The sequence below is a fragment of the Peromyscus eremicus genome, chromosome X (assembly GCF_949786415.1).
Source record: "Peromyscus eremicus chromosome X, PerEre_H2_v1, whole genome shotgun sequence".
Lineage (NCBI taxonomy): Eukaryota > Metazoa > Chordata > Mammalia > Rodentia > Cricetidae > Peromyscus > Peromyscus eremicus.
The window spans coordinates 81793456-81865544 of record NC_081439.1 but is presented as its reverse complement, the minus strand read 5'-3'; the positions used below and the strand labels follow the sequence as shown (position 1 = coordinate 81865544).

The 72089-nt window shown below is 39.5% G+C and overlaps 1 protein-coding gene across 1 annotated transcript; it reads right to left on the bottom strand.

Moving 5' to 3' along the window:
• Positions 1–11533: 11533 nt before the first annotated feature.
• Cenpi (centromere protein I) lies at positions 11534–70718 on the bottom strand. Its single transcript, XM_059250400.1, has 21 exons — positions 70607–70718; positions 69095–69326; positions 67261–67398; positions 64795–64913; positions 64397–64504; positions 56350–56398; positions 56014–56060; positions 53170–53259; positions 52596–52724; positions 52084–52245; positions 51732–51852; positions 50617–50708; positions 49054–49171; positions 48597–48661; positions 45181–45275; positions 37571–37706; positions 35026–35150; positions 32671–32719; positions 32323–32541; positions 13300–13341; positions 11534–12657 (listed from the first exon to the last, which is right to left on the bottom strand). The coding sequence occupies exons 2-21, from the start codon at positions 69321–69323 to the stop codon at positions 12508–12510; spliced, it is 2283 nt and encodes a 760-aa protein (XP_059106383.1). The 5' UTR covers positions 69324–69326; positions 70607–70718; the 3' UTR covers positions 11534–12507.
• Between the last annotated feature and the right edge of the window lie 1371 nt (positions 70719–72089).

The following is a 72089-nucleotide window of genomic DNA, read 5'->3' as shown; positions in this document are numbered from 1 at the left end:
ACACAATATTTAAGAAAAAAATTCTGTTTAACAAAAAATAGCTGCGGTTAGAATTTTTTTGAGACTAGAGGGAGTGAAGATTGTATAGAACTTTGTAATGTTCTTTTAAAGCCGTAGAAGAAAAATATTGATGCAGCTTTTAAAAATCTAAACAATGCATGAATATGTTCATTGGCTAGAAAATGCATGTAAGATGTTAATTTTATCCAAACTGATCTATAGATTCATCTCAATCAAAAATGGCAGGTTTGTTGTGGAGATCAACAAGATGATTTGATTACTTTAATCATTCTACATTTCATACACATTATCAAATGTCACATATATATCCTAGAAACACAAAATCCTGATTTTTCCGATGAAAAAACATTACTTTTAAATACACACAGAAATGCAATTTTAAAATGACACAGAGCAGGAGGGTTTGCAGTATCAGAGACTTTCCCTAATGCTACAGCATTTGAAGTAGTATAGTGTTTGTTCCAACATCATCCAAAGGACCAGTGAAGCAGGATAGAGAGCACAGAAACAGAATGACCTCTATCTGCTCATCAGGTGGCAAAGACGGTGCCATAAGACTCAGCGCAAAAGGTCAGCCTTGCAATAAATAATGGAGCGCCCACTGGACAGTTATATAGAAAAAAACCAAATTATCTCAACACACACAAAATTAATTTGAAATAGATCGCAGATCCTTAAATAATGTAGTACAGCTGTCTGCAAGAATTTTGTGTCAAGGGCCAGATAGTAAATATGTTGGGCTTTGTGAGCAATACTGTCTCTGTGATACTACACTGCTATAGTGTGAAAGCAGCCCTAGATAATATGGAAATGAAGGTCATAGCTGCATTCCAACAAAACATCATGTGGGCCAGATGTGTCTTTTGGATTGTAATGTATGACTCTACTATAGTTGTTTTACAGACCCACATAGGAGCACAACTTCTTGTTCATAGGAATAGGCAAATATTTCTTCATGTAGGAAACCAAGAGCATTAACCTCATAAAATGGATGAATTAGACATCATTAAAATTAAGAATTTCTTAGCCAGGCGGCAGTGGTGCATGCCTTTAATCCCAGCACTCGGGAGGCAGAGCCAGGCGGATCTCTGTGAGTTCAAGGCCAGCCTGGTCTACAGAGCGAGATCCAGGACAGGTACCAAAACTACACAAGAGAAGCCCTGTCTTAACCCCCGCCCCCCCAAAAAAAAAGAATTGCTTGCCAGGTTTAGTAGTTCACGCTTCTAGTCCTACTACTCAGGAGACTGAAACAGGAAGACTGCCATACGTGTGAGGCCAGCCTGGGCTATAGAGTAACATAAAAAAAAATAATAATTTAAAACTTCTAAAGCTCCTATTAAAAAATGAAAACAACATGGTCACTCATGTCTTTAATCCGAGCACTTGGGGTGGAGGTGGGGGGTGGGGAGGCAGAGGCGGGTGGTTCTCAGTGAGTTCCAGGTCAGTTAAAAAGACCCTGTCTCAAAAAAGAAAAGCAAGGTGGAGACTGAAGAAGATACAAGACATGGACGTTTTCTTCCACTTGCATGCATACATACATGTGCATGCACCCCTTACACACACATGCATGTGCACACATAGACACTTATAAAAGTCTATCCTGTTTGATTGGTCTTTTGAATGATGCTGGCACAAAGACCATACTAGCTTAATTGCTGTCGTGTTAAGAAAAGCCTCTGGTAGTGCAAGCCCTCCTGTTTTGGTATCATTTTAAGATCTATTTGGCTCTTCCAGGAACTTTGCTGAAGAACACAGTTACTAAGGTGGTATACTTTAAGGCATATAAATTTCTATAGTTCAGGAGCTTTTACTAATGCTAAACACACATCTATTCTACAATAGGAAACCCCACCCTTTGTGTTGACTTAATATGTCCCCTGAAAGATACAAGGTTGCTCATAGCATTTTTTTTTTTGTTCATGGCTCAGAAAACAGAAAGCCAAAACAAAACAAAACAACCAGAACTAACTAGAAACGTGTACAAGACATAGTTAGATCACATAAGCATAATGTTGAGCAAATCTTAAATACACAAGTTTACAGTTTGATTTCACTAAAGACAGGCACATTAAAATATCCATGTTGGGGGCTGGTGATGACTCATTATGTAAGAGCACTGGCATCTGTGAACTTTAATGTGTAAAAGAAAATATTTTAGAAAGAGAAAAGATGTTATCAATTTAAAGAGGATATATTATCATACTAGGATTTAATAATTATTGCTTCTCCCCTAATTGACAGTTGCAAAAAGAGCAAATATCTATTATTTTTTCTAAGCAGATCATTCTATTTTTCTTTAGCTTATTATTAAAAGTTTCGGCTTTGAATGTGGTGTCTAAGTACAATACAGTGAGAATTTTGTTCCTATTTCTGAATTTTATTATTAGGTCATACACTCATGACCTTTTTATTCAGAGTACTTTCTGGGGCAGAATTCAGTATTCTGCAGTTTTGGCAAATTATCAGTGTGAAAATGTTTCACTCTCTCCATTGTCTGGTTTTACACTCAACTAGGGGTACTCAGACCCAGTGGGCCTTTGAGTAGCCAATATAATCACAATAAAAGTGATTAGGCAAGAAAAGTCCTGAGGTGCTCAAAGGAACCAATGTCCCTTTTTCTTAGTGATGAGCAAAGATATCTTCATAGGTAATTGTAACTCTGACTTGGCATGGTGGCACACACCGTTAGTCCTAGTGCAGCCAGATCTCTGTGAGTTCCAGGCCAGGCTGGTCTATACAGTGAGTTCTGGGCCAGCCAAGGCTACATAGCAAATCTGTCTCAAAACCCCCAAAAGAAATTAGAATCCTAACATCCTCCCTTTATTCATTAGTAGTATTTGGCCGTGATGTTTTTCCTGGAGCACGTAACTCACAGGTGAGGGAAGAAGCATCAGTAACAAAAGTAGTCATTATTTTCTGCTCCAATAAGAGTGTTTTATATCCTTTATCACTAACAGAATCAGGCTGTGTTTGTGCGTGCATACTCAGGCGTGCACATACATGTGTGTGACTGTGGAGGGCAGGGAGCAACCTCAGGTGTTACCCTCAGGAACACCATCCATCTCTTTTGAGATAGAGTCTCTCATAGGCGTAGAGCTCACTCATTGGCTGGCCAGCAAGCCAGGGATCTTCTTGTCCCCACCTCCCCAGGCCTGAGATTACAACTGTCAGTCTTCACACCTGGCACTTTTCCATAGGTCCTTGTGCTTAAAGAAAAGTGTTTTATCTACTAAGTCATGCCCCTCAGCCTAGGAATCAGTTTTCTGTTGCAGGAGGTCCCTGCAGGCTTTACAGCTGCCCTCTACACTCTTTGCCCAGTTTTCAAATGTATTTTTCTTTGAAGGAAGTTTTGGTGTGTTTTGATTGTTTTCCACCAGGGCTTAACACAGGGCTACAATTCAAAATGTTTGAATTATGTATAGTGCTCAGTTTTAATTTTCCATGTGAGCAAGTGGTAACTGGAGATGACATTAACTTAGTAATATTCAAAGTGTTAAATAGAGAAGAAATTCAATTTTCTTTACACTTCTATGATTTATTATGGCATGGCTCATACTTACAATATGTATTTCTCCTATTACAGGATTAGTTTTTATGATACTACTAGTCTTTGAAAGGAGGTATTTTTCAGAAGAAAATGCACAGAGTAGTTTGCAGTGCCATATGGTTTTGTTCTGAACAAGGTATAATAAAAAGTAGAGAATCTGTGTCAGCAGATGCAAAAAGGCTAGACTTGACTCCATTATGAATGACTGTGAGAATTACTTAATCTTTCAAAGCTTACTATTTCTTCACCTATGAAATGAGACTATTAGCATAATGGCTGCCATGCTGAAGAAATGAAATCAGCCATATAATATCTTAAACTATGAATGGATATGGCACTATTCTTTAAATTACAGTAAAATTAGAGATTACAAAGATTTAGATTCTGGTTCAAAGAATACTGCAGTCAAAAGCTCATTATAAAAATTTCCATAATGATGGTAATAGAAATGTGTATTTTAATGGGAAAAAGGTACTTTCAAGTTCCGTGGAATAAAATATTTCATTACTGGGAAGATGGGTATGGATCAGTTTTGGAAGAAAGGAATTCATAGAAATAAGGGATTATCATTATACCTTTATGCTGAAGGCATTTATAAAAGCCTAAGACAGGAACCAAAAGCTATTCTTACATTATAAAGAATATGAGAAGTAAACAACATCATAGCTGAAAAACTCTTACCAAAAGATTCAATTGCCTTTAATTAAGACTGAAAGGGGGCAGCAGAACATGTTAAATAATACCATAGAAACTGAATCAGAAAATCTAGACTGTGGGAAACTCAAGAGGACAAACAACCGGTTTCTTCAACAAATGAACTGCAGACCAGGAAAAGGAGCAAATGGGGGCTGTGGATGTAACTCAGTCGGTAGGGGCTTGCCTAAAATGCACGGAGCCCTGAGTCCCATCTGCAATACCACACAAACTGGTATGCTGTTGCGTGACTGTAAGCCCAGCATCTGGGAGATAGAGGTGGGATGACCAAAAGTTCAAGGTCATCTCTAGCTCCATAATTACAATACAGTGTGTATATGCATGAAGATGTCAAAACAAGAATAATGAAATTTTAATGTCATTTTAGTGTATTCTACTTCTGTTTTCCTCTCTTCGGCTATGGGCAAGTCTTAAAAAATTTACAGGCCATATTTGTGAAGGAAAGCATCAGTGTGGTAGACACATGAAGAAGAATGGGACTGGCACTCTTTCAAGCCTCAAACCCAGACAACTGTCACTGTTGCTTATGTCTATCTAGATGTTTCCTTCCCTGGATGACACTACTTAAAAGGCTGAGATAGATGTACCTGACCTGATACAGGCCTAATGCAGTGCAAAATGCATCCTCTAGGGGGAGCCTTTGTCAAAACCAAATACAGGCAACTGTTCAGCTTTTTAGCTGAGGCAAAGAAAGTTAAGACACACAACAAACTTAAAAGGTGTGGGGTGGGGCAGGGTTGAAGAGATCCGCAAGCTTTTTAAAAAAGGTTTTGAAGCTCAGAATGGTGGTGCACACCTTTAATTTCAACACTTGGGAGAAGAGGCAGGCAGATCTCTAGGTGTTCAAAGCCTGCATGGTCTAGGGTGACACCATCTTAAAAACGACAAAAACAAAAGAGCCCCACATATTCCAGGGAATCCAGAAGGGCAAATGCATGAAGATGACTTTGGGTCTACCCAAGAACTACCCCAGAAGGCCCCTCTCCTTGCATCTGTCTGATACTGAGCTTCTACACAAGAAGTGTAGGCTAGGGCAGCGTTGTCAGTGGTAGGGCTAGGTACTGAAAATGTACTTCAACACTTCTCCAACACAGTAGATTTACTGATCTCAGGCATTTAAGAAACATTGTCCAGTCATGAGATGACACCCAGAACTAACCAACTAGACCACCCAGTGGCCACACATGACAAAAAATACAAACGTTAAAATAGAATTCAGAAACATCACTAAACAAACTACAGTCAGAATCAGCAGAAACAACATACTGGGTAAGGATATGATTTCTAGAGCTGCCAAATCAGATTATTCAAAATGTCTACCCTCTGCTGTAGCTCAGCGATGGAGTCCTTGCCTAACATGTGCAATGCCCTGGGTTCCATCCCCAGCACCAAAAAACAAAACACAACAAAATGCTGGGTGTAATATGCCTACAATCACAGCCTTAGGAGGGTTATGAGTTTCCAAGGCAGCCCGAGTTACTGGGCAAGTTGCAAAACCATCCTGAACTACAAAGTAAGACCTTATCTCAAAAACAAAAACAAAGTCCACTTTTTAACCAAAACAATGATGAGTGAGGCAAATAAACAAGAAAGTATCATCTACACATGGGACAAAAAGAATAAAAACTGTCTTCAAAACTAACTCAAAAGCCTCTTCCTCGAGGAATAGCTCTTGAGGTGCCAGAAGGCAACTATGTAGGCTTCCAAAAGAGGGAAGCAAACCAACAGTCCTACCCAGCTATGATGCCTATGAACCACATCAACTAGCAGCATGGTACAATAACCATAACACATACCTTAGTGGTAACCAGCAGCTCTCTAACTGGACTTGAGAACCTCAACCAATATTTAACTGCATTTAAGGCCCACTCCATGAGATGGAACCCATCCCTGACACTGGCCAAGAACCTGAGACTAGACAGACCATGGACCTAGGGTAAAACCAAATACTATTGGTATTCTAAGGGAACATAGCAATAAAATGACTGCTAATGACATTCTGCTACACTCACAGACCAGTGTCTTGCTCAGCCATCACCAGAGGAGCTTCCTCCTGCAGAAGATGGGAACAAATACAGAGTCCCACAGTCAGACAGAGAGAGAGAGAGAGTCGGAAGAGGGGAAATCATTATCAGAATATCTTTATGAAAAAAATCTATTTTCAATAAAAAGGCAAGTGAAATTCATATAAGATCCTACTTGCAATAAAGCTATTATTTTCATATTAGAACATAAAATCAATTTTAAAAGCAATTGAAAAATAAATTAAATATAGACTTCCAGTCTTTATTAAGACAAGATTAACTTTCAAAGAATGAAAGTGATTCAGTAAACATCAATCCATTTTAATCCTGAAAAAATTACTCTGTAAAATAATGGCATATAGTAATAAATAAATGCCCACTTAAGATTGGCATTTTTATTCAATGCAAATGAAATATCTGAAATTAAAATCAAGCAGTACTAAAAGTTTTTCAATTTATCACCATGTATTTATAAAATATAATTATTCCAATTTATTTGCACAAATACTTTATTTCTAAATTTCAGGAATCATACATAAGCTTAAAGGCAAAAAATAGTGACTTTCCTTACCCCTAAGTAAAACTTACCTCCCTGGGCTATTTCTTTTCTTCAAATACCCTAACCTAGGCAGACTCTCACACTCTCATTTCTTTTTCCCTATTTGCATCACAAATAGCCAGAAAGACATGAGGAAATGCTCACATCATCTGTCATTAAGTAAACAAGAAGGAAGACCACAATGAAATAACATTTCATGCCCACTGACTCTTAAATTTATACCTACTATGTATAAATTAAGGAGGTAGAGAGGACTCTAATGCCCCCTTAAGGACTAAATTGATTCCCCTCAGTGTGCTCAGAACTACTTCTCAAGGCCAAATCGACAACCCCTGGAGAGTTTGTGGGAGACTTGGCAGAAGTGCTTAAGAACCGTCAGAGGCTGACTATGAAAATCAGCCACCCATCGTTAAAATGCTGAAGTACAAGGAGAGTCCTCCTCACTGTCAGTCTAAGCAAGAGTGTGGAGACAAAAAGGATTCCACTAATGTTACCTCAGAAAGTTAGAAGAGGGAGAGGAGGAGAAGGCAGACAGAGGAGTTTAAAGACTTCAAAGTCATGGAAGGCAAGGAAAGTGCTTCCATTTCTAGGCCAGGGGCTGGGCGTGGAGCTCACTTGATCAACAGCTTACCTAGCTAGAATGCAAGGCCAGGCTTTCCATCCCCAGCACCTCAGACACTGTGTGTGCATGGTGGTGCATACCTGTAATCCTAGCACTGTAGGTGGGGCAGGAGGATCAGAATTTTAAGGTCATCCCCGGCTACATAGTGAGTTCGAGGCCACCCTGGGATACAGGTGATCCTGTCTAAAAGAATGAGATACCATAGTTATTATCCAATAAGGCTTTTCTTATATAAAGTGGCTTACAGAATCACGGTGTTCCGCAAGAGTAGTAGGTCTTAGGCTCAGCTACTGCCTGGGGTAGCTTTGTCATCACTGTGACAAAACACCTTAGGAAAGCTCCTAAATGGAGAGCTTGAGTACAATTCTAATTTCTCACTCTTCCTGAATCCAGACTAATTTCCTTGGGTTTGGAAATGAATTGAGATGACAGGGCTTAAGGATGCGTGGCCTGTAGCTTAGGTTAAGAGTCAGGCAGTGCGAGAAACTGAGTATGACACTTCTGGCCCCCTCCAGCTCATGTGTTGAGTAGCTGGTGCTCAGTGGATACTCTCCCTTGAGCTAGTGGACACTTCAGGAGGTGGGGGAGGACGCAGATCACCGAGCTCACAGCACTCCTTCTCTGCTTCCCACACAAGAGGTGCATAGCCGTTGTTTTGTGTTCCTCCCTGCAAGTTCTGCCTCACTGTGTGGCCAAAATCAAAGGAGCCCAGGACTATGGGCTGGAACCCTGAGACAAGACCAACTTCTACAAACTCTTACTATATACTTACACCCCTCTTGGAAATGGCTTTTCAGAACCTTGCTCCACTCTGCATTTTTTTAAACCACAGAGCTGTGATAGTTCTTACATATATCTTGAATAAAAGATTACCAAGTAATTTCCAAGTGTTTCCCATTTTGTGTTTTCACTTCAGTTTTTTTTTAAAATGGGGTCTTGCTATTAATTCTAGGCCTAGCTTAATTTCACTTCCATAATGGTGTCATTAGAAGCATGAAAATTCTTTTTTTTTTTTTTTTTTTTTTTTTTTGGTTTTTCAAGACAGGGTTGCTCTGTGTAGCTTTGCGCCTTTCCTGGAACTGGCTTTGTAGACCAGGCTAGCCTCGAACTCACAGAGATCCGCCTGGCTCTGCCTCCCAAGTGCTGGGATTAAAGGCGTGCGCCACCACTGCCCAGCTTTTTTTTTTTTTTTTTTTGAGACAGTTTCTCTGTGTAGCCCTAGCGGGCCTGGAATCCATTCTGTAGACCAGGCTGGCCTCAAACTAACTCAGAGATCTGCCTGTCAATACCTCTCAAGTGCTGGTATTAAAGGTGTGTGCCACTACATCCATCCCAAAGCATGGAAATTTTGATATTCATTTTTCATTTATTGTGTGCCTGGTTCCATAGCTAAAAAGAAAAAAATCACTGCCTAATGTAAGACCGTAAAGATTTACCCCTGTGTTTTGTCTAGAAATCCAACAGTTTAAGACCTTCCTCCCATTCAGGTTTATTTATTTTGTGCTAATTTTTGCATATAGAGTGTTACAGAAATCAAACCAGAATCTTTTGCATTGGGATATCAGTTATTGCAGCACCACTTGTTGAAAAGACTATGATTCAACCCTATGAATTTTCTTGGCCACCATGCCTCAAGTCAAATGACCCCAAATGTATGTATTTCTGAATTCTCAGTTCTACTTCATTGATCTACGTCTATTCTTTGTGTGTGTGCACGTGTGTGTGTGTGTGTGTGTGTGTGTGTGTGTGTGCGCGCGCACATGTACATTTGAATGCCTTCAGAGGTCAGAAGAGGGTGTCAGATACTATGGAACTGGAGGTACAGGCAGCTGTGAGGTTGATGGTGTTGGGAACCAAGCCAGTTCCTCTGTAAGAGCATCAAGTGCTCTTAACTGCTGAGCCACCTCTCCATCCCTAATCTATAATCTATTCTCACAACACTCACACCACACTGTGATTTTAACAGGCGCCCAGACTGTAGTAGGCCCCCAGATCTTAGAACAAATGGCTCCATAATGGAAGTACCATTCAGGCCATAAAACTCCATTCAGCACATGAAAACAAAGACTTAATCCATCAAAGTGCATAATTCTGGTAAAGTCTCTAAATATACTAACCTTGCTTTTTGGCTGCTGCAGTTCTGCTTCTGACTAACTGTTCTATGTCAACCCAGGATATTGTTTTTGTGCTTAAAATCTCACCCTGAGGAAGGCCCAGGGCTACACTGAAATCCCAAAACACCCAGTGTAGTTGCCAGTGGACTAATATTAGCTTAAACCAGTGTCCCAGTTGTCTTCTCCAGTGGACATCCCACATGATTAGTGTACCTTTGCAGTAAACTTTGAAGTCAAGAAGTGTGTGAGTCCTCTCATGGTTTCTAGTTGTTTTGTATGTCAACACTATTCTAGTAATTCAGAGTCCCTTGGATGTCTATCTGAAGAAAGCTTTATTATCTTACAAATAAGTAGATTTCATTATGGCATTTTTTCAAATATTTATTTCTCTCCTTGTCTTCTTCCCATGGTCCCCTTATGTCCTCCTACCACCTGCTCTGACTTCTTTACACACTCACTTTACATGTGACCACTTGTCCCCCTCCCTCAACCCTTCATATTTGAATTTTAAAATCAACTTGTTGGTTTCTGTAAATGCCAGCTGGGATTTTAACAAGGATTGTATTAAACTGTAGAAGAGCATGGTGAATACTGCCTTAACTGTATTCAGTCTTTTAGATGAATATGGAATATCTCTGCACTTACTATATTGTCTTTACTTTTTAAAAGAACATTTTGACATGACATATTAACTGATTTTGCAATGTTAAATGAACCTGGCATCCCTGGGGTGAATCCCAGTTTGTCATGGAATATAATTAATCCTTTTTAATACAGTATATTACTAGATTTGATTTGCTAATATTTTTGAGCTTCTTGGATGTAGATATGTATCAAGCTTAGGGCACCACTAGCCATAATTTAAAATATTTTCTTCTTTTCTGTCCTCTTTAAAAAACATACTTATTTATATGTGGATGAGTGTTTTGCCTGCATGTATGTATGTATCTATGTACACACCATGCATGCCTGGTGACCAAGGTGGACAGAAGAGGACATTGGATCCCCTATAACTGAAGTTACAGATAATTGTGATCCTCTGTGTAAGTGCTGAGAACAGAACTTGATGCATGTGGTGGCTATTCTTGGTTGTCAACTTGACTATTTCTGCAATTAACTAAAAACCCAAGCCATTGGGTACACCTATGAGGGATTTTTAGTTAATTGGGTCATTTAAGGTAGGAAGACTCACCATAAATGTGGGCCACACCTTCTTGTGGAAGCCTATATAAAGGACAAGGGAGAAATGAAGTTTTGCAAGTTTACTTCACCAGTATTAGAGGCTACTTCTTCAGGATCCTGGTATATACTGAAGATCAGCTGAGATATCCAGCATTGTGGACTGAACAACTGCTAGGTTCTTAGCCGTTCTGTTGAGAGACAGCCTTTGTTGGACTAGTCAGACCATAATCTGTAAGCCACTCTAATAAATCCCCTATTTGTCTGTCTACCTCTGTATCTAGGGGACTTTCATATTATATATATATATATATATATATATATACACACACACACACACACACACACACACACACACACACACACACACACACGTTCTGTTTCTCTACAGAACCCTACCTAATACAGTGCATAAATGTTTAAAATTGTAATATCTTCTTGGTGGATTTTTCCTTTAATGAGTAGCTAGTGTCCTTATCTCTTCTGATTAGTTTTGTTTAAAGTATGTTTGCTTCTTGGATCCATTTGCTTGAAATACTTTTTTTCCATTCTTTTACCCTAAGGTGATGTCTGTCATAGGTGGTGAGGTGCATTTTTTGGTTTTTTAATCCAGTCTGTTGGTCTATGTCATTTTATTGGGGAACTGAGACCATTAATATTGAGTTATTAATGAGAAGTGCTGATTAATTCCCTTTATTTTTGTCGTGGTGGTGTGGGAATCCCCCCCCATTGTGACTAACTGTTCTAGGATTCCTTGTGTCTCTTGGGTGTACTCTTCTCTTCAGACGAAGTTTTGCTTCTAGTGCCTTCTATAAAGCTAGATTGGTAAACAGAAATTATTTAAATTTGTTTTTATTGTGGAATGTTTTTCTTTCTCTGGAGATTGGAATTGATAGTTTTGCTGGGTATAGTAGTCTGTGCTGGCATCTGTGGTCTCTTGGAGCTTGTAAACATCTGTCCAGTCCCTTCTGGCTTTCAGAGTCTCCATTAAAAAGTCAGATGTTATTCTCAATGTGAATGTACTAAATGGAAGTTGTTCAGTAGTAGTGAAACAAAATTTACAATGAATTCTCAGCAAAAATAATCTCTGTTATGGATTTTTTAAATCTTCAGAATTACTCCTGAAGGTAAAGCTTAAGTTAGTTTATTTAGGCCTGGAAATTTAAATCTGAATATATACATAAATACATACATACACATATACACTCAAATAATATGATGGTTTCAGGAAATAAAACCAATAAAATCAGAAATTTCTTCATCCTCTATCCTTCCTTCCTACATACATTACTGCCAGTGCAGGCCCAGACAGTTATCAGCTTCTCAGGAATGTGTTACACCCATGTAGCAGCCTATTATAAGTAACTTGGTGCTGCTGGTGTTCACATAAGAAAAACAGAAATGTCCCCAGGATTCCAGACACTGCAGAGTATTCTGCATAACAATGTCTGCAGAGTAACTTTATATTACTCGTTATCTTCTACTAACATAGCAGATAAAAATTCCCACTAGAAAGCAGATGAAGAGATTTTTTTTTTCATTAGTAAATTAAAAATCTGAATACTAAAAAATAAGTTAGTCACACCAAGGTTCTCCTGAGCTATGGACAGAAAGCCAGTCTAAGTACTCCTTGAAGACAGCAGTTGGCTTGTGAAATGGGTATGGAAACTCACATTGAGCTACATGGCCTCTCTAGCAATGAGATTAGTTTAGCATGCCCAGTTTGTTTATGTCAACATTCTTCTAATGTTTACCATTGAGGTTTTGATCTCTGACTGGGATAGAGAAGAACGGTGAATACTACTTTTTATGAAAAGTTTCAAGCCTTGAAAACCTTCTGAAAATAAATAGTCCAAATACCAGTTCCATTTCTTCCCCTGCAGGTACAAAAAAGAAAAAATTACTTAATTGAACATGAATACTTGTTCCCTGCCTCCTTTTCTTTCCCCAGAAAAGTTTACAACATCCTGAATGCATATTGTAAACATCAGCTTAGAAGGGCTAGGTTCATTATTAGAGCTAAGTCACTAAATTAATCCAAGGGATCTAAATATTGCTTTAATTATATTGGCAAAACATTCATCAGAGCAAGTACTGTGAAATGGGTAAGTGCCACCATTCTCATACTCTAGAAACTTAGTATCTAAAATAGATGACACAAAAGATATTATGGCACAGTCTATGCTGTGTACACAGGAGGATTTTCTAGGATAATGAGAACACTGTACACAGTGTTCTTACATCAGGTTCACTTTAGATACACACAACTGTACTATTACATGAGACAGTGGATGATCAGAACAGCAACAGTCAAACTATGAAGAGTTATATCCTAAGACAATGAAAGTCTATGCCAATAAATCTGGATGAAAGTTATTTGACAGCATTATGAAGGCAAACATTTCATTTTCACTTTTTGCAGTCAGTAGAACTAAGACTAAGAAAGAAGTAAAGGCATACAAAATCTCTTGATTAAGCTACATGAAATCCATATCCGTGATGAAAGTAAACGTATTTACCTGAATAGAGCTCAGTTCTACTGTCCTTTCTTCAGGGCTTTCCTTTAAAATGAACACATTAGGTTAGCAAAATCATCACAGAGTAACTATGGTTCTTCACACTCTGATTCATCTTGCTAAGTTCTATTCCTACTCTGGGACTCCTTTTGAATAAGTATTCACAATAACCGCCTGTATTTCTTTCTCCCTAAAAGCACAAATAGGGGAACAATAAAAGCATAGTACACAAGTGAGCACCTAAGTTTAGCTAACCTATGACCTTCTCTTTTTATTTTGTACTTAACTGTTAAAAGTTGTAACGGAGGGTGTTAAAGACTTTTTCCTAAGAAATGTGCTGTTTGAATTGTACCTTAAAGGACAAAGATACACATTTTCTACATTGATCGGCCCCCTTGACCCTTCCTGGATTTCACAGTGGCTCATCTCTGATTTTATTAATTTCAGCCTTTTTTTTTTTTCAGTTAGTTTGGCTAGGGCTTTGTCAATCTTGTTTATCAGTTTAGAGAACCAGTTTTTTTTTGTTTCATTGATTCTATATGTTGTTCTTTTAGTTTCTATTTCATTTATTTCTACCTGAATCTTTATTATTTCTTGCCATTTACTGTGTTTCTAGAAACTTGTGGTGCATCATTAGTTTATTTGAGACCACTGTTTTTAAAAAGTTGTGTTTTCGTTTTGTTGGTTTTTATGTATATGGGTGTTTTGCCTGCATGTATACAAATATACCACATGCATGTCTCTGCTCACAGAGGCTAGAAGAGGGCACTGAGTCCCTGGGAACTGGAGTTACAGATGGCTGTGAGACACCATGTGGCTGCTGGGAACAGAAGCTGGGTTCTCTGCAAAATCAGCAGGTACTCTTAAGCACTAAGTCATCTCTCTAGACTCTACTAGGAATTTTTGAAGTAAGCACTTACAGCTATAAGCTTGCCCTCCAGAAATGCTTAGCTGTATTCCAGAGGTTCTTTTAGATTGTGCTATTTCATTTGATTCTAAGAATTGAAAAAAATTCCTTCCTGATTTCCTCAATACATTCAAAAATGTATTTTTCAGTCTCCAGGTATCTGTATAGTTTCTCTCCATGTTGGTTTCTAGTCTTATTTTAATATACTGTAAGGGATTACTTGAATTTTTGGTATTCAATAACGGCTGCTTTGAAAACTGCATTTACACATGCAGAAGAATAAAATCAGATCTATATCTCTCACCCACCTCAAAAATAAATCCAAAATGAACCACAGACCTCAATGTTAGAAATGAAATTCTGCAATTGCTAGAAAGAAAACACTTCAAGATATAAGCATAGGCAAAATCTTTCTGAAAAGGCTTCCAATAGTACAGGCAATAATCCCAAGAACTGACCAATGGGATTACATGAATTTCAAAAGCACTTGCACAGAAATAGAAACTACCTGCAGACAATCTACAGAATCAGAGAAAATCTCTGCCAGCTAAATTTCAGGTAGGGAGTTAATATCTAAAGGACTGCAAAAATTAAACATCACAAAAACAAATTATCCAATCAACCAATAAGGTAACAAGCTGAACAGAAAGTTCTCAAAAGAAATACAAATGGCTAATAACCATTTTACAAAGTGTTTGACATCCTTAGCCATCAGAAAATGAAAATTAAAACTGCTTTGATATTTCATCTCACCCAAGTCAGAATGGCTATCATTACAAAAACATGGGGCTAGAGATGGCTCAGCACTTAAGAGCACATGCTGCTCTTGCACAGGATTCAGCACACACCTGGTGGCTTACAACCCTTTGTAATTCCAGTTGCAGGGAATCTGACCTCCTTTTATGACCTCGGGGGTACCTCTCATGTGGTGCATATACATAAATGCAGGCAAAACATCCATACACATAAAATAAAAATAAATCATAAATAAAGAAAAAAAGCGATGACAGCAAATGCTGGAGAGGATGTAGGAGACGTGGACCCCTCATTAACTGCTTATTGGAGAGTAAACTGCTGTAGCCACTATGGAAATAAGTATGAGAACACTTGAACATCTGTGTCTATTACTGCACTATTCATAACAGTCAGGAAACAGAAACACCCTTTATATCTGTCCACTGATTAATTGCTAAAAAAATGTGGCACATTCACACAACTGAACTTATTCAGCCATAAAAGAAAAATGAAATCATGACATGTGCAGGAAAACAGATGGAAATCTAAATTAGCATATTGAGCAAAATAATCCAGACTCTGAAAGACAAATACTGTATGTCTTCTCTCCTATGTGGATCCTAGATTCTGTGTACATTTGTGTGCATATGTTCACGTGAAGACCAGCAGAGAACCTCTGGTGTGGTTCCTTCAGCACCCTGTTTTTGAGACAGCATCTCTTCAGTGGCCTGGGGCTTGTCGATTAGAGTAGGCTGGCTGGTCATCCAGTGCCAGTGATGCCCCTGCCTCCCCAGCACTGGCATTACAATACACATGTGGCATTTTTAAGATGTGGGCTCTGAGGATGAAACTCAGGTTCTTCTGTTGCCTTCTAAGCACTTTACAGACTAGACTGAGCCATCTGCCTAACCCCCAAATCCTAGATTTTCATTTGCATCTATGTGTATATGTGTGCAGGAAGGTATAAAACTAGAGAGGGGAGTGTGAGGAAATGGGAGTGTTAAGGAAGGAGGGAGGGAAGGAAAAGAGAGTAACAGAATACATGTGACATGAAGTGGATGGAGGGAAGAGAAGTGAAGGAGCAGGGGAGTTGGAAAGCAGGCTGGGGGTGGAAATCAACACAAAAAGTAGGAAAATGCAATGATGAAGCCTAATACTTTGAATGCTAAGTTTAAAAAAAGTAAAAAATAAAGGAATCTGGTAAAGTAAGCCGTATGTACAGTAGATTCTATAAAACTCTAAATCTTCACTTGGCTTTGGCTATCACCATATTCCCAGACAGAATACTTTTCACTATCCCTAACAGGAAACTCTGCATATTAAACTTGTACAATGCAATACCTTTGCTATCTAGTTTTTGTTTTGTTTTTGAAGTGCTGGGGATCAAATCCAGGGCCCTGTACATGCTAGGCAGGTGCTCTGCCACAGTTACATCTTCACCGCAATGATGCTTTTTCATACTTAGCATTTTTATTTTGTAATCCTGAATCAGTTCTTTCAGATGTAGGCATATTCTTATCATATAACATTTTTATAAACACATGTTAGTAAGTATTTGCAAACTGGCAAAAGCGTGTGTGTCTGTGTGTGTGTGTGTGTGTGTGTGTGTGTGTCTGTGTGTGTGTGTCTGTGTGTGTGTGTGTGTCATAGTGCTGGTAACAAAGCATTTAAAAGATCTAAAAGCTATTGATGACAGCATCCCAATTATGTAAAGGTAATGATTACCGACCTGACATAGCTACATACTCCACACCTATGGATAATCAACCTAGAATCAAAACTATTTGGGGAAAACAGAGAAAATTTCAAAAGTCACAACCTGAATGTGCTGTGTGTTGAGCAGTCTGCTGAGTCCGTTTGGATGGAATGATATGCTGGTATGCCCTGCTGTGGCCCCCCACAGCACTGTTTGTTTAGTGTTGTTCATCTGGCACTTATGTACTATTAAAAAGCACAATGGCACTGTGTATTCTAAACACACAGACTGTTTTTCTTATCATTTCTCCCTAAACTATCTAGTGTAACGACTCTTTACACAGAATTTACTCTCTACTGGTATTTAATAAGTAATTAAGGAACAGTTAGTTAAGTAATTACAATAAAAGTATAACATAAGTATACTCTACTGCATAAGCAATTTAGAGATGACTTAAACTACAGACAGTTTCTAACTTAATGATGGTTCAAATTAAGGTATTTCAACTTTATCATGAACCCAATGGGACAAAATCTCACCCTAAGTCAAGGAGCATCTGTACAGATGAGGAGGTGTATAAGTCATATGCACATACTACATCTCTTGATGAGACTTCAGCATCCACGGATCTCGTCACCTGAAAGGGTTTCCTAGAGCCATTCCTCTGACAATATCAAGGGTCAAACAGATTTTTGGTTCCTACTTCAGGCAAGTTCAGAATGTGTATGTTTTGCTGTTTCTCATCTTCTCCATTTTGTTTTTGAGGATTAAAACAGCGTCTCCAGAAAATTTTTGTCAAGCTACTGTGATCATCAAGTGTGATGGTAGCCTGCCTGTTGTGGAATATTAGTTGAAGATGTGTTACATCTGTTTATGCTATGGAACATTTGTTTAATGATGCAAAGATGTGTTGTATTCTTTTATGTTACATTTGTTTAACTCTGTGAAGCTGTGTTACTTTGTCTGTCTAAAACACCTGATTGGTCTAATAAAGAGCTGAATGGCCAATAGCAAGGCAGAATAAAGGATAGGTGGGGCTGGCAGACAGAAAGAATAAATACGAGGAGAAATCTGGGAAGAGAAGATAAAGGAACTAGAAAAGGAGAGGAGGACATCAGGGGCCAGCCACCCAGCTACACAGCAAGCCATGGAGTAAGAAGTAAAGAGAGGTATACAGAAATAGAAAAAGGTAAAAGCCCAGAGGCAAAAGGTAGATGCTATAATTTAAGAAAAGCTGACTAGAAACAAGCCAAGCTAAGGCCAGGTATTTGTAAGAAAGAATAAGCCTTCATGTGTGATTTACTTGGGAGCTGGGTGGCGGGCCCCTCAAACAGTAAGAGTAAATAAAACCAACTATACCTCCTTGTGCATGCTCTAACAGCAAAGAACAATTACTTCATAGTTACCTGGCTGTAAATGATCACAAGCTGTATTCTGATTTCTGATATACATGGAAGTGATCAAATGTGGTTTGGAAAATGATGAAATATAGAACATGCTGATTAACTCCATATTATATTTATTTCTCTAATTACCAACCTTTCTTCCTATGCTCCAAGCCCCATTTCAAACTGTCTTCCTAATATTTTGGTCCTAAGTGTCTATAGTCACCTCAAAATTAAGTAAGGTCAGAACGCAGTCTCAACTTGTCCTCCCCCATAAACAAGACAACACCTTCAGGTCTTTCATAAGAATTCCTCTTACTAATAAATGGAATCGCATCAACTCAAACAAAAGTCCTTGTCTCCTTCCTACCATCAAACTATCATCAACAGTCCTGCCTTCTCTAAACACGTCAAAGCAGTCCATGTCTATTAGTCTGTCGGAACCACCTGTACAAAAATCACTATCAGGATCTCATCTAGACTTCAGCAATGCCCTGCTTGCTGTCCCTACTTCTATTCAGCCCTCCTCTTCTAAACAGCCCTCCACAAGAAACCAGGCATCACCATTAAACACTGACTCAGACTGTATTACAACCATGCTGGAAATCCTTCCCACTCCTATTACACTCTTGAGCAGACCTGTATGACAAATGTCACCTGTGTCTTTTCATACTTTTTAAGGCCCTGTCTCAAAACAACAATGTTTTTTTTATTTTCTATACACATTCAAAATATACCCAAGACAGTCCAGCAAGATGGCTTAACGGGTAAAAGTGCTTCCTACTAAGCCTGATGACTTCAGTTCAATTCCTGGAACCCACAGAACGAAAGGAGAGAACTGACTGCTACAATCTGTCCTCTGACCTCCACATGAATGTCATGGCATATGTGAACCCCCTGCCACACACATAAATAAATGTAAAATTTTTAATGAAAATATTTACAAGGGTTAAGACTTTCAATGCTGAGAATCTCATTGATTTAAGGCTCTTACAACTGAATATATCAATAAGGAAATTTTAAAATTAAATCATACCAATGATTTATACAATGGCAAACACCAAAAAGAATAAAACAGACTTTTATGTACTAAGGTGGAACAAAAGCCATGTTGGATATAGACAGAATATCAAAATACTTTAAAATAGACTATTAGGGACCAAAAATTGTCTTGAGGGAATATCCTATGCACCAATATGTTTAACTGCATCTCTGGTCCCAGCCACTAGATGTCAGTATGCCTACTCTCCAGCTGGTGGAAACCAAAATTGCTTCCCAGACTCTATAAACCCAGTTGAGGAGGGTCTTTGGCTTTCAAGTACTGAGAAGCAATGACTCCAATGAAAAGTTTTCGAAATATCCCTGAATTATGATGCAGATTAATCAATACACAATAATAATCACTACTATCTGAGCAATTATTATATGCCAAACATACTGAGATTCACATACGTCATGAAATGTACTGTTTACAACATAATTAGGTAGATATTATCATTCCTATTTAACAGGTAAGGGGAGCTGGGTATGGCAGTACTTATCCTTAATTCCAGAACTCAGGAGACTGATGTACGAGGGTTAAGAGTTTGAGGCTAGACCGGGCTATTCAAGGAAAACCTGTCTCAAAACAAAACAAAATCTAGACAAGGTAACTGAAGCCCATAAACTTAAAAAAAAACTGTCCAAGATTGAAGTTATTAAACAAAGGCACAGAATTTGAGCCATGTAATGATTTTCAATGTTTTGGTTTGTTTGTTTTGAGGAAGGGTCTCAACATTTATTCAGAAATACCTATTATGTGGACACAATGGTGCATACCTGTAATCTAAGTACCTGGGAGGCTGAGGCAGGAGAATTCTGTTTAGGCCCATTTGGACTACATAGGAAGTCTCTAAAATAAATAAATAAATAAATAGATAGATAGATAAGTAAATAAATAAACGGATAATAAATAAATAAAAACTAAAACCTTAAAAAACGAATAACCAAAGAATTTTTATTAAACCTCAATTAGAACAGCAAGGATCTGAGACACTGGACCCCATGACCTGCTCCTTCCTGGATAGCACGGTTAAGGGTTCGAGGCTTCCATTCTCCACCAAGATCTCATGCAAAGCAGAAAGGCTACATTCCAGCTGTAACCATCTAAGAATACCAGAATGCTCACCTTTGTCCCAGCATGCTCATTAGGCAGACATTCCATGCCTGCTGGGGTATACCAAAAACTAGAAGGTTCTATCTTGCCCCATGCCTAATAAAGTGGCTCAGAGAGTTTTCGATGGAAGTAAGCAGTTATAGAGAGGTAATATACACTAGAGTTTTATTCATCCATACAGAATGAAATTATATTATTTGCAAGAAAATGGATGGAATTAGAGATCATCATGTTAAACAAAACAAGCCAGATTCAGAAAGACTAATATACATTTTCTCTCATATGGAGAATATATATTTTAAAACTTTTACATAGCCAATGTGACAGTGTAGACTTATAATTCCAGTATCTGGAAGTTGGAGACACGAGGATAAGGATTCCAAGATCATCCTCAGTCAGATAGCAAGTTTGAGGCCAGCATGAGCTACATGAGAGCTGGGGCAGGGTGGAGAGGAGAATGAGAATGGATTATATACACACTTGAAAGCAGAAGGGGACTGTTTGGGAAGAGGAACAGGAGAGGGGGAAACAAAAGGGTAATGGGAAGCTAATATGAACGAAGTTCATGGTATACATATCGGAAAATGTCATCATGAAATTCGTAAGTTTGTACACTGGATATACATTCTAAAACTGAACTAGAATAGGGCTGAACAGTTGGCTCAGTATTTAAGAGCACTAGCTGCTCTTCCAGAGAATCTGAGTTCATTTTTTTTTTTCGGTTTTTCGAGACAGGGTTTCTCTGCATAGTTTTGGATCTCGTTCTGTAGACCAGGCTGGCCTCAAACTCAGAGATCTACCTGGCTCTGCCTCCTGAGTGCTGGGATTAAAGGCGTGCACCACCACTGCCTGGCCTGAGTTCAATTTCTAGCACCTACATGGTGGCTCACAACCATCTATATAACTCCAGCCCCAAGGGAGCCAATGCCATCTTTTGGCCTCCATGGCACCAGGGCATTCACATAGTACATGGATACATATGCAAGCAAAACACGCATACACATAAAATAAAATAAAAATGACCTAAAATAAAATACAAATGAGCCAGGCATGGTGGCACATACCTTTAATCCCAATACTGAGAAGGTAGAGACAAGGGGATCTCTCTGAGTTCAAGGCTAGCCTAGTCTACACAGTGAATTGCAGGACAGCCAGAGCTACACAGTGAGACCTTGTCTAAAAGATAATTAATTAATTAACTAATTAAATGACCTGCAAAGTTCACCTCAAAGGAACTAAGTTTACTTGGAACAGTGTGAGAATGTTAAGCATAATGGTGTTCTGCAAAATAGAAGCTTCTCTTAGCTAAGAGCAAGAAAGGAAACCACAGGTCAGCTAGTTCCTAGGGGGCAATAGGCAACTAAGAGCGCTCCTAGGGCAAGAACAACTCTCCAAGACTGGCCTAAAAACCATCTAGCCTGGGAGCTACAATGATGACCAGCCTGCCAACTGGTACAACAGTGGCACAGTGTTACAGGAACAGCCAACTCTTTCTGGCTTAGATCTAAGACATGCTCCATAGGACAGAACCCCCGCCTGGTACCATTAACTGCTCAAGAACTAGTGGCTATGTGATGGTTACCATCACATTGGAAGTTTAGACTTAACTTACTATGCTTGAGAGATCAAAAAGCAAAAATCCCTCTAACAAGTGGCCCCTAGCTTATACAGGCTAAACCCTGTCAGCCCACTTCCCTTTATTCCCAGATGCTGAAGGCTCTGTGTCTGTGTGTGTGTGTGTGTGTGTGTGTGTGTGTGTGTGTGTGTGTGTGTATGTTTGGTTTGGTTGGGTTTTTTTTGGGGGGTAGGGTGGGAGTCCTTTTATTCTCCTCTCATATATTACATCTGAACCACAGTTTCCCCTTCCTCCCCAACACCTCCCCTCTCCCCCAGATCCCCTCCTCCTCCGTTTCCCTTCAGAAAAGAGCAGGCCTCCCAGAGATATCAACTGAACATAGCATGGCAAGCTAAAAATTATTGGGCTTGTAAAATTAGCTGTTCTTGCAAGATAGGTCATCAGACTACCTGCTATTTCTGCTTGTATAATCAAACTTGATTACTCTGCTCAAAAAGATGACTAGGTCAACTGCAAGACATATGTTAAAATAAGACCCTGCCTACACATAGAATACATGTAATCTTGTGTGTTTTGCCTTTATAAGGCCTGGGCTAATATGGCTAGGAGCTGCATCTTGAGAGTGCTCTCTGTTGCTGTCCTGATGCCATGATCTAATGCCAGTATTTAATAAAGCCTCTTCTTATTAAAATTTATTCATGGTCATGGTGAATCTCTAAGTGATCCCAGACCCATAAGAGCTAGAGAGGTCATATGCCCTAGGAGAGAACTTACCACTATTATTATGATAAGTGGACACAGTATTAAGCTGATTCCTAATGGTTTATCACTATACCCATTGATAAGTGCATCTCTCAACCTTCATCAAAGAGGCTCCTTTTTACAGTAGATGGCAGTGATTAATAGAGAGACTGACAACTAGTCAATATGCAAAGGATAAGAGACTACAGAGCAGGATATCTGTATACAACCCCTCCTCCCAAGGATTAGGGATCACTGAAGAAGAGAGGATAGAAAGACTATAAGGGCCAGAGGCAGTATGATGAAATAGTGTTTTCTGGACACAACAGGTAATCACATATATGAACTCACAGCAGTTAATACAGTTCACAGACTTGTCCAAGATCAAGCTACACAAAATCCTAGTATAGAGCAGGGAGGTGGTTATGAAGTCCTACCACTCACTGAAGAGCTATTAGAGAGCTATTAGCAGTGATAGTTGTTGGGTGAAGGAAGAGTTGATTTTCTTCAGGGATGCAGGACATGAGAGGCTACCAACTCATGCTTCAGTAGATGCTCTTCAACCCATGGACTTATAGACGGCACTAAGTAGATTCAGTAGTGATTTAAGAAAACAGAGCTCATGATGTTAGGACAGAAAAGGAGTAAGAAGGATGACGAAGGAGATAGGTTTGTTCGAAACAATACATTATATATATGTAAATTCCCAAATAACAAAAAAGAATATATGCATTTCCAAATGATAATTATATTTTTTTCTTTTTTCGTTTTGTTTCTTTTTAGTTTTCAAGACAGGATTTCTCTGTGTAGCCCTGGATGTCCTGGAACTTGTCCTGTAGACCAGGCTGGCCTCAAACTCTCGAACTAGGCCTGCCTCTGCCTCCCTAGTGCTGGGATTAAAGGTGTGCACCACCACCTCCCAGCTGTATTTTCATTTTTAAAAAGCAGCAACTTAAAACTAAATTCTTACTTGTATATTAATTAAACTCATACATAAACAATAATATAGTGAATAATATCCAAAGAACAGAATTATAAGAAATGAGTTTACAATGAAAAAGAATTTCAGAACATATATGCACATATCCTGTATATATTTGTAATCAACTGAGAAGTGAATTTTCGCATATCTTACTATTAGCAAATGCACAATTTTTATTGCTGTTGTTTTGGAACATGGTTTTTCTATGTAACCCTGGTTGTCCAGGAAACCACTATATAGACTAGGCTAGCCTTGAACTCAGTGACACACCATCTGCTTCTGCCTGCTAAGTGCTGGTTCAGCATGCCTGGCAAATACACAATTTTTAAAACATCATGTATAGACCTAAGGAAAGAATTTCATTTGGATCAGTATCTAATTTGATGAAATCCATCTCAAAAGAACTTTTAAACTTCAGATTTATTAACTATCTCCTTTAATAATTAAAATGAAGTAAAAATTCAGCAAATTTGGGGCTGGAGAAATGGCTCAGTGGTTATGAGCACTGGCTGCTCTTCCAAAAGACCCAGGTTCAATTCCTAGCACTGCTCACATAGCAGGTCACAACTGTCTGTAACCCCAGTCCCAAGGGATTCAACTCCCTCTTCTAGCCTCTTAGGGCATCAGTCATACATGCAGATATACATTCAGGCAAAACACTCGTATACATAAACATAAATTAAATTTAAAAAATATATTTAAATGCACCCAATTTTAAGCAATGGGACATTATGTTGATAGACTTTTCCATTAAAGAAGTATGACTTAGAGCCAAGCGGTGGTGGCACGCACCTTTAATCCCAGCACTCGGGAGGCAGAGGTAGGCAGATTTCTGTGAGTTCGAGGCGAGCCTGGTCTACAGAGCAAGTTCCAGGACAGCCAGGGCTGTTACACAGAGAAACTCTGTCTCAAAAAACAAGAAAAAAAAGTATGACTTAATATCAGAAAATTTTTTTCAATGAGGAGAGACCCCAATCACAAAGTCAGGAAATAAGTTCATATAGAACATACTAGATACAGCCCAGAGTTAAAGGAAGTGTTAATTTGTTTGTTTGTTTAATGAGTTATAATTTCTAAACTATACATTTACTGCTATAACTCTATTATATAAATTATTTATGTAAATCATTCTGTTTTTAACTTAATAATTAACCTCTTCTCTTTTGGGCAACATAACTTTTTAAAAGAACAAATGAATTTACAAACGCCCATAACAAGATGACTTCACTACCAACTATGTAAAGACTACCAACTCTTCATCGAGTTGTTCAAAAATATGAAAGGAAAGAACATTTGCAAACTTATTCTCTGAGCTCAGTGTTTCCCTGAAATCGAAACCAGACAATGATACCACAAGGAAAAACCAACATACCTTATGACTATACACACAAAATTACATATATTACTAGCAAAATCTGGCAACACGTAGGGCTTGTTCTCCATGACAGAGGAATTTTTTTCTGGGCATGCACACTTAAACATCAACTAATGTAATATACCATAATAATACAACAGAGGAGTGGCTGGACTGTTTACTCTGTTGTTTAGAGCCCAGGCTGCTCTTTTAGAGGACCCAGGCATGATTCCCAATACTCACATGGTGGCTCACAACTGTCTGTAACTCCAGTCTCCCCTCTCTTGGGGGGTCTGACACCCTCTTCTGACCTCTATACATACTACACAAATGTGGTTCATAGATATACATGCAAGCAAAACACCAATACATATAAAAATAGCTAAACTTCAAAAATACGACAGAAAACAAAAGAAAGTCATATGATCACACTTATAGACACAGGAGAAAAAAATTACACAAAACCCAACACTCATTCATTCAACAAGCATTCCACATTCAACAACTAGAAATAGAAGGGAGGTCCCTCGGCCTGAAAGGGACCCACATACAAACCTAACCATCCTATCCTGGTAAGAAAGGAAATGTTCTGGCTCTCATCAAGCAGCCAGTTTTTCTCCCACACTGTTTCTAAAGTTTCCATATCCTATGGAATCCATTAAAAGGCATGTCTAGCCAGGCGGTGGTGGCGCACGCCTTTAATCCCAGCACTCGGGAGGCAGAGACAGGCGGATCTCTGTGAGTTCGAGGCCAGCCTGGGCTACCAAGTGAGTTCCAGGAAAGGCGCAAAGCTACACAGAGAAACCCTGTCTCGAAAAACCAAAAAAAAAAAAAAACCCAAAAAAAGGCATGTCTAATAAACCATCTCAACAAGGCTGTAGAATACATAAAATCAATATACATAAATCAACTTCATTTCAATTGCATTTCTATTTAGTAGTAATGAATAATCTGAAGATAAATGCCAGTTACCGTAACATCAGAAAAATAACTTATAAATAAACTTAGCAAAAGATGTAGAAAACTTTTACTGTGAAAACTTTAAACCAAGCATAATGGCACATTCCTGTAATCCCAGCATTCAGGGGGCAGAGGCTGGATGATTGGTTCAAGTTTGACAAAAGTCAGGCAGTATACACAGTGAGCTCTGAGCCACATATACAGCAAGACTGTCTCAACGAAACAAAACAAAGCCTACAAAACTTCGCAGAATAAACTAAAGGAGACCTGAAGAAATGGAATGGTATATGATGGCCTTAATACATACGTTATGGTCACAATACCACTCAAATTGATCTCCAGAATCAAAGTATTACCTACCAAAATCCGAGTAGGATTATTTATAGACACTGAAAATAGCATGGCAGGTGGTACTTGCCTTTAAGCCTAGCACCTGGGAGGCAGAGGCAAGTGATTTTGAGCCAGCCTGACCTACATGGTGAGTTCCAGGCTAGCCAGAACTATATGGTAAGGCTGTTTACAAAGAAAAGAAGGAAAAAAAAAGAAGCCAACAAACTGAAATTCATACAGAATTTCAAGAAACTCATAACAACAGACAATGAGGAAATCCAGAGAATCATCAGGTCATAATTCAAAAACCTGTACTCCACAAAATTGGAAAATCTGAAAGAAATGGACAATTTTCTGGATAGGTACCCCATACCAAAGTTAAATCAAGACCAGATAAACTATTTAAATAGACCAATAACCCCTAAGGAAATAGAAATGGTCATTAAAAGTCTCCCAACCAAAAAAAGCCCAGGACCAGATTGTTTCAACAGAGAATTCTACCAGATCTTCAAAGAAGAGTTAATACCAATACTCTTTAAATTGTTCCACACCATAGAAACAGAAGGAACATTACCAAATTCTTTTTATGAGGCTACAGTTACCCTGATACCCAAACCACACAAAGATGCAACAAAGAAAGAGAATTACAGACCAATCTCCCTCATGAACATTGATACAAAAATACTCAATAAAATACTGGCTAACCGAATCCAGGAACACATCAAAAAAATTATCCACCATGACCAAGTAGGCTTTATCCCAGGGATGCAAGGGTGGTTCAACATACGAAAGTCCATCAATGTAATACACCATATAAACAAACTGAAAGAAAAAAATCACATGATCATCTCATTGGATGCTGAAAAAGCCTTTGACAAAATCCAACACCCTTCATGATAAAGGTCTTGGAGAGATCAGGAATACAGGGAACATACCTAAACATAATAAAGGCAATTTACAGCAAGCCAACAGCCAACATTAAATTAAATGGAGAGAAACTCAAAGCGATTCCACTAAAATCAGGAACTTGACAAGGCTGTCCACTCTCCCCATACTTATTCAATACAGTACTTGAAGTTCTAGCCAGAGCAATAAGATAACATAAGGAGATTAAGGGGATACAAATTGGAAAGGAAGAAGTCAAACTTTCATTATTTGCAGATGACATGATAGTATACATAAGTGACCCCAAAAATTCTACCAGGGAATTCCTACAGCTGATAAACTCCTTCAGTAAGGTGGCAGGATACAAGATTAACTCAAAAAAATCAGTAGCCCTCCTATATACAAATGAAAAAGGGGCTGAGAAAGAAATCAGAGAAACAACACCCTTTATAATAGCCACAAACAATATAAAATACCTTGGGGTAACTCTAAGCAAGTGAAAGACCTGTACGATAAGACCTTTAAGTCTCTGAAAAAAGAAATCGAAGAAGATATCAGAAAATGGAAAGATCTCCCATGCTCATGGATAGGTAGAATCAATATAGTAAAAATGGCAATCTTACCAAAAGCAATATACAGATTCAATGCAATCCCCATCAAAATCCCAACACAATTCTTCACAGACTTGGAAAGAACAATACTTAACTTTATATGGAAAAACAAAAAACCTAGGATAGCTAAAAGAATCCTGTATAATAAAGCAACCTCTGGAGGCATCATGATCTCTGACTTCAAGCTCTACTATAGAGCTATATTAATAAAAACAGCTTGGTACTGGCATAAAAACTGACATGTGGACCAATGGAATCAAATTGAAGACCCTGACATTAATCCACACACCTATGAACATATGATTTTTGACAAAGAAGCCAAAACTGTACCATGGAAAAAAGAAAGCACCTTCAACAAATGGTGCTAGCATAACTGGATGTCAACATGCAGAAGATTGCAAATAGATCCATATCTGTCACCACGCGCAAAACTCAAGTTCAAGTGGATCAAAGACCTCAACATAAATCCAGTTACACTGAACTTGATTGAAGAGAAAGTAGGAAGTAGTCTTGAACGCATTGGCACAGGAGACCACTTCCTAAGTATATTACCAGTAGCACAGACACTGGGAGCGACAATTAATAAATGGGACCTCCTGAAACTGAGAAGCTTTTGTAGAGCAAAGGACACGGTCAATAAGACCAAACGACAGCCTACAGAATGGGAAAAGATCTTCACCAACACCACATCTGATAGAGGGCTGATCTACAAAATATATACAGAACTCAAAAAGCTAGACATCAAAATACTGAACAATCCAATTAAAAAATGGGCTACAGAGTTTAACAGAGAAGTCTCAACAGAAGAATCTCAAATGGCTGAAAGGCATTTAAGGAATTGCTCAACATCCTTAGTCATCAGGGAAACGCAAATCAAAACGACTCTGAGATACCATCTTACACCTGTCAGAATGGCTAAGACCAAAAACACTGAAGACAGCTTATGTTGGAGAGGATGTGGAGCAAGAGGAACTCTCCTCCACTGTAGGTGGAAATGCAAGCTTGTACAACCACTCTGGAAATCAGTATGGCAGTTTCTCAGAAAATTGGGAATCAATCTTCCTCAAGACCCAGTTATACCACTCTTGGGCATATACCCAAGGAATGCTCAATCTTACCACAAGGACACATGCTCAACTATGTTCATAGCAGCATTATTTGTAATAGCAAGAACCTGGAAATAACCTAGATGACCCTCAACTGAAGAATGGATAAAGAAAATATGGCACATATACACAATGGAGTACTACTCAGCAGTAAAAAAACAATGATATCATGAAATTTGCAGGCAAACGGATGGAACTAGAAAATATTATCTTGAGTGAGGTAACCCAGACTCAGAAGGACAAACATAGTATGTACTCACTCATAAGTGGATACTAAATGTGAGGGAAGGGATGGCCAGACTGCAACCCACAACTCCAGAGAGGCTAGCTAACAGGGAAAGACCCTAGGAGGGATACATGTATGACCCTGTAAAGGAGAAGTGGATGAAATCTACATGGAGTGGACTGGGGGTGGGGGTGGGGGGTGGCAGAGGGCGAGGAGTGGGGAATGAGAACATAGGGAAATGGCAGGGTCGAGCTGGAACAGGGACAGAGTGGGAGGGCAGGGAGGAAGATACCATGATAGATGAGGACATCATGGGAATAGGAAGAGGCAGGGTGCTGGGGAGGCTCTCAGGAATCCACAAGGTTGACCCCACCTTGGTCTGCTGGCAGTGGTCCAGAGGGTGCCTGGACCGGTCTACTCTAGTGACCAGCCTAGCAAATAACCTAGCTGTCATCATAGAGCCTTTGTCCAGTGACAGATGGAGGCAGATACAGAGATCAACGGCCAGGCACCAGGCTGAACTCCGGGAATCCAATTGATGAGAGGAGAGATACTGCAGGCGAGGGACGTCAAGATCATGATGGGAGGACTGCAGAGATGACCGGCCACACTAGTGGAAGCCCATGAACTGTGGACTGGTGGCTGTGGAGCCCCCATGGGACTGGACTAGGCCCTCTGGATACAGAAGACGGTTGTTTGGCTCGAACTGTTTGGGGGGCACCCAGGAAGGGGGATCAGGATCTGTCCCTGGTCTATGGGCAGGCTTCTGGAGCCCGATGCCTGTGGTGTGACACCTTGCACAGCCTTGGTGTGTGGGAAGGGGCTTGGATCTGCCTAGGCTCAGTGTGCCGGGATCTGCTGACTCCCCATGGGAGACCTCGATTTGGGGGACGTGGGGATGCGGGGTGGCTTGGGAAAGAGGGCTGGGGGGTGGGAGGAGGGAGGAGGGAGGATCTGTGGATAGTATGTGGAATGAGTAGAAAATTTCTTAATAGAGAAAAAAACAAAAACAAAACGAAACAAATATATAAACATGTGCAGTATTAATTTTCAAATAAGTAAATAAATAAATAAATATCCTAAAGGAATATTAAAAAATAATGTTTTATATATATACACACACACACACACACACACACACACACACACACACACAAACTGGCTTCAAAATTAAAAAGTGGTGTACTTTAAAAGACACTAACAAAACAGGACAGGACCAGAAAAATGACTCAGAAGTAAAAACATATGTCCCAAATCTTGATGACCTAAGTTCAATCCTTAGAACTCACATGATAGAAATAATTGATTCCTGTAAATTGTCCTCTGACCTCCATGCACATGCCCTGGCACATGTGCCTCCCTGCTCTGACAAAACATACAATGAATAAATAAATATGAAAAGTAAAAGGCAATCTAAAGACTAGGAGAAAACTTTCGGCAATCATATAGCTAAAGGACATATATCTAGAATATAGAAAGAACTTCTACAACTCAATAATAAAAAAGCAAATATTCAGCGGGGCTGTGGTGGTGCACGCCTTTAATCCCAGCACTCGGGAGGCAGAGCCAGGTGGATCTCTGTGAGTTTGAGGCCAGCCTGGCCTACAAAGTGAGTTCCAGGAAAGGCGCAAAACTACACAGAAAAATCCTGTCTCGAAAAACCAAAAAAAAAAAAACACAAATATTTCACTTTAAAATGAGCAAAGGAAAGCAAACAAATAAACAAGAAATGGAAAAAAAATGAGGAAAGGTACCAGTGTGGTGACCCACACCTGTAATCCCAGATTCTAGAGGCTAAAGCAGGAGAGTCATGGCAACATGAGACATCGGCCTGAGCTACCTCGTGAGTTCTAACCAAACTAGAGCAGTATAGTGAGACTCTGTCTCAAGACAAACAATGGAAAAAGGGCTGGGAGTGTAGCTCAGTTGGTACAGTACTTGCCTAGTATTCATGAAGCCCTGGGTTTGATTCCCTTGACCATATAATCCAGACATGTTTGGCACATGCATGTAATCCCAGCACTTGGGAGGTAGAGGCAGGAAGATCAGAAGTTCAAGATCACCTTCAGCTACATGACAGGTCTGAGGGTAGCCAGAGATACCTAAGATTCACTTCTCACACTCACACAGAAAAAAGAACAAAAGGTCTGAATATTTTTTACAAAAAAATATAGAGGTAGCCAGTAAGTGTGAAAAATGGCAAACATCCAGGTCTCATGGCAAGGCAAATCAGTATCACAATTCAGTATTATCTCATACCCTTTAGTATAGCCAAAAATAAAAATACAGATAATAAACATCAAGAAATATGTGAAGATGATTAAAAATACAGATAATAAACATCAAGAAATATGTGAAGATGGAATCCTCATATTGTCTTTTGCTTTTGTCCTTCCTTCCTTCCTTCCTTCCTTCCTTCCTTCCTTCCTTCCTTCCTTCAACAGCATCTCACTGTGTGTCCCAGGCTAGTCTCAAATTTATAATTTTCCTAACCCCTAACCTTGACCTCCCATGTGCACTAAACCAAGCCTGTTTTGGTGTTTGCTTTTGTTTGGGGTTTTGGTTTTGAGTAAAACCAGCTTGGAACTCTTGATCTTCCTGCCTCAGCCATGAACATCCTTGTTTATGCTAAGCTATTTATTGACAGCCTCCCAACTACACACTGAACTCTAAGAGCAATATCCAGATGAGTCTTGATCATTACATGTGTATCTGAGATATCTAGTCAATGACTATTTCTCTAACTGTGCTGTTTTCACTGTTTGAGTTTTCAATGTTCTATTTTAAGAGACTTGTGAATCCAAATTCTTTCCAATTTCTGTAATTCTAACACTGTATCATCAATGCATTTGATATACACACTTTATGAATGGCCCCCAAGTCACTAATAAGGTTAAAAATGGTAATCTTGCCAATGACCTAAGAAGACACACACACCTCTGCCACGCCCACATATCAGTACATTGAACCAGCAGGCTTCATTGAAGAGTCAAAAGCCAACATTGCCTAGCTTTCACTTTCAATCTTAGGAGGGATATCCAGGAACTTCTACCTCTATGAAGCCTTTCCTTACCTGGCACCACCTCACCTCACCTCAAGCAGAACTGAATTATTTATCTATCTTTCTTACAATTGTACCTTCCCTCACTTGACTGCACAATATCATAGTAATTTGTTAACAATTCTGTCTCTGTAACAAAGCCAAGCTCTCTTAGAGAATAGATTCTTTAAGTTCCTTAAAGCCTAGAACAATCATCAAAATTCTGTTAGCACTAAAAAAATCCAAACATGCCTTGCAATTCAGATATAGCAGTTCCTATTTTCACAGTCAGTGTTACCACATGAAATCTAAAGACGCTTTAAACACACTTACTTACCTGTAGCAAAAAGGAAGCTGCGTAGCTCAACAGGGCGGGATGGTGGACTAAATTTAGGCTGTTTTTATACTCAGTTTCTCCAGTATTTTCTAAGATTTGGGGATCAATGTACACTCCTTTTTCAAATGGTTTGGAAATCCATAAGCAATGAACCATAACTGTCAAATAGTAATTAAATTCTTGACAGATCTTGTTGCTGAGATTGAACTCTGATTTTGCCTAATGGGAAAGAAATAAAATAGTCATTAACATCTATTATTCCTTTCCTTTTTATTCTTAACAGGTCCCATATATCTATACTCGGTTATTTATAAAAATGGTGATTTAACACAGACTTAGCCTTCATACCTTCTTTAAAAAGTTGTTTTTCTTTGCAGCTGTCAAATTATTGCGATACCTAATAATAAAAGCAAATATAACAAAGTATTTAAAATGTGACTGGATGTAATGCTTCTGAACGTAAAATAAAAATTTTAAAATACATGTCTTAGGGCTAGAGAGATGGTTCTACTGGTAAAATACCTGGCACAGAAGCACAAGTCCCTGACATTGGATCTAACACTTATGTAAAAACCAGGTTTGGTTGCACGTGTCCCTGACCCTAGGCTATGGGGCTTGGGAAAAATAAACAGATGCAAGCAGGTCTCTGGAGCTCTCCAGCTAGCCACTGTAGGCAGTAAGTGAGCGCTTGGTTCGGTCAGAAAACCTGTCTCAAAAAATAAAGAGCAAAGCAATAGTGGAAGACACCTGACATTGACCTCTGACCTCCACATCAATATTCATGAAAGTATACACACACAATCATGCATACATACACAAGTACAATTTAAAGTAAATAAATGCAAATGTGTGCAAATACAAATATCTAGTTATCTAGTTAAGGATTTTATACTTTTATGGTACATTTTCCACAAAGAGTTTTTAAAGTTAGGGTTTACAGGTAGAGTTCAGTATTAGACTACTTGTGTAGCATGCATGAGGCCTTGAATTCAATACTGAGTGCTACAAAAAAATAAATAGATAAAAATACAATCAATAGTTGGAGGATGACAAGATAGCGCAGTGGGCAAAGTGCTTGCCACGAAGTCTGACCACCTGAGTTTGATCCCCAGACTCACATACGAGTATAAGGAAAGAACTGACTATATAAAGTAGTTCTCTGACCTCCACATACACACTGTGTACATGCACATCCACACACACACACACACACACACACACACACACACACACACACACTCTCTCTCTCTATTGATCAACTTTTAAAGACTGAATCAGACATTTCAAATGTGCTCTTACTGTACACATAACCCAACAGAAAGAAAACAATGAAAGCCATTCCTTCAGTGTTACATTATTAAAGAAAGCAGTCAATCACTGATACAGAACACATTTTCTTCATGTAAAACAAGGGACAGCAGGCCAGTGAGACAACTGAGCAGGCAGAGACTCTTGACATCAAGCCTGATGACCTGACCTTGATGCCTGGATCCCACATGGTGGGAGGAGAGAACTGACTCGGGAGTTGTCCTGTGACTCCACATGTATTGTTTTACACACACACACCCCACAACCACTAACAACAACAACAACAACAACAAAAAATGTAAAAATGCTAGAAGGTACAAAAGAACAATGAAATCCAGAAATGTAATTTGTTTCTTATCTGAGAACTATCATCTAACTCATTTTTATATATTTTTACATTGACAAAGCTCTACAAATTATGCTGAAAAGGTCTATACTTATGAATTAAAAATAATCTCAGTCCACAAGTAAAAGAACAGAGCTAGAAATAACGCTTAGAGGGTCACATAACTGGCAATAAACAGTTCCTATTGCTTCCCAGAAAATGTCTCTTTTACCAGAGAAACTACATACACTTCAACAGATATCAACAAATGATTAATTTTTCTTCCAACACACAGAAATTTTAATTAACAAGGCTGAGTGCAACAGTGCCATTACATAACAAACCAATCCGCAGCAAAGACTTTTCATTCCATATGCCCTACAGGGGGGATTTAAAAATAGCACAGCTCCAGTTTTAGTGTTCTAAGGTACCTCCATAATGCAGCCTGAAATCACTTTGAAAGCGAAATATGCCAGACTCAGATAAATCCCATGTTTTCTCTCATTTGTGGATCCAATATTTTATATAGACAGCAAACATCATTTATATATACACACGATATGAAAGCAGAAGCAAGACTGGAGAAAGGAAGTGGACTAGCAGGACAGGGAAAAGGAGCAAATAAAGCCAAAGGACATGATACACTGCAATGAACATGTCTTTAGAAAACCCAGCACTATGTACAATGAGGATACTATAATAAAATTTTGATTTCATAACCTGGGCAGTGGTGGCGCACACCTTTAATCCCAGCACTCGGGAGGCAGAGGCAGGCAGATCTCTCTGAGTCTCAGGCCAGCCTGGTCTACAGAGAGAGTCCCAGGACATCCAAGGCTACACAGAGAAACCCTGTCTCAAAAAAGAAACAAAATTAAATAATAAAAATAATAACATAGCTATTAGAGAGAGCTTCATATTAGAAGGTCATATACCCCAGAGCCATGTTTCCTATTTCCATAGACCCTGGCAGAAAATTGATAGGAATTTTAATTTTATTATAGTTAAATGATGAAGACAGAGTTATGATGTAGTAATTCATAAGATGATTAAAGGGAGAGGGGGGCTTGTACCTGTATATAATGTAACAAAGTTGGTTCAAGATACTGGCATCCAGGCTTAGGAGTGCAGAATGGAAGATCACAGGAGGAAACAGCATCACTAATGGAAGGTCATAATTTATATATATGTCACACACCTTTTGGAAAGAATGTTAATATCAATATAGAGATTATCTTCCATAAATCAATGAAGTTTACTCAAAGAATCATCAATGTAAGTAATATATCATTACATCTGAACCTGAATAATTTCTAAATAAAAAGGACAGCTATAAGTCTGTTTAAAATACAACTCATCAAACATCAACCTTAATTCAGAAAACTATTTCTATAAGACCATTATTAAAATATTTCATTTAAGCCGGGCGGTGGTGGCACACGCCTTTAATCCCAGCCCTCGGGAGGCAGAGCCAGGCGGATCTCTGTGAGTTCGAGGCCAGCCTGGGCTACCAAGTGAGTTCCAGGAAAGGCACAAAGCTACACAGAGAAACCCTGTCTCGAAAAACCAAAAAAACAAAACAAAAAAAAAAAATTAAAAAAAAAAATTTCATTTTTAGATAGGCCAGGTGGTGTGTTCCTTTAATCTCAGCACTCAGGAGGCAGAGGCAGGTAATTCTGAGTTCAAGGCCAGCCAAGGATACACAGTGAGATCCTGTCTCATAATAATTAATTATTAATAAATATTAATTATTTAATCCCAGCACTCGGGAGGCAGAGCCAGGCGGATCTCTGTGAGTTCGAGGCCAGCCTGGTCTCCAAAGCGAGTTCCAGGAAAGGCACAAAGCTACACAGAGAAACCCTGTCTCGAAAAACCAAAAAATAAATAAAATAAATAAATAAATAAATAAATATTAATTAATAATATAGCATAGTATTATTTGGGGGCTGGGGAAATGGCTCAGGAGTTAAGAGCATTGTCTGCTCTTCCAGAGGACCCAGCAACCACATGGTGGCTTACAACCATCTGTAACTTCAGTTCCAAGGGATCCAATGTCCTCTTCTGGCCTCTGTGGCACCAAGTATGCATGTGGTGCATAGACATACATGCAGGTAAAGCATCCATACAAATAAAAATAAAAGTAAATAAATCTTTAAATTGTTTTCACTTCATCTTAGAACTGGAAAAACATGTTACAGTAAAGGAACATTTCTTTCTCTCTACGTCTCCCAAATATTTACCAGTTAACTGGCAACATGGAAAACAAAGGAGCACATTCTTTTAAACAAATACGTAACACAGGCTGAAGATAAGTGCCAGTAGGCAGAATGTTTGTCTAGCACAAACAAGGCCCTAGTTTCAATCCCCAGCACCACATCAACTAGGAGTAGTGATCCAAGCCTTTACTCCCAGAACTCCAGGAGAGGGTGAGAGGATATTCAGTGTACCGGCTAGTTTTAGGTCAACCTGATATAAGCTAGAGTCATTTGGGAATAGGGAAGGAACCGCAATTGAGGCTACAAGAGACCTACCTCAAAAACCAACCAACAAATAAACAAACAACAAACTAGGTATTAGTGAATGAAGAGAGAAAACTGGGGAAAGGAAGATGATTATGGGTTCTTTGTGGTGGTGATAGTATTAGCCATGTTAAAACCCTGTGGTGCATGTTCTTGATTGATGATTGATGTGGAAGGGCCCAGCTCACTGTGGATGGTGCCACCTCCAGGCTGGTGCTCCTGAATGCCATGTTTATGGTATTTTTTCAAAGCAGGCTGAGCAAGTCATGAGGAGCAAGGCAGTAAGCAGTGATCCTCCATGGCCTCTGCATATTAGCTCCTGCCTCCAGGTTCCTGCCCTCAATTCCCTTCGTGATAAACTGTGACTGGGAAATGTAAACTGAAATAAACCAATTGCTCCCCAAGTTGGTTTGGTCATGGTATTTTATCAAAGCAACAGAAACCCTAACTAAGACACCCAGCTACACATCAAATTTGTGGCCACCCAGGGCTACAAGAGACCTACCTCAAAAACCAACCAACAAATAAACAAACAACAAACTAGGTATTAGTGAATGAAGAGAGAAAACTGGGGAAAGGAAGATGATTATGGGTTCTTTGTGGTGGTGATAGTATTAGCCATGTTAAATCCTATAAAACAGTAAAAGGACTAGAATTATAAAGGTACTAACTAGGGACCAGGAAAAAATTAAGCACTTGAAAAGCCAGGAGTAGAAATCTGAAAAAGCAATATAGCATTTTCTTTTGTTCTGCCAGGGGATGGGGATAAACAATAGATGAACAACAACAAAATGATGCTAGATAGAGACTTCTGCCTAGGACCAGCCTTTTAATAGGTCAATATATTATAAAACAGTATCTGAACTAAAAACCAACCAGATTTTATTTTACAATTGTTCTACGAAAGTCAGTTACTCAGATGAAACTACATTTGTTTGATTAAAGTCAGTTACTCAGGTGAAAATAAACCATTAATTTCAAAACATGGTTATTCTAACTACATAGTAAGATCATAACTTACCTTCATGATTATACCTGAAATTTAAATCATAGGCCAATAAAGTGACTACCTATCATAAATTTGTGATTTGTATACTACCTTCTCATAGAAGTCTAAAATAAAGTGCAACAACAATGTATTGTTGCTCTCCAAGCGCACTGCAACCATGGCCAGCCAGCCTACGTAGTCAATCAACTGAGACACAGAGTCCATGGCTCCACCCAAAGTTGTCTCTCTGTAATAAGAAATTATAATACTCAGATATACACCAGCAAATCGCTGTTTCCAAGCTAAAGGTAGGCGATATAAAGCAACAAACGAATAGGGCATTAAAAAACTATCAGTTCTCCAATGTACAATTTACTTTCTTTTAAAAAATAAAAGCACAGTGATTAACCATTGGATTGTGGTTAATCCACCAACCTAGATGTCCCTCAACTGAAGAATGGATAAAGAAAATGTGGTGCATTTACACAATGGAGTATCACTCAGTTGTTAAAAACAATGACATCATGAATTCAAAGGCAAATGGATGGAACTAGAAAGATCATCTTAAGTGAGGTAACCCAGACTCAGAAGGACAAACATGGTATGTACTCACTCATAAGTAGATACTAGATGTTAAGTAAAGGACAATCATGCTACAATCCACAGACCCAGAGAGGCTAAGTAATGAGGGCTCAAGGGGGCACACATGGATCTCCCGGAGAAGAGGAAATAGAATAGATTTTGAGGGTGGACTGGGGGTGGGTGGAGATGGGAACAGGAGGGATCTGGGGGAAGGAGGGAGAAAGTACTGGAAGAGACAACTGGAACTGGGGGCATTCGCGGGAGATGTAGAAACCTAGTGCAGTGTAAACACCCTGGAATCTAGGACAGTGACCCTAGATTGTGAAGTCTAGTAACTGGGGATGTGGAGCCCGAACTGGCCATCTGCTATAACCAAGCAAGACACCTCACAGTGGGACTGGGACACCAACCCCGCCACAAAACCTTCAACCTACAATCTGTCCTGCCTCCAAGATGTGCTGGGGCAGTGGTGGCACAGAGCTTGTGGGAGTGGCCGGCCAGCCCATGACTGGTCCAACTTGAGGCCCATGCCACAAGAGGGAGCCCATGCCTGACACTGCCTGGATGGCCAGGAACCAGAGGCCGGACAGCCCAGAGACCCAGGATAGAACCAAACACGATTGCAAAAAAAAAAAAAAAAAAAAATTTAATGAAATTATTCCTAATGGTATTCTGCTACACTTATGGATCAATGCCTAGCCCAATTGTTATCAGAGGGGTTTTATCCAGCAACCGACGGGAGCAGATACAGAGACCCACAGCCAAACACTAGGTGGAGACAGGGGAACCCCACAGAAGAAGATTACAGGAGCCAGAGGGGACTAGGACATCATGAGAACACGGCCCACAAGATCAACTAAGCAGAGCTCATAGGGGATCATAGAGACTGAAACAACAAACAGATCCTGTATGGGTCTGAGCTAGGTCCTCTGCATATACCTTATGGTTGTAGAGTTGGGTGTTCTTGTGGGACTCCTAACAATGGGAGTAGGAGGTGTCTCTGACTCCTTTGCCTGTGCTTGGGACTCTTACGTCCTTCTACTGGGTTGCCACATCCAGCCGTGCTATGAGGGTTTGTGCCCAGTCTTATTGTATCTTGTTAGGTCATGTTCAGTCACTGTCCCAAGGAGGCCTGCTCTTTTTTTTAAGGGAAACAGAGGAGGAGTTGATCTGGGGGAAAGATGACGTGGTGGGAGGGACTGGTAGGAGCAAAGGGAAGGAAGACTGCAGTTGAAATGTAATAGATGAGAGAAGAAAAAAAGCTAAAAATAAATTTAAAATACAGTTATTACTCTTGGTCTTTTTAAAAAAAATTTTGAGACAGGGCTTCACTATGTATCCCTGGCTGTCCTGGAACTCACTATGACACAGACCAGGCTAACCTTGAACTCAGAGATGCACCTGCCTCTGCCTCCCAAGTCCTGGTATTAAAGGCGTGTGCCACCAATGCCCAGCACTCTTGTCTTCTAAGGAACCATTTTAAGATAACCTCATAGATAGCCAGGCATGGTGGTGCACATCTTTAATGCCAACACTTGGGAGGCAGAGGCAGGCAGGTTTCTGTGAGTTTGAAGCCAGCATGGTCTACAAAGTGAGTTCCAGGACAGCCAGGGCTGTTACACAGAAAAACCCTGTCTCCAAAAAAAACATAAAAACAAAACAAAACAAAAAGATAACTCATAGAACATTTTCAGCAACCAGATTTGAGAAAAAAAGAAAAAGATTAAGTTTCAAACAAATTCTGGATAATGTTACAATACTGAAAAACAATTACAGTCAATATATTTGTCTCTAGTAAATGATTAGTACTGAATTCTAACACTCCTCAATTATGGAAATCCCCTAGTGAAAAATAAACAAAAATCACTAATAATGGGTACTCAATAACAACTCAGAGAAAAGGAGTTCATGACAAAGTGACACAAAACATTCAGAAAAATTAAAAATGAACAAAATAATAAGTAGGAAATTGATGCTATTTATCCCACATAGCACAAATGGTTCAAACGTATAAACATTCAAATGACAGTAGGAATCATTTCCTATGCATCAGTAACATGGCAGCACACTGAATGAATGTTTCATTCAATGAATGAAATCCATTGTACAGGATTCAATATCCAGTTCTGCCTACTCCTCAGTAAAATATTTCTCCAGAATTCAATCTAATCCTAAAACTGAATGTTAGCATATTTCAATGTTAGCAGAATGTTAGCATATTTCAATCTTCTAGTTAAAACCATATCTGGGGGTTGGAGAGATTGCCCAACAGTTAAGACCAGTTGCAAAAGCAAAGGACCCTGAGTTCAGTTCTCAGCAGCAGCAACATGGTAGGTACCTCACAACTGTCTATAACTCCAGTTCTAAAGGATCTGATGTCCTCTTCTGGTCTCCATGTTCTACACAGACATAAATGCAAGTAAAACACCTACACACATATAAAATCACTTCTGGATTTATCGTCTTCTCTCCTACATCAATAAATATAATCTCTTTAAAGGATACAATATATAAAATGAGTAGTTCAATCTATCCATTTGTCACATGTATCTTTCAATCCACACTCAAAGAGATTTAGAAAAGATCTACAAACGTGAACGCAGTTTTACCCTCCTATCTAGGAAGGTAGTTGACAATGGCTCTGCACTGAAAAAAAGGATAATGTACAATAATGTACCGTCTATGATAGGGCATAGTCTCAGAGTTTAGGAGATGATGACTCTCCCACTACTCACTGCCATGATGGTTCAATGACAGAAGCAGGGAAATATGGAGACCATTTAACAAAACATACAATAACCTCCTTACTCCTAAAACTGATGTAGCATACTTTAGTTTTCCAGGATTTCAAACGTGTCACAAATAATTGCAAACAATGATGACTGCTCCCAGCAACCTTTTCTTTTTTAATGTGGTACTAGATATATAATCCAAGTCGTACTGCATGCTAGGCAAGTACCTTGCCACTGACCTACATCCTCAGCCCCAGAACAGACTTCTTGGTGAGTGCTCCTTTATAAATCACTGGCACTCTAAATAAAACAATCCATGGTTCAGAACTGCCTCATATTCCTACCTCCACCCCCTGCAGTATGTTCAACATTCTCAGATACCACCTGTCAAATGGTAACAGCACCCCCTTTCCAGTCATTGCTACAGCCAGAAATGTCCCTGGAAAATGACAGCGACATGGTCTTCTATCCTTCTCTTCTAAGGATCTACCACTACAATTTACTGTCTTCTGGTCACTTACATGGCAAATGGTCATATAATAGAAATAAAACATTATACTAATTTTTCCAAAATGAATTAATGAAAACTTATGAGCTATATTGAACTTTTGTGTTTGTTTTATTAATTATCATATGTGTATGCATGCACAGGCATACAGGTCACAATGCACATGTGAGGTCAGAAGACAACTCTTAGAAGTCTATTCTCTCCTGCTATCTTGTGGGTGGGATCTTGGATTTGAACTCAGGTTGCAAGGCCTGCTACACTCAAGCACCTGCTAAGCCATCTCACTTAAGTACCTGCTAAGCCATCTCACTGGCACACGGGCAGTATTATTTAATCCCAAGTATTATGACAAGGCTATCTAGACACATGCCCATTTATCTGCTTAAAAAGCACTGTTCCTTTTTAGATCACCTCCCTATATTTACGACAGAATATGAAAAATCTGGGCTAAGAATTTAGCTCAGTGGCAAAGCATTTGCTTAGCTTGTATGAGGCCTGAGTTTCATTCCCAGCATCACACAAAAGAAAAAGGAGAAGGATTTGTGGAAAGACGCTACAGAAACTGTCAGGTATTTATTTCAGGGGTGTATCTACTGCAAGTTAGCCAAAGGTTACATAAGCAAAACCACTGTTCTGGTAGTATTTCTTTATAATAGTGGTTCATAAACTAAAGTTTGCACTAGAATTGTGGGAATAGTAAAACAAATTACTGGGTCACCTGTAGGGCTTAACTCAGTAGATCAAGAGCAGCAGGACCTAACAATTTTAATATCTGAGAAGTTCCCAAGTGGTATTGACACTAATCATACACTTTTTTTTAAAGAATCAGAGCTTCATAAGATTTCTTCACTAGCTGTGCATGGTGGCACATATTTTTTAATCCCAGCACTCAGAAGGCAGAGGCAGGCAGACCTCTGTGAGTTTGAGGCCAGCCTCATCTACAAAGCATGTACCAGGCCAGCCAAGGCTACACAGTAAGATGCTATCTTTAAAAAAAAAGTCTTCACTACCCACTAATGCTCCATGTTCCATTTGTTTCTACAAGTGGTCATAAGCATAGAGAGAAACACTAAAATAATGAATAGAAGGAGGGCTGGAGAGATGATGGCTTAGAGGTTAAGAGTACTGACTGATCTTCCAGAGGTCCTGAGTTCAATTCCCAACAACCACATGGTTGCTCACTACCATCTGTAATGAGATCTGGTGCCCTCTTCTGGCCTGCAGGAATGCATGCAGGCAGAACACTGCATATGTAATAAATAAATCTTTTAAAAAAATAATGAATAGGAAGAATTAAAAAACAAATTTCCAAGCTACGTACTTCTAACTCTCCATTCCTCTACCTAAACTATAACTCATTCTAAGGATAAAACAGAAAACAAACCTGAGCTAAATGTTTGGACATTGGTTCAATTTGCAATTAACTGCTATTTGTGAGAGTTAGGTATGTAGTTCAGTTGGTACACTGCTTCTCCAGTGTGAATAAACACTGGAATTGATTCCTAGCACCACACACACTGAATATAGTGATGTACACCTATAATCCTAGCACTTGGAAAGCACTTGAGGGAAATCAATAGTTAAAAGCTAGCCTCAGGGTTGGGGATTTAGCTCAGTGGTGGAGCGCTTGCCTAGCAAGCACAAGGCCCTGGGTTAGATCCTCAGCTCAAAAAAAAAAAAAAAAAAGAGCCAGCCTCATCTACACAATAAGTTTGAGTGCCACTTGGGATACATGAGACCCTGTCTCAAAAAAATAAAATAAATTGAAAATGATATATGTTGGGCTGGGTGGGGAGATGGCTAAGAGGGTAAAGCATTTAACATATAAACTTGACAACCTAAATTAAATCCTCAGAACCCATGTACAGTGGAAAGAGCAAATCAACTCCACAACATTGTCCTTTGACCTTCCACACACTGTGGCATGCATGTGTACATATGGGTCTACATATATAAACACACAGATTAATAATAAATATTACAAAAATTTGTAAACTCTTAGCTTTAGGTATCATAGCAGAACCATTTTAACAGCTGAGATGGCATCTGGGTTTTACTAAAGAATAATCTAAGGGCCGGGCAGTGGTGGCACATGCCTTTAATCCCAGCACTCGGGAGGCAAGAGGCAGGCGGATCTCTGTGAGATCGAGGCCAATCTGGTCTACAAAGTGAGTTCCAGGACAGGCTCCAATTTTAGTATATGTGCTGCCAAAGTGAGCACCCAGGACAGGCTCCAAAGCCACACAGAGAACCTGTCTCAAAAAAACCAAAACCAAAACCAAAAGAAAAAAAAAGGAAAGTAATATACTAGGGGTTGCTAACATTGTGCGCGCGCTCTCTCTCTCTCTCTCTCTCTCTCTCTCTCTCTCTCTCTCTGTGTGTGTGTGTGTTTCTATCTTTGGAATTTATTTATTTATTTATTTACTTTTACTTTGATAATTTAATTTTACATATCAGCCATGGATTCCCCTGTCCTCCCTCCTCCCACTCCTGCCCTCCCCCAATCCACCCCCCATTTATGCTGGGAATTTATTTTTATTATCTATTTTTTTAAGTATTCACTCATTCCTTGGGAATTTCAGACAATGTATTTTGATCGTATTCCCTAAATCCTCTCTTTAACTCCTACCTCCCTATGCCCCCTCAACTTCATATCCTCTTTTTTAAAATTTAATAAGCCGTCAGCTCCAATTTGTGCTTCCCATATACTTCTGACAATAGGGTCATTCGCCGGGTCATGGTCAGCCTACCAGGAGCTACATTCTTAAAGAAATTCAATTGATCCCTGAAGCTGCACCGTCCTTAGCTCCTCGGGGTGGAGGCTCCATGCTAGCATACTGACTGACTTGGCTCCTCAGGTGGAGGCTCCATGCTAGCATACTGACTGGCTTGGCTCCTCAGGTGGAGGCTCCATGCTAGCATACTGACTGGCTTGGCTCCTCAGGTGGAGGCTCCATGCTAGCATACTGACTGGCTTGCTCTTGTGCTGCTGTGAGTTCATGGATGCAGTGGGCCTGGCATGTCCAGAAGCCTCTGCTACATTCTAGTCCATCCAGACCTAACTCTTATAATCTCCCCACCCCTCTTCCATGATGGTCTCTCCTATCTCTACTTTTGATTATGCTCACAATTTTCTATAATACAAACTTTTTAAAGCACTAAAGAATCATGTGGCTGACAGGATATAAGAGAATCCAAACAGGCAGAAAGAATCAAAACAACCTGATTATGCAGTTCCTTGAAATTTGGTGTTTCACTTTGGGGGTAAAGCATACATTTAATGGAAATTCAAATTCATTTTTAACTCCAAAGCCAAGATAAATTAATGCATGTAACCTAAATACATGTCATGAACAAAACCCATCGTTAAAACTGGCTCAGTATATAAAATGCATTATATAAAGTGAATTAAAGTAAATGGAGTCAGCCGGGCGGTGGTGGCGCACGCCTTTAATCCCAGCACTCGGGAGGCAGAGCCAGGCGGATCTCTGTGAGTTCGAGGCCAGCCTGGTCTCCAAAGCGAGTTCCAGGAAAGGCGCAAAGCTACACAGAGAAACCCTGTCTCGAAAAACAAAAAACAAAAAACAAACAAACAAACAAAAAAAAAGTAAATGGAGTCAAAGCTGCATTGTAATTTTGGCTTTCCAGCCTTTTTTTACCATATTACCTAGTGCCAAATCATTCAAAAGGATTTGCTTTTTGGTTTACCTGAATAGTAACTTAGAAAATATACTTTTCTTTCAGGATTGTGGGAATAAAATGTGAAGAGTAACTAAAACATTTCCAGAAAAGTTCTATGAACTATTTACATGAAATAACTAAGTCTCATGCCATCTTAGATTCTATATGCAAACATTTTTATATAGATCATCTCTGTGGAAGACCACAGGATAACTCACAGAGGACTGCTTGTCACCGGTTGCATGTGGGCATCCATAGAAAGCCACAACAGCCAATTCTGCAGTAGTTCTTTCAGACTTTGAAGAACACTACACTGAGGGGGGAAACAAAACAAAACCAAATCATCAAAAGCAAACAGGATTTAGACCTAACAGAGGCTAGATACGGAAGGGACCTTGGAGATGGCCATACCCCACTTAGAACTCAAATAGTTGCTACTCCAATGAGTTCAGTCTACAAAGGACAGATGAATACAAGCACAAATTTATGTTATCATTTTTTTTCTAGAAGAAACATACCTCAACAAGACTTCCAGCTTAGCCCAGGAACAGAGTTTTCTCTAAATCACATTCCTTTATAACACATATTACATCATCAAATAAACCATCACCCTTGGTCATGCATGGCGGTATAAATCTATAATGCCAGCTTTAGGAGGTAGAGTTAGAGAGATAAAGAGTTCAAAACCAGTGTTATCTACGTATCAATTTTGATGCCAGCCTGGGCTGCATAAGACTATCTCAGAAACAAAATCATCCTTATTGTCCCCTCAGAGATCATTTGAAGTTGCTACAAGTAAGACTTCTCTACCCCTTTTACTTTGTGGTCTTTGAGTAAAAGCTACTTCCTTTCTGAAGGTTTTAAAAATGAGTCTTCTGTAACTCTGGAAAACAAACATTTCTAATCTTTATGTTCTCAGACGTTACCCTGCCTTCCCAGGGCCTCATTCACAATTCCTTAACTATCTTTACTCAGTTTTGGGCCTGAAAGTTAAATACTGTTCTCTATTCCTTTTTTTTTTTTTGGTTTTTTGAGACAGGGTTTCTCTGTGTAGCTTTGGAGCCTTTCCTGGAATGAACTCTGTAGCCCAGGCTGGCCTTGAACTCACAGAGATCCGCCTGCCTCTGCCTCCCGAGTGCTGGGATTAAAGGCATGTGCCACCACTACCCAACCTGTTTTCTATTCTTGATTTTTTTCTGTTCCCTTTTCTCCTTTCCTCCCTCCTTATCCCCATCCCCCACTCTCAAACATAAACAGATGTATGGACAAATGAATGTGTACACGCATAGTAGGTTAAATCATAAACAACTGCTAATTATCAACCACCCTTACCTACAAATATGACAATTGCCTACGGTTCAACCAAACATTCATAGTTAAACAGCTCTTTAGATTAGTGGGATGAGTGAAGAAATTAAAAAGAACTCAACTAGATTAGGAGAGAACTGCAAAAAAAATTTTTTTAAATAGTCTCAAACTTTTTTAGCTAGGATAGCTAAGATTTTCATTTGAATGACAGCAGTAATAAAGTAGTAAGTTACAATATAAAATTAGCAAATTCAAGCTAATGTGATAGGCAATAAAGTGATATGCAACAAATACTAACCAGAACAACTTATTTCCTATAATGTGTCCAATAGTGAGTCATTTAAGGTGTAAAATGTCAGTAAAAGAAATATTCTATTGTCGCTGCTTTCGAAGAGGGATGGACATTCAGTAGGAAGGGGGTTCAAGGAGTTTTGTCACTACTGCACTCTCACAGTGTGAACAAGAGTTAGAGCAGAGCGTCGTGGCTCACGTCCCTAATCCTAGTGCCTAGAGAGCTCAGGCAAGAAGGCAGATGCAGGTGAAAGGTCATCCTGAGTTCCAGGGAAACCTGGGCTTCTCAACTTCACATCCCCACATCCCAGAAACCCTCAAAAAAGGGGAATTAGTATATTTATGAAATAAATAAGCATTATGTTCAAATGTCTGGCAATGCATTATGATAAAACTAGCCTTACATTCTAGGAGACTGGAACTTTAGCTGAACCTCACAGCCTGAGTTAATAGCACACCTTGAGGTCACTTAAAACTTAAAGACTGCCAGCCTACTGTGTATCCATCCGGCTTGTCTGTTTATTCTGCCTGTACGAGAACAATGTAACAATCAACCTTACTTGCCTTGGACTTCCCACCTCATCAGATTTTATAACCTAAGCTAGAGCATAACTGTAACCTTATGTACTTTTCCACGCCCCGCAACCCAGAACAATGTATGTGGTTTTCAGTTTTGTTTTTTTGTTTTTTTTGCTGAAAGCAGCAAATGTAGAGATTGAAAGCAACCTTCTAAAATGAATATCCACCATAAATGTTGAACACAACACTTACAGATTAAACAATGATATTTGTAGTTCTGTTTGTTTTCTGGATCAGTTGGAACCAGTGGCTTAATCCCTTGTTAAACTCTGTTAAAGATTTCAGTAAAGTATCATATTCTTGCTCTTGGTTAAATGACTCCAAGGGGAAGGATTTTATTTCTTTAATGTGATACTGATGCAGTGTTGGTGACTTGGAGTTGATAACAATGCATTCAATCCACACACAAAAGTATAAAGTTCAAAAGTCCAAGTATGGTTGAGTATTTTCCCAGTTGGTTTGTTTTTACATTCATGTTAATATGCTTTTGACACGTTTTTCATGATCTTATTTGCTACTTACTAGTGTAAAAAGTTCAGGAAAAATGTGTGACAAAGCTTTCAAACCAGAAAGTTCTATGCTCTTGAACTTTATATTCCATAATACTGTACAGTTACAAAATCAATGCAGAGGCTAGGTGTGGTGAGACATACCTGTACTGTCAACACTGGGGAAGCAAGGGCCAGGAGAAATGCTGCCCAGCCTTGTCTATATAACAAACTCCAGGCAGGCCTAGGCTACAATAACTAGCAAACCCTAATATCAAAGGAAAGGGGGAAGGAAGGGAGAGATGGAGAGAGGGGGGAAGGAGGAAGGAAGGGAGGAAGGAAGGAAGTCACTGCTGGAGGACTAGAGGTGCATTTCAGTTGGTAGAATGCTTGCCTAGCATGCATGAAAGCCTGGGTTTGACCCCATCATCACAGAAACCGGACATGGAAGTACATGACTGTAATCCCAGCACTTAGGAGGTAGGGCAGGAGGATCAGAAGTTCAAGGTCATCTACATCTACACAAAAAACTTATTGCGTTGGACTCAGACTGGGCTATATGAGACTATCTCAAAAAAAAAGAAAGAAAGAAAAGAAAAGAAGAAAAAGGAAAGAAAGAAAAAGAGAAAAGAAAAGGAGGGCAGGTAAAATGACCCAATGGGTAAAAGAACTTACTGCCCGGCCTGATGACCTCACAGTTCTAGCCCCATGACCCATTGATGGAGAAAACCACAAGATGACCTCCAAAATTCCATGTCATGGCACATGCATTGTGGTGTACGTGTACACACACACACACACACACACACACACACACACACACACACAAAATGTTATAAAATTTCAAAAGAGAAGAAGAAAGAAAATCACTGCCAGAATTCCAGTTTGGAATTATTTAACACCAGTTAATAGAAGTATGTTTTTTCCTCAGTATAAGATGCATTTAGTTTTTGTTTTTGGATTTTTACCTTGAAATAAATGGTTGATGTAAAGAAGAGAGGTGCTAGTTGATCAAAAAGAAGTGGCTTCACCTCTAGGAAATAGAAAATAAGAGTTCAAAATTCTTTTAATTTATATTACATTGAATTAAAGGAATTCAATCTGTGGTTTAAATGAGAATGTCCCCATAAGCTCAGGCGGTTTGAAAACTTGGACCCCAGTTGGTGGCACTATTCAAGTAGGTTGCTGAAGGAAGTATGTCACTGGAGGTGGGCTTTAAGGTTTCAGAGCCTAGCACCATTCCCAGTCCACTCTCTGCTTCATGCTTGTGGTTTAAGATTTCTGGTCCCACCTCCATGCCTTTGCTAAACTGTCATGGATTCTAACCTTCCGGAACCATAAGCCAAAATAAACTCTTGGTTGCCTTGGTAATGATGTTTAATCACAGCAAAAGAAAAATAACTAATAAGTTTTCATGGTACATACCAGAGAAGCTACTGAATGGAATCCAGGCCATAAGCTGAAGGAACTGTGACCGACAGGAGAAGCCATCCCAGAGAGGCAGGCTCTTATACAGGAACGCTTCAGAGGAGTAAAACCCCTCCTGAAACACAAGGTGATTGCAAAATCTCATATAACATCATGAATATTCTTAGCCAGGTAGTGGCAGCACATGCCTTTAATCCCAATACTCAGGAGGCAGAGGCAGACAGATCTCTGAGTTCGAGGCCAGCCTGGTTCCAGGACAGCAGGGCTACACAGAGAAACCCTGTCTCAAAAACAAACAAAAAAATATTTTCTGAGTTCGAGACAAGGTTGGTCTACAAAGCAAGTTCTAGGACAGTCATGAATAAGCAAAAACAAACAAACAAACCAAAACAAAACCCCAAAACAACTATTTGCTAGCCAGGCAGTGGTGGCACATGCCTTTAACCCCAGCACTCAGGAGGCAGAGGCAGGTGGGGTTCAAAGCCAGCCTGGTCTACAAAGAGAGTTCCAGGACAGCCAAGGACTACACAGAGAAACCCTGTCTCAAAATAAAAATCGCAAATACTCTTTAACAACCACTTTATTTCATGCTATAGTTGTTTCAGTTGCATGAGAGTATCTAGACAGTGCCGATACACGAGTTTCAGCTTCAACTGCAACTCTGAGATACCCAGGACAAATAATCCAAATGCTAAGATATATCTGACTCTCCAAAACACTTGTAGTTATTAAAAACATAAGTCATGTGCTGGAGCTGGAGCTCAGTCAGAGTGCTTGCCTAATTCCAGAACCACCTAAACTGGATGTGGTCACACACACCTCTAATCCCAGCATTTAAGGGGTAGAGGTAGGATGATCTAATTAGGAGTTCAGAGTCATTTTCAGCTACATACTAAATTTAAGGCCAGCCTAGGCTAATGAGGCCCTGTTAAAGAATTAATTAATTAATTAATTAATTAATTAATTAAAAAGAACACAAGTCATGGGCTGGGGATGTGGATCAGTGGTATATAAGTGCTCACCTAGTATGTATAAGGCTCTGGATTTGATTGCCAGCCCTTGCTCCAACCTCCCCCAAAAAAGAACACAAGTAGTAACCCTATAAGATTTATATTCCTGACTAATTCAATTAATTGAATGCATTAAATCATTCATTTTCTTTATAGAACTTTCCATTCTATTTAAAATTTTAAACTTATTCTTTCTTCAAACATAATAGTGCAAAAATAAACATCAGTGCCACTAGGCTCTATGAATTTCAAATTGTGCACATAGTATTTTTTGAAAAAGCCAAGAATAAGGAAAATAAATAAGTAACAATAAAAATCAATGCCATCAGGTAGTAGGGTACATCAGGTACTATGACTCAGTTGGTCGACTGCTTGCCTAGTATGCACAAGGACTTAGTTTGACTCCCCAATATTGCAAACAATCAGGTGTGGTGACACATGAAACCCTACCTCCCAAACTGAAGATGTCAGCTACTAAAGAAATACTGCAACAGACATCCAAACATATCTTAAGAATGATGACATCTATAGGAAACAAGTGGAATCTTACTTGTAAGAAGCACTGCACCCTGATGACAATGTCCAGGAAGTTTATAAATTCTTTTTCTTCTTCAAAATTATTCATATTATACCACATACATTCTAGAGCAGAAATATTAAAATAAGCACCTGGTTATGCAATAATAAAACAATACAAAATATATCACTACTCTGAAGCAACAAAGAAATGACAGATTAAAGAAGTTAAAAGATTCAAATATGTGACTCAGTGACACTGTAGATTATAACAGGGTCTTGGAAGTGACAGTCAGCAAACATGATAACATAGGGGAAAGCTTATAGTAAAAACACTGGAAAAGTTCACTTACAATGAATGAGATTAGCTTAAGTCACAGTAATCCAAGTGACTATAAATGCACAGCTGAAAATAGGTAGGGTGAGTTGAGTATAAGCTACATGTGGTGAGAACTTACAAAGTGAAAATCTAATTAATTGTATCACATATCCCATAAAGAAAGATTCTAAGTCAAAGGAGCAAGAGCCTATAATGACTAAAGCTGACTTCAAAGATTTGAATAGTCAGGTATTACATATCCAAGAAATGAGTAGTCTTGATAGTCAACAAAATTACTAGGGAAAATGTCTCTGTGGATGAATGAAGTGGTCAGGCTTTACTATGGCCTGCATGGAGGACTCCCCACTGTCACTTCCTTTAATTCTGTAATTAAGAAAATTTCTAATGACCAATGGGTCATTAGAAGAGGTAGACTACTTGGCACACATGAGCATTTTGGTCACCAGAAAGAATCACTTCTATTATAAAATAATAAGTTGATATTCTGTCTTACAAATTGATTTTCTCTGAGTTGGCTTAATATTAATGATTCTTGCATGATCCCAGGAATACAAAGAACTCTGAGATTGAGACTACTTTCTGAAAACTTTTGATAACCATTAAGCAGTGTTCACTTAACACCACTCCTTTTTGATTGTCTTAAAATGACAACACCACAAGTATTCACGTTCAAGATAAATGATTACCAGGTGATTATAGTATATGAAGTCTGCTCTGGTCCAAAATTTCTAATCTAGAATAAGAAATCTATTTACAGACTATCTTCTTCCACTCTCATTTATCCAGTGCTTTACACCATCACTTCTTACCTTCTTGTAATGTTTGACTCAACCAGTAATAGAGCCTCAGTAAGATCGACTCATCTTTGACACAGTTAATATAGTGAAGTAGCAGAGAGTTGTTTAGCACTGAGCTCATCTGAGAAGGCAGCTGTAAAGATGGAACAATCAATAAACAATAAGTACATGAAATGTAGGTCACAGCAATAAGTAAAACACTGCATAGGAAACATACAACAAAAACAGAGGCTATGGGGCCTGAGCTAAGACTCAGTGGAGAGTATTTCGCTAGCATGTGTAAGCCTCAATCTCAAGTACTGAAAAAAAGAGGCTATCCAAATCAAACAGAAAATTCTAGTCAGTACCTGCTCCAGTCACAAACCTCTAAGCAATGAATGTTCTGTAAAAGTTGAGGGAAACTCCGAAGCTCTTCTAGTGGAAGTGATCTATCGCTGCTGAGATAATCAGAAAGACTCATCTTCTTTTGCCCACATTCTTTGTTAGCAGAATTTAGTGCTGGAATAACTGAGTGAGAACTCCACTTCTAAAGGAGAAAGATAATACAATAATCTATCAGTGCACTAAAAAGACAATCTAAAAAAAAAATAAAAGCAAGTCAGATGTGGTGGTACACTCTTTTAATGGCACTCAGAGAATGAGGCAAGCCTAGTCAACATATCAAGTTTTGGGCCATCTGAGGCTACATTTTAGAAAAATACAATCTCAAAAATAAATAAATAAATAAAGCTGTTAAGATGTTTCACTTAATGGGAGTCTGAATGTGGTTTGCATAGAATACTAGATTATCAAAGTCTATTTAAATACCTATAATCACCACCACGTGAATGGTTACTATTTTTAAAGCCACAAGTCCTTTTGCTTTACATTACTTACTCTTTTTAGAGAAGAGCCTTTAGTTGGACCTAATGTTAGCTTTGGAGGTTCTGGAAAAGCTCCTTGGTTTCTTAGCTTCACAGCAAGCAGAGCTGAAGTCCACAGATTCTTTGTATTATTAAAATAGATCTACAAATTTAGGTGTAAAGTACAGAAGATTAGGTACTTAGGAGTCAGAGCAACATAATAAGAGTCCCAAACTATTAACTGATTGCATATTAATTATGAAATATTTACACTCGTATAAATCCATTTAATGTTTTTTTCTCTCCTAATCAGGAATCTTATTATAATGCATCAAAGGGATCAACACAAAGGGCCAATCTCTAATACACCTTCTCCCAAGAGAACTGAGAAAGATTTTAGCCCAAATCTGTAAATTAACATGACGAAAAATAATGCTCTTTGCTAGGGGTTGTGGTGAACACCTGTACTGCCAGCATTTGGGAAGCCAAGGAAGGAGATGACTTGGAGGCTAGCCCGAGCCACCATACCACAACCCTCTCTTAAACAAAACAAAGGAAACAAAAATGTATTCAATCTCAGTAGGAGTTCTCTCTCAGTAATCCCTTACCTTCCTCCTTGCAGGCAAAGATACAGAAATCAAAGCAGGAGCAAAGAACTTATATAGCGATATCAAAGCCTGGAGGTGATGCTGCATTCCCTGAAATAAAGTAAGAATTTTCCATTTTTCAAATCAGCGATCAAATACAAACTAAGAGCTAATACTGAACAAAAGGTGATAAAAAACTAAGTCTAAACCTTTAGACTCTAATTTTACAGTTTGTCAGAACAATAAAAAGCTATAGAAAGTATAGAAATGAGTAACCATCTGGATGTGGTGGCACACACCTTCAATCTCAACAACCAGGAAGCACAAGTAGAAACAAATGGAACTCTATATGAGTTTAGGACTAGCCTGGTCTACATAGACAGTACCAGGCCAGCTAGGGCTAAATAGTAAGAAACTGTCTGTGCTGGCTAGTTTTTATGTCAGTGTGACACAAGGGAGGGTCATTTGGGAACAAAGAATCTTTTCTGAGAAAATACCTCCATAGGATTGTCCTATAGAACTGTCAATTGATGACTGATATTCGGGGGCCCAACCCATTGTGAGTGGGGCCATCCCTGGGCAGGTGGTCTTAGGGTACATAAGAAAATAGGCTGAGCAAGATGAAATAAACTCTTTCCTCCCCAAGGTATTTTTAGTCACAGCAATAGAAACCCTAACTAAGACATTGTCTCAAAAAAAAAGAAAAGAAAAAGGAAAGTAGAAAACGAGCAACCAGATAATTCATATCAACAATCTTAAAACAAAGTTCTCCAATGAATAATCTTCTATTTTATGACTGTAACCTTATTTACTTCTTCCATGTATTCTCTCATTCTTCTGCCTGTACTTTAGTCCTACAACTCATACTTGCTAGTACAGCATGGGTTTATTCAGAATGGCAATTTACTCAAGCTTCAGTGTTTATTACTCTTTAGGGCTAGAGAGATAGCTTAGCTCTTCAGATCACCAGATACTCTTGCAAAGGACCCAGGCTCCATTCTCAGCACCCACATGGCAGATCATAGTATTTATAACTCCACTTCCATGAGTTCTGACACCCTCTTCTGGACCATTCGGGCACTGTACACATGTGATGCATATACATACATGCAGGCAAAATACCCATAAATATAAACCAAATAAATCTTTAAAAAATAAAAATAGCAGCTGGGGTGTGGCAGCACATGCCTTTAATCCCAGCACTCGGGAAGGGGAAGCAGGGGAAGGCAGATCTCTGTGAGTTGGAAGGCAGCATGGTCTACATAGCAAGTTCGAAGACAGCCAGGGCTACATAGTCTCAAAAAAAGTAAATGAATAAAGTATACTCATCTCTGAATTAAATATCAAGGAGTTAAGACCAAGAGTGAAATCAAGAAAACAGAAAAGAGGAAATACTAATTTAACAGGAACACCTGATCATCATAAATCCTGCAAATTCATTAGGAAGGCCAATGAAGCTTGCAGTATGCACTGTAACCCGTTTTTCATATACTTGCTGTCGCTGATTGTTCCATCTTCACAGCTGCCCTCTCTAGTGGTATACAATAGTCAAGCAGCTGGACACAACCAAAGTAAGTCTTCAAAAATACCAACTCAGAACTGAGCAAACACATGTCAACAAAGAACATGCCTGGCCAGCACGGAGACCTGAGTTCCATCCCCAGAACCCAAGTTTTAAAGTCATGTGTGGTGGTACATGTTTGTGGGTGTATATGTTAGAGAGGCAGAGACAGCTGGATCCCGGGGCTCACTTGCCATTCACTTGCCTAGTGCACTTGGCAAGTTCAGACTAGTGAGATGCCCCGTCTCACAACAAAAAGTGCATAGGGACTGATTAAATGGCTCAACAGGTAAAGACAACTAGAGCCAGTCTTAATGACACGAGTTCACTCCTTTAGACCTGAATGGTGGAAGGAGAAGACCAGCTTTGGCAAGTTGTCCTGATCCCCATAAGCACACCATGGCACATGCTCACTCACACATCTATAAAACACACACACAGAGTGAGAGTGAGAGTGAGAGTGAGAGTGAGAGAGAGAGAGAGAGAGAGAGAGAGAGAGAGAGAGAGAGAGAGAAGATTCATACACATATAGTAGACAGACAGACAGACAGATAATGTGGTAGATAGCTCCTGAGGAATGACATTCAAGATTGCTCTCTGGCCTCCCTGTATACTCATATATACATGTGCACCCTTGTAAACAAGTGCATACACATAAATCCTAACTTTGGAGTCTGGGGATTGTCTCAGTGGTAGAGTTCTTGCCTAGCATGTATAAAGTCATGGGTTCAGTCTGTAGCAACACACACACACACACACACACACACACACACACACACACACACACTCACACATGCACACGTGCACATGCACACACAGTAACATGTACATACACCATTTTTTTTAAACAACACATATTATTGCAGACACCTTTAGGACTTATTGTATGGCTGACAACTTATCTTTTGGTTAAAAATGAATATATTGGGCCAGGCAGCAGTGGTGCATGCCTTTAATTCCAGTTCTGGGCAGGCAGAGCCAGGTGGATCTCTGTGAGTTCGAGGCCAGCCTGGTCTACAGCACGAGAGCCAGGACAGGCAACAAAACTACACAAAGAAACCCTGTCTCGGAAAAAAAAAATGAACATATTGTACCGGAGATTGATCCAAGGCCTCATGCATACTAGGCAAGTACTCTACCACTAATCTATACCTTGAGTAGCTTTGATTTTCTGTTTTGTTGACTGAGTTCTCAGAAAGTAAGTTCCTTTAAGCTAAGACTCACTTAGCTTTGTATCTCCAAAGCCTAGCTCAATACCTAGCTCAAAGTGCAACTGGATACGCTAAGGTATTTTCTACACTCACCATTTTGGCCTGAAGATCAAGCAATTTTCTCACGCGAAATGGTTTGACTAGAAAACAGAAAAAAGAGGTTCTAAGCATTTGCTTCAGCAAAAGAAGTCAGTTATACTTAGTGACCAGGTAATTCTTATAATTTCTTCTTACAACACATTAAAAATATAAATACCTCTTTACTTAAGCCACTATGCAGATGCTCTTAGATAAAAGTACTAAAAAAACAATTTTTAGAAAGTGAGAGTGGTCATATAAATAGTGCTAATAGTTATTTAAGTTTATAAAGGACCAAAGCACTGCTGATTCTATAGAGTATACGTAACATGACCGGAACGAAATACTTACCATTCTCTTTTTTAGTCAGTAAATATAACAAATGGCAAACATGCGGGCACTGTTAAAATATAAAAAATAAATAAGAAAAATGACAGTGTTATTTAATCAAAATATACTCAATGTTATCTGAACAAAATAACACCGTATCTTCCTCAACTGGCAATCATATGCTACCTAAAATGACTTTAGGGCTTTATTGAACAATAGTTTTACAAAGCATTCTCTTATTACACGATAGGCTGAGTATTCCTTATCAAAAATACTTGCCACCAGAAGTGACTATTCGACCCGAGCTATTTCCATGCACTTAATGAAAAAGCTATAGGATGATACATGACACGAAATTCACTGGTGATTTACATACACCCGATACAGACAGCTTGGAGGTAAATTTAACAATGATTTTAATGTGTCTGTGTTTTGACTATGGCTTGTTTCATAAAGCAAGGAATTTTCCACTTTTTGTCTTTGTGAGGTATATGCTCACATATGTGTACAAGTACCTGCATCCCTGCATGTGCACACTTGTGAGACCAGATTTTGAATTGTTGAATGCTTTCAATTTCAGATTTTCAGACTAGGCATGCTTAAACCTGTATGTGACAGTGATGTTTTGGAAAATAGCTTCAATTGGCAACAAGATGAGTAAAAATTTTTGTTGGCCATTTATTTAATTTTTGAAGATCTATGTTTAATATGTATGACTGCTTGCGTGCATGTATGTATATGCACCACATGCCCACCTGGTGCCCATGGAGGCCAGAAGAAGGTACTGGATCCTCTGGAACTGGAGTTATAGATAGCTGTGAGCCATCTTGTGGGTGTTGGGGACTAAATCTAGGTCCTCCACAAGAGCAACAAATGCTCTTAACTGCTGATTCATCCCTCCAGCCCAATAGTTTTGTTTTAAAATATAAAAACAACATGGACAATTTTGAACAAAATCTTGACAAAAATTTCCTTGGAAAAAGAAAATGTGGTATTTATACACAATGGAACTTTTCAGTCATAAAGGAAAATAGCATCATGTTACTTGCAGGAAAATAGATGGACAGGAGATATTTGAGAGAATTAAGCCAGTCTTGGAAAGATGATATTATGTTTTCTCTCATGTGTGGTTCATAGATTTTTACATAGATACATAAAATCATATACATATATATGACTTGAAAGTAGAAGCAAAAATGTCTAGAGGAACCAAAGCAAATTGATTAATGAGAGGGAGGGTGAGTAAAAGGCAAGGTAGGAAAGTATGGGGGAACATGTTCAATATGTAATATATATAATATGACATGTTAATAAATATACATGTGTAATATATGTAATAAATATATATGTAATATATATTTATGTGACACAGCACCATGTACAATACACAGATACAATGAAAATTTTCAAAAAAAATTTTTAATTATATGTTCCTTTTAGTACTAGAGTTCATATTTAGTAAGATACAAAATTAAAACTTTTATCCTCGGGGCTGGAGTGATGGCTCAGAGGCTAAGAGCATTTGTTCTTCCAAAGGACAGCAGTTTGATTCCCAGCACACAACAGAGTGGCTCCCAATCATCTGTCCCTTCAGTTCCAGGGCATCCAATGCCTACTCTGACTTCCTTGGACTCCTGTATGCACACAGTGCACATATACACAACCAGGTGCACACAAATACACATTTCCCCACTTTAAAGCATTTTATTCTACTGCTTATTATTCAAAATATCATTTTCAGTGATATCTCATTTTCCATTGGATAGATATAATTTTTTATGCACAGGACTCTACACATGTTGAGTAAATGCTCTGTCTCTGAGTTCAAACTCCTGCCAAATATACCATAATTTAAGTAACGACTTGGTCTACAGTCTGGCAAATAGAACCCACTCAATACATTTTTATTAAATTATTGAGACCAATCTTCACTTTTAGTGTCCAGCTGCTGACACTTGGTAAAGGGTTTGCCTAGCATGCACAAAGCCCTGGTTTTAAATACAGATTTGGTGGTCTAGATCTGTAATCCCAGCACTCTGGTGGTAGAAACAGGAGGATCAGAAGTTCAAGATCTTCTTCAGCTACATAGTGAGTAGGAGGCCAGCCTGAGATACATGAGACCTTGTCTCAGACAGACGGATGGATGGATAGATAGATGGATGGATGGATAGATGATGCATGCATGCATGCATGGATGCATGCAGGCCCCTCCCATTCACTTATGTATTGTCTACAGTTACTTTGAAACTACACCAGTTGTGACTGAGATAGTATGGCCCTCACATGTAAAATAGTTACTTATGGGCCTTTAAGGAAAGTTTTTCCACACTTGCTCTCAATGATCAAAAATGAAAAAGCCAATTATAGCCAGGCATGGTGGTTTACAACTTTAATTTCAGCACTTGGGAAGCAGAGGCAGGCAGATCTCTGTGAGTTCAAGGCCAGCCTGGTCTACAGAGCGAGATCCAGGACAGCCAGAGCTAAATAATGAGATCCTGTCTCAAAAAAGAAAAATGTCAACTATTTAATGGAAAGAGAGAAGCAACAGAGCTGGCAAAAAGGCCTAGCAGATAGAAGCTCATGCTGTGCAAACCTGATGGCCTGATTTTGATCCCTGGACCTAACAGTAGAAGGTAAGAACCAATTCCCAGACCCCCAATCTTCATATGTTCACTGTGCTAAGTGCGCATCCACACTCACACACATAAATCATACTCACCCATATGCAAGCACATACACACACATGCATACAAACAATAAATACATGAATTTCTTTAAAAAGCAACACAATGATACTCTTTAAACAAACTGGCATATTAGTAGTAGTTACTCTATAGTCTGAAGTATAGCAAATTCTATACTGCTTTTTCTGCACTTAGAAATGGATTCAGATGGACTCTATAATTTTAAGATGAAAGAATTTAGATTTCGGTACAAATTCATTACCTCACACCCCTAGGATATGAACCATTAGCAACACTATTCATCATGTTGAGTACAAAATGTGCACCACACAATTGCTGGCCTGAGGCTCCAGCCAGTATTATGGGGAATCTGGCATTCTCCTTTAATCACATCTAGAAAGGAAAGCTCCATATGCAGCTCAAACATTAGAGTCGCATTGAAGGCAAATATTTCACTGCCACATCTGAGTCACTATAGAGTCAGAATCCTATCAAATTCTATGAAAACGACTTTTTAAAAATATTACTTTTAAATGCTAAATCCTGCTGCTAGCGATGGTGACTCACACCTATAATCCCAGTACTGAGAAGGCAGAAAGATAACAAATTCAAGGTTATCTTGTACTATACAGGATACTCTGTCTCAAACAAACAAACAAACAAACAAACAAAAAACAGAAAATGGGGCCAGTGAGAGGGCTCAGCGGGTGAAAAGCATTTGTTGCTCAAGCCTGATGACCTGAGTTTCATCTCTGGGACCACAGTGGAAGGAGAAAACCAAGTCCTGAAAGTTGTTCTCTGACATTCAGCTGCTCACCAGGTTAGGGTACACACCCCCCCACACACATATGCGTAATAAACCCAATATAATTTTCTAAAAAAGAAAAAAACCTTAGCGCCTTTCCCCTGTTTGTTGAGCTGGGTGATATTTACACAAATGTAATTACTTAGAAAAAAAACTTTAGGGGCTGGAGAGATGACTCAGAGGTTAAGAGCAGTGGCTGCTCTTCCAAAGGTCCTGAGTTCAATTCCCAGCAATCACATGATGGCTCACAACCATCTCTAATGAAATCTGGTGCCCTCTTCTGACCTGTAAGAATACATGCAGGCAGAGCACTGTATGCATAATAAATAAATAAGTAAATCTTTAAAAAAGAAAAAAAAGCTTAGAGGGGCTGGGGAGTTGCCTCAGTAGTTAAGACTGCTTGTTGCTCTTGCAGAGGACCTGGGTTTGATTTCTACCACTCACATGGCAGCTCACAACTGTCTGTAACTCCAGCACAGGAGACCTAAGGTTCAGTGGTTCAAGGTACTCCTCGCTCTTCCAGAGGACCCAAGTTCAAGTCTCAGCATCCATACCAAGCAACTCACACTTTCTATAACTGCAGCCCCAGGAGAGCCAACACCCTGTTCTGGCCTTTGAGGGCTTCCACACATACATGGTATTCATTCACACAGACATACACATAAATACAAATGACAAAATAAATCTTAATAAAATTAAAACAAGCCAGTTATAAAGACCACATATTATATGGTTCCTTTAATTTTTACAGAAAATTAAGTAATGAACATGTTCTAAAATTGACTATGCTGATGAATGCATTTATCTATGACTACACAAAAAAACGAGTTATATGCATTATCTTGCAACTTCTGAATATTTTTAAAACATGGTTTTGTTAGCTGTCTTTATTTCTGTTGTTGTGATAAGACACCATGACCAAGGCAACTTAGAGAAGAAAGTGTTTATTTAAGGCTCACGGTTCCAAAGGGTTAGCCATGACCATGATGGCAGGGAGCAAGGCAAGAGGCATGGCACAGAGACACAGAGACAGAACCATGAGGCAGAGAGAGAGAGAGAGAGAGAGAGAGAGAGAGAGAGAGAGAGAGAGAGAGAGCGCGAGCGAGCTAATTAGGAATGGCATGGGCCTTTGAAGTCTCAAAGCCCACCCCAGTGACATATCTCCTAATCCTTCCCAAACAACTCCACCAACTGGGAGCCAAGTATTTAAACATATGAGCCTATGAGGGCCATTCTCATGCAAACCACCATACTGGCCTCAAATTCACAACCCCCCTGTCTTAACCACCTAAGGACTGAGAATACAGGCATATGCCATCATACCATGCTTGAATTGTATAAATAAGTGAACTGCATGGTATTTAAATTACATATCAATAAAACTGTGGGTTTTTTTAAGCAGCCAGAAGAGGTAAGGTGTATGACTCAGTAGAGCACTTACCTAGCATGGAAGGGGTGTAAGGCTCTGAGTTTGACCCCAGCACTGAAAGAAGGAACAAACTAACAAGTTCAGGGTAAAAAACCAGAAGGAAAAGAAAATAAATTACAATTGGACCAATTCAATAATACAAGCAAGGAGCCAGAAGAATACTGTGGTATCATGAGACTTTAACTTCATAATACATGTAGAAAAATCAATTTTCAAGAACCAGATCCAGAAAAAGACCTTTTCAAAGAGTTTCCCCCAAAAGATTTTAACCTCGCCGGGCAGTGGTGGCGCACACCTTTAATCCCAGCACTTGGGAGGCAGAGGCAAGCGGATCTCTGTGAGTTCGAGGCCAGCTGGGTCTACAGAGCGAGATCCAGGAAACCCTGTCTCGAAAAAAAAAAAAAAAAAAAAGATTTTTAACCTCAAGAATAGTCTGAAGGCATATTTTTAGGTGAAGGAAAATGATTTGATATCAAAGGTGTAAGATGCAAAAACAAATGATGGGCAAAGCTAAACACACATGAACTGTAAAGACAGTAATAACTGCATGCTAGAAATCCCAAAACCAGGATGCTAAGGCAGGAGGATCATGTGTGTGAAGCCAATCTGGGCTAGCTATACAGAAAATCTTATTTCAAAAAAAGCAAAAGCTAAAGCAAAACCAAAACAAGATATGCTAGATAGTTTTATGTCAAGTTGACACCAGCTAAAGTCATCTGAGAGGAGGGAACCTTAATTAAGAGATTGCTTCCATGAGATCAAGCTGTAGACAAGCTCAATACTCTATGGGGCATATTCTTAATTAGTGATTGAGGGGGGAGGGCCCAGCCCATTGTGAGTGGTGCCATCGCTAGGCTGGTGGTCCTGGGTTCTATAAGAAAGCAGGCTGAGCAAGCCAATATGGAGGATTCCTCCATGGTCTCTTCATCAGCTCCTGCCTCCAGATTCTCGCCCTGTTTGAGTTCTTATCCTGACTTCCTCCAATGATGAGCAGTAATATGGAATAAACCCTTTGCTCTACAAGTTGCTTTTTGGTCATGATATTTCGTTGCAGCAACAGAAACTCTAACTAAAACACAAGATACGAATAATACCTGATTTCTGTGTATGTGAAAGCTAGAGAAGAGTGGCGGTTTGAACGGGAATGACCCCCATAGGCTCATATATTTGAATGCTTGGTCCCAGTTGTTGGGACTGGTTAGGAAAGATTAGAAGGTGTGGTCTTGTTGGAAGAGGTGTGTCACTGGGCTTCATCCTGCCTCTAGTCTTTCTCCTAACTCATACTATTTGGCACTACTAGACACAACCCCTATAGAGCTGCTTTCAACATACTGTGTTTAAAACGTTTCAGTGATTATCTTACTGAATAAATAAAGTTCAGGCTGGCTGTAGTGGAGCACACCTTAATCCTACTGTTCCCAACACAGAAGCAGGTAGATCTCTGTAAGCTCTAGGATAACCTGTTCCACATAGAGCTCCAGGCCCGCCAAAGCTACATAGTAAGACCCTGTCTCAAAATAAACAAATAACTTTAACTTCAACTTCTAATCAAATAAATAACCTCTACAATCTATTCTCAACCCATGTTTCCCAGTCATACCAACTACTTTCACCTAATACCAACTTCAATTAAGTCAGGCTGGTCTGTATGTAAAGTCTCTTAAAAAAACAATTTACAGATCTCAAACCTTTGCCTCATAACAAATATTTCCTCCTGTCAAATCCCTGAATCAAAGAGCATGGTGGCACACCAGTACTAGGCAGGTAGAAGTAGGCAGATCTCTAAACTCAAAACCAGCCTGATCTACATAGCAAGTTCCAAGCCAGCCAGAGCTTCATAGTGAGACTGTCTCAAAAACAAAACAAAATCCCAAATCCAATTCTTCCTCCCAAGGCCCAGCTCAATGCTTACATCTTTTATAATGATGTTACTAATCACTCTGATTTGCAGGGTTTCAGTCTAAAATACAGCAGAGTAGTTACAATGTTTATGTTATTACTTTGCTGTCTTTCATAACTGAACTCTTTTTTTAAAATGTGTAGGATGTTCTGTCTACATTGTTTGTCTATGTAGCACATGTGTGCAGTGCCCTGCAGAGGCCAGAAGAGGGCATATGAGCCCTTGAAACTGGTTACAGTGGATCAAAACTGTCTAATTGAATCCACGCCCCCTGAAAGAGCAGCCACTGCTCTTAGCCACTGAGCCATCTCTCTATCCTCATAATTCAATTCTTGAGTTGTTACCTTCATGTGATTTCTTTAATTCCCTTGCTACATTTTTTCATTACTGAACTACAGAAAGCTAAATTTTTAGCCTAGGGGTTGGAGAGATGGCTCAGTGGTTAAGACCACTTGTTGCTCTTGCAGAGGGCACAGGTTCAATTCCCAGTACCCACATGGCAGCTCACAACTGTGTATTAACCCTAGTTCCAGGGGATCGAACACACTCTTCTGAACACTATGGGCACCAAGCCTACAGGCAGAACACAGACGTACATGTGAGCAAAACATTCATACACATAAAATAAGTAAATAATTAATAAAAATAAATTCATTCCTACCTAGTACAAGGCAAGAAACAGGATGCAGCATGAACTTTAATAAATAAAATCAATGCATGAATTCCATTCCCAAAGCCAAGAGGAATTCAGTTAGGTATGTGCCTTACATGGTCTATAAAATTACTGTCCTTGAAAATCCTCTAGGTGGCTAGTAGATTGACTTCTTGGCATTACTGATGTTTTTAATAGGAATAATTATGCTATTTAATCAAAAATCAGTCCATTTGCAACTTGTGAAATGTTATGTTCTCCTCATGGGTTCTGATGTAGTTTTTGCAAGGTCAAGAAAATTGAGAGTAAGCCACCCAAAGGACTCTGCTGACATGGTTTAAAAGTGAAAATGGCAATCACCGAGCTCAATCAACAAAACTCTATCTGTACCATTATTTCTTTAAAAGAAAATATAGCAAATACCACAGATTGGTTAATCTGTGAGACAGAGCAGCAAAGATCTCTGCTGTGTAATTCTTTCTACTTTCTGTATTCTTGGTACATCTTAAAATAAATATGGAACACACATTAGGGGGCATAGCAATAAACAGAAAAATAGTATTTGACTGAAGCTCAATGCTGTTCAGTGTTTACTTACCAGAGCATCATCTTGCAATGAAGCAAAAAAGAAGCCATAGAGCAAATTAATTTGCTTCTTATGATCAATAAAGTCAAACATCGCAACCAACCAACGATAAAAAAGTACCTGTTGACAGAGAAAATACTGCCTTTAGAGAACGTAAATAATTGTTGCAGAAGAGCTTTCATCTCTCCTCAGTGCTACTTTAAAAGCTTCTTGCACCAAGTAGGATAATAGATTTTTATTTCTTAGTAAAAGTTTCTGTTTGAACAGGGTCCTTTTATCAAGCTATATTGTTCTGAAACCACAGGTTATGCACAAAAGGCCACTGCCATTACTCCAGAAGTGGCTCTTCTTTGCTAGCCCTTAAGTGGGTTCTGAAGGACTTATCGTCGAAGTATCTGAAAAAAGATTACCTTGGTATTACTAGAACACTTGCCAACACAGAGCCAGGATACCGCCTTAACCACAGAATCTTCTGATATGAGAGTTTCTGGAATCATGCACTTTAATATCCGTGTGTTTATAGCATTCCCTGGAAAGCAGACCAACTCTAAATTAAACTGAAGTTCAGTGTCTCAATTGTTCCTTTACTATGGTCATAACTCTCTAAAACAAACTAAAAAGCAAATTATTCAGTGTGTGTACATGTTCATGTGAGTGTAGATATGTGTACATGAAATATGTATCTGTGTAGAGGCCAAAGTTGGATGTTAAGTGTCTTTCTGAATTGTTCTCCACCTTACTTTTTAAAAATTATTTTTATGTTATTATTTTATATGTATGGGTATTTTCCCTGCATATATGCCTGTGTACCATGTGCATGCAGGGTCCACTGAGGTCAGAATAGGGCACTGGATACCCTGGAACTGGAGTTAGAAACAGTTGTGAGCTGCCACTGAGTGCTAGGAATCAAACCTGGGTCCTCTGGAAGAGTAGCCTTAACCACTGACCCATCTCTCTAGCCCCATCCACCTTACTTTTATTTATTTTATGTGCATTGGTGTTTTGCCTGCATGTATGTCTGTGTGAGGATGCCAGATCCCCTAGAACTGGAGTTACAGACAGTTGCGAACTGTCATGTGGGTACTGGGAATTAAACCCAGATCCTTGGAAGAGTGGCCAGGGCTCTTAACCACTGAGCCATCTCTCCAGCACCACTTACTTTTTGAGACACAGTCTGTCAATGAACCTGAAGCTCACAGATCCAGCTAGATTAATCCTATGGATCCTGTGGTCTCCATCTCCTCAGTGCTGGGATTACAGGTACATGCCTCTGTCCCTGGCTTGCTGCTTTCTTTCTATCTATGCATGGGTACTTTATTTGCATAAAACATGTGTATCTGAGGCAGAAGAATGTGTTAGATCCCTAGGACTAGAGTTACAGAAGGCTGTGAGGTGCCATGTAGGTACTAGGAATTGAACCCAGGTCCTCTGGAATGCAGCTAGTGCTCTTAACCACTGAGACATCTGTTTAGGCCCTTGCCCTTGGCTTTTAAGTGAGTAATGGAAATTCAAACTCAGGTTCTCATTCTTGCATGGCAAGTACTTTGCCAACTGAGCCATCTCCCCAGCTCCTAAATCAAATTATTTGACCCAAGTACATCTATTATAAAAAGGAGGTTAAGGGACTGGGTCTGGTGGCACACGCCATTAATCCCAGCACTTAGAGGAGGCAGAGGCAGGTGATTTCTATGAGTTCGAGGCCAGTCTGGTGTATAGAGCTGGTTCCCAGACAGCTAAAGATACACAGAGAAACTCTGCCTCAAAAAAAATTTTTTTCGGGCTGGGGAGATGGCTCAGAGGGTAAGAGCACTCCTTGCTCTTCCAGAGGACCCAGGTTCAATTCCCAGCACCCACATGACAGCTCACAACTGTCTGTGGCTCCAGTTCCAGGGAGTCTGGCACCCTCAAACAGACAATATACCAATGCACATAAAATAAAAAAATATTTAAAAATTTTTTTTTTCTTAAAGGGCTGGGCATGGTGACTCATGCCACTATTCCCAGAACTTGGGAGGCAGAGGCAGGTGGAGCTCTAAGTGTGGAGGTCAGAGGACAACTGGTGGGAGACTGGGAACTGGCTCTCTCCTTCTACTGTGTGGGTTCCAGGGACTGAACTCAAGTCCTCAGGCTTGCAGGCAGGTCTGAGGAGTCAGCCTGTTAGCCCATACACATTAAAATGAAGATAAGCTAGCCTGAATGTCTAAACATGGATGAGAAAAAGGTACAAGCAAAAAGAACACTGATCAGGTGGTATTTCTCAGCCTCTCTCCTACCTCTAACCCTAACCAATGAACTTAGGACAGGAAACGCAAAAGAGAAAAGCTTCTTGACTGCCAGGATCAGAGATGCTGGAATGAAGACAGTATAAATAGGAACCTGTCAGATACATACATGCAAGCAAAAACACTCCTACACATAAAACAAAATAAATAAATAAATAAATTTAAAAAAAAAGCCTGAGTGTGGTGGTACATATAGGATCAAAGCCAATTCAAGACCAGCCTAGTCTACTTAGTAAATTCCAAGTCAACTTCAACTATCTTACTGTGTCTCTGCGTGTGTATGTGTTTCTTATGCTTTTTTCTTTGGGTTTCTCTGTTTGCCTGTATGTTTTGTTCTATTCTGGCTTGTTTATTTGTCTGTTTTCTAAAGAGAGAGAAAGAAGGCGTGGAGTGGGATGGGTGGGGAGGTGGGGATGAAAGATGAAGGAAGGGAAATCATGGTCAGAATATACTGTATAAAGATTATTTTCAATAAAAAAAAAGACACAGTACATTTCCTTTGGAAAGAAAAAGACAAAACAAATAAAAACAAAAAAACTGCCTAAAAGGCAAAACTACTAGGAAATTGATGACTAACGTATGAGGTCAACATACCAAACTTGCCACTGAGTGCCACATTTAATAAAATATCAATTGCTTCTGGAGCTAAGCCATTTTTCCAAGCCACATTTTCCACAGTTTTCAAGTGTTTTTCCAAGACCTTATCTTTATTCAGTGAAGCTTTCTTGGGACCTGGAAAAAGAAACAATATTAAACAATGAGACCGTGGAAATTCTTTCAGTGCTCATCCTCAATAATTACAACCCAGGGTCTTATGAAAGGAATAGATTTATGCAATAAATGTCTCCCTTTTATAAAACAAAAAAATAACAAACAAAACACCTTCAGAGCCTTTATTACTCAATACTTAGCAACAATAGAATCTTCAGTGAAGAAAACTTCCATCATGCCCTGACAAGAAGTATATGTACACACACACACACATATATAAAACATTGAACTTAAATTAAGACCTCTTTCAATATCAGGACAATTCCCAAACTCTAAAGTGCAATGAATTACCTAGAAACCTTTGTGTATCTACATGAGTGTATGTGGGCACCTATTCCTGAGCCATGTATAAGTATGTGTTTGGAGGACAGAGGTTGATGCTAGGGATCTTCCTCTATCACTCACCACTTTTTTTTTTGAGACAAAGTTGCTCACTGAACTTGGAGCTCACCAATTTGGCTAGACTATCTGACTAGTAAGCTACAAGGAGTCTCCTATCTCTGCCATCCCAATGCTGGCATTACAAGCACATACACCATGCCATGATTTTCACATGCATACTGGTAATTTGAACTCAGGTCCTTATACTTGCAAAGCAAGTACTTCTTCAACTGGGCCATCTCCTCAGCCTACCTAGAAGCCATTAAAGTCACAGTGCCAGGTTACATCCCATACCAACAAAATTCGATGTCTAAGATTAGATGAGAAGTATTAGCATGTTTTAAAAGATTCTGAGGCAATCACAGTGTCTGCCAATCACTATGCTGGGAAGATGTTTTGTCTACAGTATATAATATATTGTCATATGGTAAATTCTCAATAAATGATAAATGACTATTAGATAAAAATTTGAATAAACCAAAACATCTTCCCTTTAAAAACATCTTAAGGCTGGACGTGGTGGTGCACATCTTTAATCCCAGCACTTAGGAGGAAGAGGCCGGTGGATCTCTGCGAGTCTAAGGCCAGCCTGGTCTACAAAGTGAGTTCCAGGACAGCCAGCATAATACAATGAGACCCTATCTCAAAAAAAAGTCTTAAGAAAAAAGACAAGAATTATTTTTGGACAGGTTCCCACTATATAGCCCAATCTAGCCTTGAATTTAGGTTTGTCTTACCTCAGCCTTACCCCCAGTGTTGGGATTACAGGTGTGTCTGCCACTACATCCAGCAATTAAGACTAAAATATTTTTAGAGAGAAATAGGACTTTCAGGGCTTGGGCTGAAGTTGTAGCTCAGATTTGAGAGTGCTGGGTTCTATCGCCAGCTCCACATAAACCAGGCATAGTAATGCATATCCGTAATCTCAGCAATCAAGAGTTAGGGACAGCTGGGCAGTGGTGGCACACGCCTTTAATCCCAGCACTCGGGAGGCAGAGGCAGGCAGATCTCTGTGAGTTCGAGGATAGCCTAGTCTACAAAGCCAGTTCCAGGAAAGGCGCAAAGCTACACAAAGAAAACCTGTCTCAAAAAACCAAAGAGTTTAGAGACAGTCAGACTGGGAGTTCAAGGTTACTCTCAGTTACATAGTAAGTTCAAGGCCAGCCTGGCTGGGATACATAGAGTACCGGTCTCAATAAAAAAGTTTAAAAAAAAAAAACAACAACAACAACAAAAAAAACCCTGCACTTTCATAAGGAAACCAATCTGCCTTTACCTTTCTGAAAGTATCCTACTGCAATTTGCAGATCATCTTCAGCTTGACCATCAGTGTGTTCAGAATCTTCCACGGAATTGCTTTCTTTCAAGACACTCTTCGAATTGCCTGATTTATCTTTTACCTTCCAGGCTAAGAGATTGGTCTGAAAACTATTACTACCTTGAGAAATTCTGTTTCGTAGCTGGGAGCTTCTAGTATTCCTTTGAGTTGCCATCACTGTATACATGTTCTAGACAGGAACAAGTACCAAGTTACTATTAATCAGCCAGAGACAATGACCGTATTTGCCTGAATTCCCACATGCAACTAGTATTCAATGACAAAGAACCTAGGAGATAGAGCCTATAGGCTTTTTTAGAAAGCCCTTGACCTGAACAGAAATAGATTAATAACTTGCCAATGTAATATATATCAGCTAAACTGGCCCTTTTAAAATGGCTACATTTTGTAAGTACAAAACCATCCCATCTCATAATTGATATCTTTTTCTACTCTTATTTTATCTACCCCTCCTTGATTTTGCTTTCAATCTTTACACTCTCTTTTCTGTTAGTACTATGTTAAAACTGCACAGTTAAAAAAGCTAACTAGTACCCAGGGTAGTAACATTATCCATTTATTAATTCATACATTCAATAAGTAATTACTGTGTATCATCTTTATGCCAGACATAAATCTAGTTACTAGGGTTGTAAAAATAAAACATCATGGTACCAGAATTCATGAACCCTACACTGGGGGACGAGGGTTATAAGCCAATGAATCAGTAAGTCATTAGTGCAGTGAAGTGACAGAAACGGGGTGGAGTAAGTATCTAATTTTGAGTAGGTATTCAGAGAAAGCCTCATGAATGAGAATGCCCTCCATAGGCCCATATATTTGAATACTTGATCCCCAGTTGATGGGACTGTTTGGGAAGGATTAGGAGGTGTGGCCTTGGAGGAAGATGTATCACTGGGGGTGGACTTTGAGGTTCAAAACGCCACACCATTACCACGTAGCTGTCTGCCTTGTGCCTGTGGATAGGATATAAGCTCTCAGCTACTGCTCCAGTGCCATGTCTGCCTGCCACAATGATGGTCATGGATTCTACTACCCCCTGGAACAGTAAGTCTCAAATCACACGCTTTCTTTTATAAGTTGCCTTGGTCATGGTGTCTCTTCACCAAGAAAGAAAAGTAATTAAGACATCCCTCTAAAGTGACCTTTAAGGTAAGATCTAAGTGCCAAGAAGGAATGTACCATTTGAAGGTGTGGTGGAAGAGTATTTTATGAGAAGAAAAAAGGAAAGCATTCAAGCAAGAAAGAACTTTGTGTATTAAAGAAAACACATCAACACCAGTGTGAACAGTGTGGAGAGAAAAAGGTAAAGTGAGAGAAGTCTTGTAGACAAAGAGTAAAGACTCTGACTTTTCAGTATCAAGGGAAACTACAGGAGAAAGAAAACATAAGACCATTTTTTTTCTGTAGGTAGAAACTAGAGTTCATGAGTGTTGAGAAAACACTTACCAGGCTTTGCCAAAGAAAGCAGATGACTGGCCTGCAGTAGGCCTAAGTTGTGTAAAAAAGACTCATGTGTCCTATGAGATGCTCGATTCAGCAGCATATATACTTGGGTAGACTGTTAAAAAGAAAGAACAACAGCAACCAAGAATTAGACACAGGTATGAGGGAAACCAAGAATGACTAATAAGGAACCAAGACTGGCTTCTAAGTTTTTATCTTCAAGTGGGAAAATCTATGGGAACAGATAGAATGACATTCAATCTCTTTCCCCTAGAAAAGATGAGACCAGAGCAAGAGAGCCCGTAAGTTCAAGTCTAAGGGAGGGGAGCATCCTACATAAGGGCCAGGGAGCAGATTATGACCCCACTGGGAAAACTGTTGCAGCGCCTCTTGTGGTTCAAGTCACAGCCCGCCCACCCCCCCCCACACCTACCCCCACCCCCGCGCCGCACCTAACAGCGAAATTGGCAAACAACTCCCCGACCAGGCCGATTCCTGGGACCACAAAGGAAAATCTGATCCCAGCTACCCACTTTATAGTAAGTCTCACCCTCGAGGGCTGCGGTATTCCAGAAGATCTCTGTGCCTCCACCCCGAGTCCAGCCGCGCAACCCCTCACCTTGAGAACCTCTGTGACCACTCGGCCTCCAGAGCCCAAAAGCCGCCTCTGAGATTCAAAGGCGCCGGCCCCGCCCCGCGCATGCGCTCCGGAGGAGGCCGCGACTGCGGAGGAGCGAGTTCAACGGAAAACTAATTGGTTTGAGTGTAGCTCTAAGGCGGGAGGTGGCGCGCGCGAGAGCGGAAAATGACGCGGCTCGATGACGCAAGCGGCTGGCCTCGCCCACGGAGGCCTGGGGCGCGCCCCAGCCGGCAGTTGCTTTTGAAGTCAGTTGAGTGATTGGCTGCGTTCTTGGTGTTCTGAGAAGGTTTGCATCAGTCATTCTGAGTGAAACCGTGCTAAGTGGCTTGGTGTTGAATTTAAAGCAGTCAAGTGTGGCATTCATTTGGCCCACATTGCTCCCAAATGCCAGGGCTTTGAATCTGCAGAAAAAAGTGAAACTGAAAACTTGACAATAAAGGCGGCTTTTCCCCATGCTGTGACTTAAAGGGTCTGTCGCTTTCCAGTGGAGTTTGTGGGAGGGCGGGGGTTGGGGGGAAAGAATGAACAGTAAGAGGAAACCACACGATCTGCCTGCTTTTGACAGACGATGGATACAATTAACTTAAATTTACTAGGAACAGTCCTGTGGTGGTGGCAGCGGCCCACGCCTTTAATCCCAGCACTCAGGAGGCAGAGGCAGGTGTATCTCTGTGAGTTCGAGGCCAGCCTTGTCTACAGAGCGAAATTCAGGACAGGCATGAAAACTACACAGAGAAACCCTGTCTCAAAAAACCAAAAACAAACAAAAAAAAAAAGAAAGAAAAGAGAGAGAAACATTAGGAATAAAAGAGGAAATGTGTAAATGTAATGTCTCTCAGCAATCTG

Bases quoted from the DNA above. Each gene is read 5' to 3' on its own strand.
- Cenpi (XM_059250400.1), bottom strand. From the start codon at position 69,323: ATGTATACAGTGATGGCAACTCAAAGGAATACTAGAAGCTCCCAGCTA. The intron at 64,914-67,260 runs GTATGTTGACCT...TCTGCTTTCCAG, and splicing joins GGCACTCAGTGGCAAGTTTG to GGAATGCTATAAACACACGG. The intron at 49,172-50,616 runs GTAAGATTCCAC...CTTGTGTTTCAG, and splicing joins GGGTGCAGTGCTTCTTACAA to GAGGGGTTTTACTCCTCTGA.